At 44.3% G+C, this 71,468-nt stretch overlaps 3 protein-coding genes across 4 annotated transcripts; all 3 read left to right on the forward strand.

Moving 5' to 3' along the window:
- Positions 1-2,494: 2,494 nt before the first annotated feature.
- On the forward strand, positions 2,495-45,152 carry ankhd1 (ankyrin repeat and KH domain containing 1). The gene is made up of 35 exons (XM_031807611.1): positions 2,495-2,956; positions 19,076-19,229; positions 20,879-21,035; positions 22,336-22,483; positions 22,689-22,836; positions 22,943-23,176; positions 23,355-23,449; positions 23,538-23,775; positions 24,793-24,984; positions 25,403-25,512; positions 25,874-25,961; positions 26,157-26,284; positions 27,361-27,504; positions 27,622-27,724; positions 27,905-28,546; positions 28,754-29,002; positions 29,277-29,398; positions 29,504-29,615; positions 33,462-33,607; positions 35,501-35,643; positions 35,766-35,979; positions 36,113-36,288; positions 36,402-36,564; positions 36,978-37,073; positions 37,517-37,633; positions 38,272-38,452; positions 39,102-39,591; positions 39,714-39,869; positions 40,095-40,244; positions 40,591-42,128; positions 42,343-42,516; positions 42,941-43,204; positions 43,415-43,578; positions 44,306-44,470; positions 44,569-45,152. The coding sequence occupies exons 1-35, from the start codon at positions 2,684-2,686 to the stop codon at positions 44,626-44,628; spliced, it is 7,734 nt and encodes a 2,577-aa protein (XP_031663471.1). The 5' UTR covers positions 2,495-2,683; the 3' UTR covers positions 44,629-45,152.
- Positions 45,153-46,351: 1,199 nt separating this feature from the next.
- Positions 46,352-50,668, forward strand: eif4ebp3 (eukaryotic translation initiation factor 4E binding protein 3). Its single transcript, XM_020464601.2, has 3 exons — positions 46,352-46,678; positions 49,153-49,314; positions 50,178-50,668. Exons 1-3 carry the CDS (start codon positions 46,540-46,542, stop codon positions 50,207-50,209), a joined length of 333 nt encoding a protein of 110 aa, XP_020320190.1. The 5' UTR covers positions 46,352-46,539; the 3' UTR covers positions 50,210-50,668.
- Positions 50,669-56,531: 5,863 nt separating this feature from the next.
- On the forward strand, positions 56,532-61,612 carry mat2b (methionine adenosyltransferase 2 non-catalytic beta subunit methionine). 2 transcript variants are annotated; one of them, XM_020464590.2, is made up of 7 exons: positions 56,532-56,681; positions 58,256-58,450; positions 58,646-58,760; positions 59,876-60,022; positions 60,180-60,373; positions 60,482-60,595; positions 60,832-61,612. In XM_020464590.2, exons 1-7 carry the CDS (start codon positions 56,556-56,558, stop codon positions 61,006-61,008), a joined length of 1,068 nt encoding a protein of 355 aa, XP_020320179.2. In that variant the 5' UTR covers positions 56,532-56,555; the 3' UTR covers positions 61,009-61,612. The 2 variants fall into 2 exon arrangements, with proteins under 2 accessions (XP_020320179.2, XP_020320178.1); XM_020464589.2 differs by lacking the exon at positions 56,532-56,681 and adding an exon at positions 57,194-57,400.
- The last annotated feature ends 9,856 nt before the right edge of the window (positions 61,613-71,468 follow it).

Genomic DNA, 71,468 nt, shown 5'->3' on the forward strand with positions numbered 1-71,468 from the left:
CTTAAGCTAGCTTTTTCAGACAGAAATTTCCATCATGTAGCACTAAAACTTCACTTCTGAAAAGTTTTGGGACATTGTAATGTCCATGGAGAACAAGAACACCTCCTCCCAGCTGCCCACTGCACTGAGGCTAGGAAACACTGTCACCACCGATAAATCTACGATAGTCTATCATTTCAATAAGCATTTTTCTACTGCTGGCCATACTTTCCTCATGGCTACCCCTACCCCGGCCAACAGCTCCGCAACAACTTTCCCAAGCCTCGCTTTTCCTTCACCCAAATCCAGACTGCAGATGTTCTGAAAGCGCTGCAAAATCTGGATCCTGACAAATCAGCTGGTCTATACAATCTGGACCCTCCCTTTCTATAATTATCTACCGAAATTGTTGGAACCCCTATTACTAGCCTGTTCAAACTCTCGTATCGTCTGAGATTCCCAAAGATTGGAAAGCTGTCGCGGTCATCCACCTCTTCAAAGGGGAGACACTCTAGACCCAAACTGTTATAGACCTATACCCATCCTGCCCTGCGTTTCTAAAATCTTTGAAAGCAAAGTGAACAAACAGATCACTGACCATTTCGAATCCCACCGTACCTTCTCCACTATGCAATCTAGTTTCCGAGCTGGTCATGGGTGCACCTCACCTCAAGGTCCTAAAGGAAATCATAGCAGCTGTCGATAAAAGACAGTACTGTGCAGCAGTCTTCATCGACCTGGCCAAGGCTTTCGGCTCTGTCAATCACTACATTCTTATCGGCAGACTCAATAGCCTTGGTTTCTCAAATGACTGCCTCGCCTGGTTCACCAACTACTTCTCAGATAGAGTTCAACGTGTCAAATCGGAGGGCCTGTTGTCTGGACCTCTGGCAGTCTCTATAGGGGTGCCACAGGGTTCAATTCTCGGGCTGACTCTCTTCTCTGTATACATCAATGATGTCGCTCTTGCTGTTGGTGATTTTCTGATCCAACTCTACGCAGACGACACTATTCTGTATACTTCTGGCCTTTCTTTGGACACTGTTAACAAACCTCAAAACGAGCTTCAATGCCATACAACTCTCCTTCCGTGGCCTCCAACTGCTTTTAAATGCTAGTAAAACTAAATGCATGCTCCTCAACCGATTGCTGCCCGCCCTACCAGCATCACTACTCTGGAAGGTTCTGATTTAGAATATGTGGACAACTACAAATATCTAGGTGTCTGGTTAGACTGTAAACTCTCCTTCCAGACTCACATTAAGCATCCAATCAAAACGTATATCTAGAATTGGCTTCCTATTTCGCAACAAAGCGTCCTTCACTCATGCTGCCAAACATACCCTTGTAAAACTGACTATCCTACCAATCCTTGACTTTGGCGATGTAATTTACAATCCAGACAGGATTTACACATGCTGTACATACACAATAGAAAAATGTATGTTTATGTGTAACTCTCTGTTGTTGTTTTTGTTGCACTGCTTTGCTTTATCTTGGCCAGGTCGCAGTTGTAAATGAGAACTTGTTCTCGACTGGCCTACCTGGTTGAATAAAGGTTAAATAAAAAAAATATGGAAATGCCATGTCCCATATGCCAACCTCATCACTGGCTTTTGGAAAGGGTTTTAATGGTCTAATAAAAGTGGCATGGTTCTGAGAGATTGAGTTGAAATACAGGTGACATTTGTATATTTATGGACAGAGACTGACATGAAAATGGAAAGAAGTGGCCTCTTTACTATTGCATTGTTTATGCACCCCTGAAAAATCTTGGCAAAGATTTAGCTCGAATCCTAAGTTGCTAAATATATTGTTGGACTTATAAATTAATGATATATACCCCATTGATATTTAAAAAATATTATTTATAAACTCCTGATTAGCTTAGTTCAGCTGTCATACCCCATCATAGCCCAACATATAAGCTTGTTTAACTCCCAATGTTTAAACAATTTAAAAACACTATGGACTCAACATGGTATAAACTATTTTGATTTCATGGATGGTCGGTCTTTGTATCCATACCTGTCTATGAGTGTGAAAGTGGTTACATTTATCCAGGCCCACCCCTTAATTAGATTAACGTGTATTTTGGTTCTATGTTGTGAAACTGTTACGATATTACTGCACTGTCGGAGCTAGAAACACAAGCTTTTCTCGCTACACCCGCAATATCTGCTAAACACGTGTATGTGATAATTGCAATTCGATTTGATCCCTCAGCTTTGTACCAAAACGGAAGCGGGTGTCGTATTGTATCAATAAAGGATTTCTAAATTTGATAAAGCGGCAATACATTATTACTATTTGCAAGGATAGGCGTATCACGGAGGTGCCACTTTTTGTGACAGACGTGCAAGTGTCCAATCATCTTCCAAATATTTCGTTTCAATTTGTTCTCGTAAACCGACCTTGACGTCGCGTGCTTTCCACTGATAAGCATCTATTCTAGCCAACTGCAGCATAAATATGTTGGTATTGTATTTTCCTAACCAATTATGCGCATGGATTCTGAATAGAGGCGGGCTAAGAGCGAACTATAGCGAAAGCATGTTAGGTTGTTAGAAAGTTAATGGCTTGAAGGAAAGAGACGCTCTTCTCGCTTCAGGATTTTACTGAAGTATAAACATAATTACTAACAACCTCAAAGAAAGTTTAAGACAATATTGTGTCTATTAGAATACAAAATACTAAGGAAAGTATGCAGGATGCAGTAGCCGGGACGGCAATGCTGACGGACGGCTTCGAGGACGAGATTGACTCTGTGACTCCGCGCTCCCCTGCCGTAGGAATGGGGGTTGGAGCCACACCAGGAGCCGGACTCGGGGGTTTAGGGATTGGTGTTGGTGGAAAGAAAGTCCGCTTGTTTGGCGAGGCTGGTGGGCCTGCAGCTGACCGGCTTGATTTCCAGCTCGCAGCGGCCGCAGTGCTTTCCTCCGGCCCTGGATCTGCCAGCGACGATGAGGTATCTGAGGTAAGCAACTCATGCTAGCTAAAACTAACCCAGCGAAACTGGACAAGATTCACGTTAGTTAACGTTGCCTAATCCCGTCTCTTTCGACGATATCATTGAACCCTCATTACTGTCTTATATCAACAAAAATAATATCAGTCAGATGTCTTGCAATTTTTTGGCGGATAGTTTTGCAGAGTCTTGTGGCTAACAAGCTAGTAACATGTTATGCTATTTGTTATATTATGAGCAGTATTTTTTTTGGCGGAGGGCTTCGATTTAGGCCCGACGTAGTGGTAACACACACGGCGCCATCAACTGCTAAAGTTAGCTTGCTTGTGAAATTTAGCTAGGTAGTGAGTGTAGCTAGCTAGTTAATGTTAACCACACGTTTTGTTAGCCTGTTATATGACAAACTGGTCAGGTGTTTTGAACAGGTAACAAGGTGACGACGCATGTTAATAGTGTCAGATATGGTAACTGGCATTCAATCATGCATTAACTTATTCATTGTCACCCCAGTTGTCTTATTTGGCTCTAACGTTGCTTAACTAGCCAGCTGGCTAGACACATTCGCCCTCATCTTTGAATAGCAAGCTAATTAGTTACAAGTCCTCTTTAACTTGACATGCAGTTTATGAATTTCTTTATTACTTCGCCAGGGTTGATGGCACACTTTCCAAACACAACACGGCCTGATATGTGATGTTTGTTGAGAAGCATGATGCCGAGCTGTCAGTCAAGATGCTTATTGGAGTGGTGATGTAACATAATTCAGCAAGGGTTTAGAAATGCCCCAGTAATCAAATCAAACGTGACATTTCAGAGTGAGCTAGTTCTTTCCTCTACCTATTCTAAAATGACTAATCTCATATGTAGGATAAAGTAATGTTCAAGCAAGACACGCTCACAGTTTGATTCACACTGGACTGGGAATAAATAGCCAGAATATTTGATTTGTTTACACTTATTTTCCCCTTCTAAACTGTACACTTTGTAAATGTCTGCTCTCAGACTCTGAAGGAGTGTCTGACCAGTTTGAAGAGAGTGTTGGAATAGGATGATGTGCCTCTACCACCTGGTTCCTCTGTGTGTTCTCACACTCACCTCAAGGAAATTCAAATATATATTTTTACACAATTTTCTTTTTCCTCTATTTGGTATTTATAAGTTAGTCGACTTTTGGTCACAAATGTTTGAGAAATACATTTTGAAATTTTGTTAATTAAAGGGATCCTAACGATTTTAATTGACTTTACCTATGAAAATAGGTGATGTCAGAACAGTGTAGAGACGCACACATCATTGCGACACATTTCTGTCTGCAGGACAAGGGTGTCTGTTGCCTTGCATAGCTCACTTCCTCCCCTTGGGTTGTTGGTATTTTGGCTTGAATTTAGGGGTGTAATAGAGGGGGAGGGGTCAGCTGGGTATAGTTACTACCACTGCCCCAGGTAGACTCACCATTAGTCTGCATTCTTAGATCAGGCAGCCATTTAAAGGCCCTGGCTGCCACACAAGCTGTTTATTAGGGCTGTGACAATGCAATACTTTTTTCCAGGGCAAAAATGAATACATGAAGCAGCCCAAACTCTTAGGTCCTTTAAAAACCTGCTGCATGTGAAATATTGGTTGCTATAGCTTGGAAAATAAATGTGAATCTGGATGACAAAATAATGCTTGTTTTCAACATTATGGCTCTTTTCATAAAGAGCAAGGCACGGCTGTTCACCAGGGGGAAGCCAACAACAGACTTTGAATCTTGCAGTGACCTCAGCTTCTTGCTGACAGACAGACAGTGAAGGTGTACATCTCCGTTCTCCCCAGCAAGACTGATGCAGATCCCTTTTTTATTTTTTATACTTATCTGTATTTTGTTTTAATTGCTACGATACTAACGAGTATCGCGATACTGGTATCGTCCTGCTCCTAATATTTATTTTTATTCAAAAGAATGCATTCATACAGTACAGTTGCTTATAGGGTTCCACACAACTCAGAATGTATGTGTGCTATGCTTTTGAGATGTGATGTTCATTCCAGAATGTTCTCAACAGAACAACAGGAAGAGGTATGTCTAACATGCACAGCTCCTGGTGGGTTTTGTAAAGTTGGTCATGGTGTTGTCGGCTGCAGGTAGCCTAGCGGTTAGAAGCGCCGGGCCAGTAACAGAAAGGTTGCTGGTTTGAATCCTTGAGCCGACTAGGTGAAAAATCTGTCTGAGCAAGGCACTTAACCCTAATTGCTCCTGTAAGTCACTCTGGATAAGTGCGTCTGCTAAATGACTGCCATGTGGGGAGAATCAGCCTTGATTGCTGTAGTCATGTGAATGAGACTTGGTGTGAGCCAGAAGTGTAGGGGTCCACTCCACAATGAAAGCCAGGCTGGTGAGCCAGAAGTGTAGGGGTCCACTCCACAATGAAAGCCAGGCTGGTGAGCCAGAAGTGTAGGGGTCCACTCCACAATGAAAGCCAGGCTGGTGAGCCAGAAGTGTAGGGGTCCACTCCACAATGAGCCAACTGTCACTTCCTCTTTCAGAGATAGAGCTTGACCCAACTTGACATTGGTATTGATCTGTAGATTTTACCACAGCATGTTTTGTAAGTACAAAGCGGTACAACATTTAGGTAAAAGTTAAAATGTCCAAGAGGGGTCCACTGTGCTGCTAGTGAAGGTTTTACACACATGTAGTGGGTTATGCAAATTCTGGCTCATCTCACAGCTGGCTATGTGCTGGTCATGTTGTTTTATATTTTAATACCGGATCACATTCTCTTGCACAACGGCATGTTGCGTGAATTAATTTAGTGATTTGATAATGATTTTTAGGTCAAATGCACTAGACAACATGACACTTTATCAGTAACCCAACCCATACAGATTTCTATGTCAAAATAATGAATAGTAAGAAAACGCCGATGATACAGTGCCACTTTGAGGGCTTCCTTCCCTGTTTGTGTTGGAGTAACGGCAGATTGACTGGGATTATTCAAGGCCCCTTGACCACAGGATGTTTTGTCTTTAATTCCCTGTGAATCTTATTAGGCACACACATTTCCATTGAAGGTTTTAAATACTGTAGCAGCTCAGTACTGTGAGTGTGTGTGTGTGGCTGAGGGTCAGGGGTCGACTATTGGACAGGAGATACTTAATTACCGGTGCCATGTACAACAGAAGTTTATTGCTGCCGTAAGTCTTCCCCCCCCCTCGTTGTTATTTATGTATGTGTTTTTGTGGACTTTGACTTTCAGGTAAAGTCTCGTCACAGTGTACTGTACTAGTTTATCTTTTCTTTGTCGTGAGGTTTACATGGGGGGGGGAAGTCAGAGATTAGATGGCATAAGTAAGTACCCGGGTAATTGTAGAGCAAAATAATGTGCCAAATAGAATGAATGTGTGCACGTAACCACGTTTCTATCCACTTTTTCTGCGAGTAAAGTCATACGGTACGGAGAGAGAATCACGGTCGCTGTGATGGAAACAGGAAGTTTCGCTACAATTTTTTTTAGATGCTGTTCGTTTGACACGGTGGGATGTTTTTGTGTCGGTAAAATTATTGCAGGAATGGCGGTTGAAACGCCCTCCTGCGCAAATGTTTTATATAATAACCATCATATCAAAATAAACTTTGAGTCACACGATAATGTGGTGTGTGGTTCTTCCACTACGACTTGGGGAAACCATGCAGTTTTATAGGCTAATGATGAACTTCACAGGATGGTCAAAGTACACAGTGATGAGCTTGGTGCCCCTTTTCAATACATATTGAGGGTCTTATTCTGGTGACATGATGATAGATGCTTGACTGCCCTTAGTGAGAATATATTCTTAAATATTGTAACTAACAATCTTAGTTTACAAGATCAGGAATGAAAAGTCAGTTTAGTGGTGGAATGTCATTTTAATTTTCCTCATTGTGCTCCAGCTGAGAGGTCTCAGAAGTGCAGGACATTTTGGCAGAAGTGGGATTTGACCAAATAAACTAGCTAGTTTGTAGGGAGCAATGATGTCATGTTTCATGACAATTATTAATGATCTTCACATGATCTGTTTTAAGAAGGCATTCTATGATTTAGTTTCCGCCCTCACCAGTATTACCCGCCTAAGTGTAATGTAGGACGTAAGATCATTTACAGGCTCCATCTCTTTCTCCGTCCCGCCCTGCATCAGGGTCTGTCTCACACACACACGTACGTAGACAGATGCGTGGATGAGGTAATCAGTTACTTGTTTATGTGGCCTCTTGGTCAGACACACCCTGAGATCTACGCACAAATAAAATTGTATTTGTCACATGCTTCGTAAACAACAGGTCTAGACTAACAGTGAAATGTAATTTTCCAACAATGCAGACGTAAAGATGTATACAGTGGGGAGAACAAGTATTTGATACACTGCCAATTTTGCAGGTTTTCCTACTTACAAAGCATGTAGAGGTCTGTAATTTGTATCATAGGTACACTTCAACTGTGAGAGACGGAATCTTAAAAAAAAATCCAGAAAATCACATTGTATGATTTTTAAGTAATTAATTTGCATTTTATTGCGTGACATAAGTATTTGAACACCTACCAACCAGTAAGAATTCCGGCTCTCACAGACCTGTTAGTTTTTCTTTAAGAAGCCCTCCTGTTCTCCACTCATTACCTGTATTAACTGCACCTATTTGAACTCGTTACCTGTATAAAAGACACCTGTCCACACACTCAATCAAACAGACTCCAACCTCTCCACAATGGCCAAGACCAGAGAGCTGTGTAAGGACATCAGGGCTAAAATTGTAGACTTGCACAAGGCTGGGATGGGCTACAGGACAATAGGCAAGCAGCTTGGTGAGAAGGCAAAAACTGTTGGAGCAATTATAAGAAAATTGAAGAAATTCAAGATGACGGCAATCACCCTCGGTCTGGGGCTCCATGCAAGATCTCACCTCGTGGGGCATCAATGATCATGAGGAAGGTGAGGGATCAGCATAGAACTACACGGCAGGACCTGGTCAATGACCTAAAGAGCTGGGACCACAGTCTCAAAGAAAACCATTAGTAACACACTACGCCATCATGGATTAAAATCCTGCAGCGCACGCAAAGTCCCCCTGCTCAAGCCAGTGCATGTCCAGGCCCGTCTGAAGTTTGCCAGTGACCATCTGGATGATCCAGAGGAGGAATGGGAGAAGGTCATGTGGTCTGATGAGACAAAAATGCTTTTTGGTCTAAACTCCACTCGCCGTGTTTGGAGGAAGAAGGATGAGTACAACCCCAAGAACACCATCCCAACCGTGAAGCATGGAGGTGGAAACATCATTCTTTGGGATGCTTTTCTGCAAAGGGGACAAGACGACTGCACCGTATTGAGGGGAGGATGGATGGGGGGGCCATGTATTGGGAGATCTTGGCCAACAACCTCCTTCCCTCAGTAAGAGCATTGAAGATGGGTCATGGCTGGGTCTTCCAGCATGACATGTGTGAAACACACAGCCAGGGAAACTAAGGAGTGGCTCCATAAGAAGCATCTCAAGGTCCTGGAGTGGCCTAGTCAATCTCCAGACCTGAACCCAATAGAGAATCTTTGGAGGGAGCTGAAAGTATGTTTTGCCCAGCAACAGCCCCGAAACGTGAAGGATCTGGAGAAGGTCTGTATGGAGGATTGGGCCAAAATCCCTGCTGCAATAAAATAACATTTATTATATATATATCTATATCCAGGGACTACATAGTCGGTGCAGAGGTAATTGAGGTAGATATGTACATACACAGCGTTCGGAAAGTATTCAGACCCCCTTTTCCATATTTTGTTACAGCCTTATTCTAAAACGGATTGAATATATTTTTTTATAATCAATCTACACACAACACCCCATAATGACAAAGCAAAAACAGGTTTAGAAATGTTTGCAAATGTATATAAAAAAATAATAACATACCTTTTTATTTACTCTTTGCTATGAGACTGAAAATTTTAGCTTAGGTGCATTCTCTTTCCATTTATCATCCTTGATGTTTCTACAACTTGATTGGCGTCCACCTGTGGCAAATTCAATTGCTTGGACATTATTTGGAAAGGCACACAACTGTCTATATAAGGTCCCACAGTTGACAGTGCATGTCAGAGCAAAAACCAAGCCATGAGGTCGAAGGAATTGTCCATAGAGCTCTAAGACAGGATTGTGTCTGCACAGATCTGGGGAAGAGTACCGCAGCATTGAAGGTCCCCAAGAACACACTGGCCTCTATCATTCTTAAATGGAAGCTATTTGGCACCTCGAAGACTCTTCCTAGAGCTGGCCGCCTGTCCAAACAGAGCAATCGGGGGAGAAGGGCCTTGGTCAGGGAGATGACAGATCACTCTGACAGAGCTCCAGAGTTCCTCTGTGGAGATGGCAGAACCTTCCAGAAGGACAACCATCTCTGCAGCACTCCACCAATCAGGCCTTTATGGTAGAGTGGCCAGACGAAGCCACTTATCAGTAAAAGGCACATGACAGCCCTCTTGGAGTTTGCCAAAAGGTACCCAAATGACTCTGACCATGAGAAACAAGATTCTCTGGTGTGATGAAACCAAGATTGAACTCTTTGGCCTGAATGCCAAGTGTAACGTCTGGAGGAAACCTGGCACCATCCCTACGGTGAAACATGGTTGTTGCAGCATTATGCTGTGGGGATGTTTTTCAGTGGCAGGGACTGGTAGACTAGTCAGGATCGAGGGAAAGTTGAACGAAGCAAAGTACAGAGATCCTTGATTTAAAAACTTGCTCCACAGCACTCAGGACACCTGACTGGGGTGAAGGATCACCTTCCAACAGGACAATGACCCTAAACACACAGCCAAGACAATGCAGGAGTGGCTTCTGGACAAGTCTCTGAATGTCCTTGAGTGGTCCAGCATGAACCTGGACTTGAACCCAATCGAACATCTCTGGAGAGACCAGAAAATAGCTGTGCAGCAACGCTCCCCATCCAACCTGACCGAGCTTGAGAAGAATGGGGAAAAACTCCCCAAATACAGTTGTCAAGCTTGTAGCATCATACCCAAGAAGATTCAAGGCTGTAATCGCTGCCAAAGGTGCTTCAACAGAGTACTGAGTTTTTTTTATTTATTGTGGAGGTGGGGTAGATCACCTTTAATAGCACAGATTGTAAATATTGCAGACAATTGCATTGATGGAAGATACAATCTGTATATGTAAATATATACAGTACCAGTGAAGTTTGGACACCTACTCATTCCATGGTTTTGTTAGGGTTCATTCCTTACGTCCTTTGTCATAATGCTAATTTCACCAATGATTGACAATCTTTTATTAATGCAATTGCAGACAGAAGTTGACAAACAGGAACATAGAACGCATGTTTCTGAGTAAGTTCTGCCTCAAATAAAAGGTCTCCAGTTTTTTTTATTTATTAAACTGAAGTCCCGCCTTAGTGATGTCACTGACTACGTCGTTACCTTTTTACTCCTGAGACCCAAAACCCTGTAGCCATAGCTTTACAAACCGTTTCCGTGTTATAAAAGCTAGGCAATAAATGTCCCCTCCCCAAAGTTGATGTATTGTGGAATGTCTGAGTTGTCTCCCACACTCCCCTTGAGAGAGAGAGATCTTATAGCATAATCAAACATTTGTACAGCCCCAATCGTGAACCCTGACAGTTTCTTTGTTTGTACTATTTTCTACATTTGTAGAATGATACTGAATACATCAAAACGATGAAACAACACATTAAATCATGTAGTAAGCTATAAAGTGTGAAACAAATCAAAATAATATTTGAGATTTGTGTGTAGCCACCCTTTGCCTTGACAACTTTTCACACTCATGGCATTCTCTCAACCAGCTTCATGAGGTAGTCACCTGGAAAGCATTTCACATAACCTTGTTAAAAGTTTGTGGAATTTCATTATTCTTTAATGCGTTTGAGCCAATCAGTTGTGTTGTGACAAGGTAGGGGTAGTATACAGAATATATAAGTTCATTAGTTAACTGCACCTCAGATTGCAGTCCAAGTAAATGATTCAGAGAGTTCAAGTAACAGACATAACTCAAAATTAACTGTTCAGAGGAGACTGTGTGAAATCAGGCCTTCATGGTCAAATTGCTGCAAAAAAACCACTACTAAAGGACACCAATAATAAGAGGAGACTTGCTTGGCCCAAGAAACATGAGCAATGGACATTAGACCAGTGAAAATCTGTCCTTTGGTCTGATGAGTCCAAATTTGAGATTTTTGTTTCCAACCGCCCTGTCTTTGTGAGACGCAGAGTAGGTGAACGGATGATCTCACCATGTGTGGTTCCCACTGTGAAGCATGGAGGAAGTGGTGTGGGGGTGCTTTGCTGGTGACACTGTCTATGATTTATTTAGAATTCAAGGGACACTTAACCAGCATAGCCACAGCATTCTGCAGCGATATGCCATCCCATCTGGGTTGGGCTTAGTTCCACTCATTTGTTTTTCAACAGGTCAATGACCCAACACACTTCCAGGCTATGTAAGGGCTATTTGAAGGAGAGTGCTGCATCAGATGACATGGCTTCCACAATCACTCGACCTCAGCCCAATTGAGATGGTTTGGGATGAGTTGGACTGCGGAGTGAAGGAAAAGCAGCAAATGAGTGCTCAGCATATGTGGGAACTCCTTCAAGACTGTTGGAAAAGCATTCCTCGTGAAGCTGGTTGAGAGAATTCCAACTGTGCAAAGCTGTCATCAATGCCAAGGGTGGCTACTTTGAAGAATATATATGTAAATGTGAATACTTTTGTTAATGTGATATTTCAGTTTTTAATACATTTGATACATTGAATACCTTTTGTCTTTATGGGGTGTTGTGTGTAGATTGGGGGAAAGAAAGGAATTTATCAATTTTAGAATAAGGCTGTAACTTAACAAAATGGGTAAAAAAGTCGGGGTCTGAATACTTTCCGAATGCACTGTAGGTAGGGGTAAAAGACACACCCCCGAGACGACAGACGCTCCCCTCAGCTGGAGCACAGAATTCCCAGCCATTCCGCACCCTCGGCACAGAGAAATACCCCGGGTATGGTTTCAATTACATTCACCGCAGTTTTTTTTTTTTTCTCTCTCTCTCTCAAAGAAAAATGTAAACGGAGAGTTGCTGACCACACCCTCCTCCGACTCGGTTCAGGTCATCGGGTCAGTTCTTTTGGCAGAGCCTCAGGTCCATTTGCACCGGTGACGCTTGCTGATATCGGGCAGCTATAGAGTTGTTAGTCATCCAGTCTGTAAAGAACATTGTAGGATATAGTACGGTTGGGTACGTCCGTGTTAGTAAACAGATTTACTTCAAGTACGGCTTTTAGTCTGCTGTTATTCCCGGGATCCAACACACCGCTCTGTCTCTGGATAGTGACCAAAGGTGATGGCTGGAATGTATTGGCACACTCTGGTGCTCTTCTGCCCTGAAGACCCTCACATGGTTGGACAGCTTGTTCAGTGTCCTGTCCAGTGCAGGAAGTCCTTCCCTGTGGGCCATAAGGCAGGTATATGGAGGTCACAGAGAGAGTAGGGGAAACGTGCTGATCAGCTCATCTTGGCGCTTAATGTAATTCAACCAAGGCTCAGGGCCTAAGCACTGTTCAGCTCTGTCTCCAGGCAACATGCTAGAGGGGATGGAGCTTAGGGATAAAAAAAAAAAACTGTCACTGGTGCCCTCGTGCCAATTACTAGGCTATACCTGCATGCGTTGTCACAAAATGGTCCTGCCCATGCCTCTGTCAGAATATGCAACAACAAAAAATGTCATCGTTTTACCGGCGTACAGTGTACAAAACATTAGGAACACCTTCCTACTATTGCGTTGCACCCCTCCCTTTTGCCCTCAGAACAGCCTCAATTTGTTGCCATGGACTCCACATGGTGTTGAAAGCATTCCACAGGAATGCTGTCCCTCGTTGATTCCAATGCTTCCCACAGTTGTCCAAGTTTTCTGGATGTCTTTTGGGTGTTGGACAAATCAAATCATTCTTCATACACACAAAATGTTGAGTGTGGAAAACCCCAGCAGCATTGCAGTTCTTGACCCAAACTGGTGCACCTGTCACCTGCTACCAAACCCCGTTCAAAGGCAAATATTTTGTCTTGCCCATTCAGCCTCTGAATGGCACACATACACAAACCATGGCTCAATGGTCTTGAGGCTTAAAAATCCTTATTTAACCTGTCTCCTCATCTACACTGACTTTGAAGCGAATTTAACAAGTGACCTCAAGAAAGGATCATAGCTTTCACCTGGATAGTAAATGGGAATGACGGGAACCACACTTGCGGAAACCATCCGTTCACCTACTCTACGTCTCACAAAGACACAGCGGTTGGAAACAAAAATCTCTCATTTGTACTCATTAGACCAAATGACAGATTTCCACCAGTCTAATGTCCATTGCTCATGTTTCTTTGCCCAAGCAAGTCTCTTCTTCTTATTTGTGTCCTTTAGAAGTGGTTTCTTTGCAGCAATTTGACCATGAAGGTCTGATTTCATGCAGTCTCTTCTGAACAGTTGATGTTGAGATATGTCTGTTACTTGAACTCTCTTATGCATTTACTTGGACTGCAATCTGAGGTGCAGTTAACTAATGAACCTATCCTCTGGAGCAGAGGTAACTGTGGGTCTTCCTTTCCTGAAGCGGTCCTCATGAGAGCCAGTTTCATCATAGCGCTTGATGGTTTTTGCAACTGCACTTGAAGAAACTTTTAAAAGTTCTTGACATTATCCAGATTGACTGACCTTCATGTCTTAAGGTAATGGACTGTCACAACCTTGTCACAACACAACTGATTAGCTCAAACACATTAAGAAGGCAAGAAATTCCACAAATAAACTTTTTACAAGGCACACGTTACTTGAAAAATACATTCCAGGTGACTGCCTCATGAAGCTGGTTGAGAGAATGCCAAGGGTGTGCGAAGCTGTCATCAAGGCAAAGGGTGGTTACTTTGACGAATCTAAAATATTTAATTTGTTTGAACACTTTTTGGTTTCTACATTATTCCGTGTGTATTATTTCATAGTTTTGATGTCTTCAATATTATTTTACATTGTAGACCATTAATAAAAACAGCAAGAACCTCATGAGTAGGTGTGTCCAAAACTTTGGCTTGTACTGTATGTACAGTGGCCTGTGAATGTATTTTCCCCCTTGGCATGTTTCCTATTTCATTGCCTTACAGCCTGGAATAAAAAATTATTTTTGAGGGGTTTGTATCATTTGATTTACCCAACATGCCTACCACTTTGAAGATGAAAAATAATTTATATTGTGAAACAAACAAGAAATGAAACTTAACTTAACATAAATATTCAGCAATTGCAGCTGCAAGTCTCTTGGTATGTCTCTATAAGCTTGGCACATGTAGCCACTGGGATTTTTGCCCGTTCTTTAAGGCAAAACTGCTCCAGCTCCTTCAAGTTGGATGGGTTCTGCTGGTGTAGAGCAGTCTTTAGGTCATACCACAGATTCTCAATTGGATTGTGGTCTGGACTTTGACTTGGCCATTCCAAGACATTTAAACGTTTCCCTTAAACCACCCGAGTGTTGCTTTAGCAGTAAGCTTAGGTTCATTATCCTGCTGGAAGGTGAACCTCCGTCCAAGTCTCAAATCTTTTGAAGACTGAAACAGTTTTTCCTCAAGAATTTCCCTGTATTTAGCACCATCCATCATTCCTTCAATTCTGACCAGTTTCCCAGTCCCTGCTGATGGAAAAACATCCCCACAGCATGATGCTGCCACCACCTTCCTTCACTGTCGGGATGGTTTTCTTTGGGTGATGAAAGGTGTTAGTTTTGCGCCAGACATAGCGTTTTCCTTGATGGCCAAAAAGCTCAATTTTAGTCTCCTCTAACCAGAGTACCTTCTTCCATATGTTTGGGGAGTCTCCCACATGCCTTTTGGCTAAAACCAAATGCGTTTGCTTATTTTTATTTCTTTAAGCAATGGTTTTTTTCTGGGCACTCTTCTGTAAAGCCCAGCTCTGTGGAGTGTCCAGCTTAAAGTGGTCCTATGGACAGGTACTCTGATCTGCAATGCTGTGGAGCATTGCAGCTCCTTCAGGGTTATCTTTGGTCTCTTTGTTGCCTCTCTGATTAAGGCTTTCCTTGCCTGGTCTGTGAGTTTGGTGGGTGGACCTCTCTTGGCAGGTTTGTTGTGGTGCCATATTCTTTCAATTTTTTAAAATAATGGATTTAATGGTGCTCTGTGGGATATTCAAAGTTTCTGATATTTTTTTTATAACCCAACCATTATCTGTACTTCTCCACAACTTTGTCCCTGACCTGTTTGGAGAGCTCCTTGGTCTTCATGGTGCTGCTTGCTTGGTGGTGCCCCTTGCTTAGTGATGTTGCAGATTCTGGGGCCTTTCAGAGCAGGTGTGTGTACAGTTGAAGTCGGAAGTTTACATACACCTTAGCCAAATACATTTAAACTCAGTTTTTCACAATTCCTGACATTTAATCCTAGTAATAATTCCCTGTCTTAGGTCAGTTATGATCACCACTTTATTTTAAGAATGTGAAATGTCAGAATAATATTCTGAATTTATTTCAGCTTTTATTTCTTCACATTCCCAGTGGGTCAGAAGTTTACATACACTCAATTAGTATTTGGTAGCATTGCCTTTAAATTGTTTAACTTGGGTTAACCGTTTCAGGGTAGGCTTCCCACAATAAGTTGGGTGAATTGTAGCCCATTCCTCCTGACAGCTGGTGTAACTGAGTCAGGTTTGTAGGCCTCCTTGCTCACACAAGCTTTTTCAGTAATGCCCACAAATGTTCTATAGGATTGAGGTCAGGGCTTTGTGATGGCCACTCCAATACCTTGACTTTGTTGTCCTTAGGCCATTTTGCCACAACTTTGGAAGTATGCTTGGGGTCATTGTCCATTTGGAAGACCCATTTGCGACCAAGCTTTAACTTCCTGACTGATAATGCCATCTATTTTGTGAAGTGCACCAGTCCCTCCTGCAGCAAAGCACCCCCACAACATGATGCTGCCACTCCCGTGCTTCACAGTTGGGATGGTGTTCTTCGGGCTTGCAACTGCCCCTTTTCCCTCCAAACACACTGATGGCCATTATGGCCAAACAGTTCTATTTTTGTTTCATCAGACTAGAGAACATTTCTCCAAAAAGTCGATCTTTGTCCCCATGTACACTTGCAAACCGTAGTCTGGCTTTTTTATGGCAGTTTTGGAGCAGTGGCTTCCTTGCTGAGCGCCCTTTCAGGTAATGTCAATTATAGGACTCGTTTTACTGTGGATATAGATACTTTTCTCCAAAATACGTTCATCTCTAGGATACAGAAAGCATCTGCTTCCTGAGCGGTATGACGTTGTCCCATGGTGTTAATACTTGCGTACTATTGTTTGTACAGATGATCATGGTACCTTCAGGTGTTTGGAAATTGCTCCCAAGGATGAACCAGACTTGTCGGTCTACAATTTTCCCAATTTTCTTGGCTGATTCTTCTTTTGATTTTCCCATGATGTCAAGCAAAGTTTGAAGGTAGGCCTTGAAATTAGAGGTCGACCGATTAATCGGAATGGCAGATTTAATTAGGGCCGATTTCAAGTTTTCATAACAATCGGAAATCTGTATTTTTGGGCGATTTCCGATGGATTATTTTTGTATTTATATTTTTTAAAAAGTATTTATTTATTTAACTAGGCAAGTCATTTAAGAACACATTCTTATTTTCAATGACTGCCTAGGAACTGTGGGTTAACTGCCTCGTTCAGGGGCAGAACGACAGATTTTCACCTTGTCAGCTCAGGGGTTCCAATCTTGCAACCGCACAGTTAACTAGTCCAACGCTCTAACCATTTCACTCCACGAGTAGCCTGCCTGTTACGCGAATGTCGTAGAAGCCAAGGTAAATTGCTAGCTAGCATTAAACTTATCTTACAAAAAACAATCAATAATTATCACTAGTTATAACTACTGATCCAGTTTAGCAGGCAATATTAACCAGTTGAAATTGTCATTTCTCTTGCGTTCATTGCACGCAGAGTCAGGTTATATGCAACAGTTTGGGCAGCCTGGCTCATTGTGAACTAATTTGTGAGAATTTTAAGTGATTATGACATGACATTGAAGGTTGTGCAACGTAACAGGAATATTTAGACTGAGGGATGCCACCCGTTAGATAAAATACAGAACGGTTCCGTATTTCACTGAAATTATAAACGTTTTCTTTTCGAAATGATAGTTTCCGGATTCGACCATATTAATGACCAAAAGCTTGTATTTCTGTGTGTTATGTTATAATTAAGTATGATTTGATAGAGCAGTCTGACTGAGCAGCAGCAGGCCCGTAATCATTCATTCAAACAGCACTTTTGTGCGTTTTGCCAGCAGCTCTTCGCAAGCACAGCGCTGTTTATGACTTCAAGCCTATCAGCCTAATGGCTGGTGTAACCAATGTGAAATGGCTAGCTAGTTAGCTGGGTGTACTGTTTCAAACGTCACTCTCTTTTAGATTTGGAGTAGTTATTCCCCTTGCGCTGCAAGGAGCGATGGGTAACGATACTTAGAGTGTGGCTGTTGTCGATGTGTTCCTGGTTCGAGCCCAGGCAGGGGCAAGGAGGGGGACGGAAGCTATACTGTTACACTGGCAATACTAAAGTGCCTATAAGAACACCCAATAGTCAAAGGTATATGAAATACAAATGGTATAGAGAGAAATAGTCCTAAAAATACTATATTAACTACAACCTAAAACGTCTTACCTTGGAATATTGAAGTCTCATGTTAAAAGGAACCACCAGCTTTCATATGTTCTCATGTTCTGAGCAAGGAACTGAAACCTTAGCTTTTTTTTTTACATGGCACATATTACTTTCCCAACACTTTGTTTTTGCATTATTTAAACCAAATTGAACATGTTTCATTATTTATTTGAGGCTAAATTGATTTTATTGATTTATATTCAGTTAAAATAAGTGTTAATTCATTGTTGTAATTGTCATTATTACAAATTTTTAAAAATCGTACGATTTAATCGGTATCGGCGTTTTTGGTCCTCCAATAATCGGTATCGGTATCTGCGTTGAAAAAAAATCATAATCGGTCGACCTCTACTTGAAATGCATCCAATTGACTCAAATTATGTCAAGTAGTCTATCAGAAGCTTCTAAAGCCATGACATAATTTTCAGAAATTTTCCAAGCTGTTTAAAGGCACAGTCAACTTACTGTATTTTAACTTTTGACCCACTGGAATTGTGATACAAGTGAAATAATCTGTCTAAACAATTGTTGGAAAAATGACGTGTCATGCACACAGTAGATGTTCTAACCGACTTGCCAAAACCACTTTTCCGTATTTTTTTGTTGACCTTTTTGAAACCGGCCATTTTTTTTTTCTTCAGTTCACTTCACCAATTTGGGCTATTTTGTGTATGTCCGTTACATGAATTACAAATACATATCTATTTAAATTACAGGTTGTAATGCAACAAAATATGAACAACGCCAAGGGGGGTGAACACTTTTGCAAGGCACTGTATATCCATAAAAATTATACAGATTCTTGATTTCGACTGGCTGAGAAAAGCTGCCTTCACTTTCATTACTATGCGACAGCTGGCGATCGAATTTGAATATTGAAACAATGTTGCAAATGTCGGGGGAAAGACAGCAAGGTTTATTCAAATCTCTGCTGTTAAACTATGTTAGTCTAAAAGAAATGTGAGAACGTCTAGATGCCTTTTTTGATAGTGGAGATGAAGTTTATAAATTGCCCGGCTGGGCTGATGAGACGGTGGATAGCGCAGTAAGATGGAACAGAGTAAATAGGCTTTTTTAAAGTCACATTTAGCCGTTGGTAACTTGTGGAATAGGCACCGGCTGTAATGTGGTTTTAACCAATCAGCATTCGGGATTAGACCCACCTTTTTTATAAAGCACTGTATAACAGGAACCACTATTCTCATAAGCTGATTTGTATTAAAAAAACTTTTTTTTTTTTTTAAACCACTGTTTCAAAAAAATAATATATGTGTATATATATATATATGTATATATGTAATTACAATGACTCCTTAAGGCGATGGGTTTCTCCCAGCAACTATCTTGAGCAAAATAAACATCAGCATGCTTCCTAACTTTCTCTCATCTTTCTCCATGTTTCTAGGTGGAGTCCTTCATATTAGACCAGGAAGACCTGGACAACCCCATGCTAAAAACAGCGTCAGAGCTGCTCCTGTCCAGCGCTGCCGACGGAGCTGATCTCAGAACAGTGGACCCGGAAACCCAAGCCAGATTGGAGGCTCTGTTGGAAGCAGCCGGTACGTATCGTAGTGGTGTGAACCCTTCACCTGTTACTTTATTGTTATTTATTTATTTATTTATTTATTTATTTTGAATGCACCTGTTTGATCACTTTACGAATTACGAAGATGTTACATGCTAAGGCTGCTTCAGTCCTGTTCTCTTTATCAAATAGGACTGCTGCTCTTTTAGGACTTTGAATGCTGAAACCTGCTTGAAACTCCACCCAATTTAGTATCAATGCTTAATTAAGGCCTACAATTTAGTTTGTACATACTTTCTGACGTTGTCAGGCCTGTCTGGTGTTTCTGTTCCTACCACTGTGTTGGGACATGACCTCGTAGGTGTGTAGAGATGGCACATTGCCAGGGAGAAATACCTGAATAACAAACGCAAGTGCTCAAAATAGATGTTCAAATCCCTGCTGCACTACAAATCAAATGTATTTCTAAAGCCCTTCTTACATCAACTGATCTCTCAAAGTGCTGTACAGAAACCCAGCCTAAAACCCCAAACAGCAAGCAATGCAGGTGTAGAAGCACTACAGCTTCCACCTACTTCCCATGTTGGATTGTCTATGGGGGAGGGGGTGGGGTGACACTGATCAATTACAGTGATCAGTAAATTTGACTGCAGGGTGCTCACAGGCTAAGTGTTGCAAGGCAATTATCAAACCGGCTACGACTCTCGCTCAGGCCTCTGTTGAGCTAAGCTGAACCAGCCCGTCAAAGCACTTAGCCTTGGTCTGTATAGTTAGTGCCTCAATGCTGCCTCTTTAGAGAAACTAAAAAGCTTTCTGAAACAATGAAAGAAGTCTATGCGTCTAATTTGATGCGCATGAACCTGTGGGATGGATGGATGTTGTGGTGTGCATCAGGAAGACATGCAGCATGTTAGCCAGGTCCCAGCCAGTCAGTCAGGGTATGGGGAGTTGGTACAGGCTAGCGCAGCACATGAGATGGTAGGTAGCTAGGCTCGCGGGGGCACCACGGGGAAGATTAACATGAGCAATGTATTTCGATAGAGCAGCAACCGCTTCCGTCATGACTCAACCTTTAGTACACTGCTTCTGTGCATGTCTGCCTCCCATCTATCGTTGTCTGTGTGCACGTCTGCCTCCCATCTATCGTTGTCTGCGTGCAACTGTGTGCATGTCTGCCTCCCATCTATCGTTGTCTGCGTGCAACTGTGTGCATGTCTGCCTCCCATCTATCGTTGTCTGCGTGCAACTGTGTGCATGTCTGCCTCCCATCTATCGTTGTCTGCGTGCAACTGTGTGCATGTCTGCCTCCCATCTATCGTTGTCTGCGTGCAACTGTGTGTGTGCACATTTTAACATCTGTGTAACCAATCATGTGGTGCATGCAGTGGTTTTTGCATACCGCAACTAATATTGGACTCTGTTGCTTCTGTTCTTAAGCTTCAATGTTGGCTGATCATCAGATTCTCTTCCATTAATTGTTAATATGCCCACTTAGTCATGTGATTAGGTCCCCCCCCTTTGATATGTTTCCTCAACGTTGTGTTCACAACTTGATAATACAGACAATGTGTTTGTGTTCTCTTTACACCTTGTTGCATAGTTTTAATTGTGTGTGTGTGTGTGTGTGTGTGTGTATGCTGCTGTGTTTGTGTGTGTGTGTGCCTGACCCTGGGTCCTCTGAAGGTATTGGTAAACTGTCCACCACCGATGGAAAAGCCTTCGCAGATCCAGAGGTGCTACGTCGCTTGACGTCGTCCGTGAGCTGTGCGCTGGACGAGGCCGCCGCCGCTCTCACACGCATGAGGGCCGAAAACACACTCAACGCCAGCCAGGCAGACAAGTATGTATCTCCTCTGCGCTAAGTCTAAACATTAAGTGCACTACACCATATTCGGGGATCCTCCCTCACACCAGTCTTGTCTAGGCCATATGTTCCCTTTCGACATGTTGTGCTTTCTTCAAGTTCGCTTGAACATCTGACAATTCCTTAGTTGAGAATTTTTTTAAAAAAGGGAACAATCTTATTTCTTTAATTTACAGTGTTAAATAACACTATTGTTTGAACAATATTTTTGTGAACCAAATGTTTAATTTTGTCGTTTTAATAATGTTTGTAGCAACACGTGAAAAAAGTTGTGTCAATCTGTTGCAGTTCAAGTCGACCACAAAACCCGTAATGCAATGGTCTCGCTGGGCTCGCTAGGTAGCTATTTAGCAAACATAACTACACACAATAATAGCAAAGTCAGCATGTGAAGTAGCATTTTGAAGTAGCTACAGTAGTTCGCTGTAAAATTGCCTAAACAAACTGCACTATCAATTTAGGAGTCTACAATCTCACCATGTTCACCCTGCAGAGTAGAGTCGGTACCATGCAACGCAACCTCGACTGAAGAGGCAGACCAATAAGGGAGATGTGTTAGGACCTCTGTTAAATTACACATTTCTGGAGGTTGTTAATATTGGAAAAAATATGATCAATGGCTCATTTCTAGAGAAGACACCGTCCTGCGTTATGACATCGGCCAGTATTGAAATCTGACGCTTTATTACAGCAATGTTGAAGCTAGGAGCATTTCACTGCACCCGCTATAACAACTGCTAAATATGTGTTTGCGACCAATTTAAAAATGTATTTGATTTGTGTGATGTTTTCACAATGTAAAAGGCATGCCTATTAACCTCCAGTGTAGTGAGGGAGACTTTCTCAATGCTACGTCATACTGGACGAATTTCTGCCTGCTTCGACGGCAATTTGATACACCTGAAAACGTGAATCGATAGGACATCGCATAACTTTAGCTGTCCTTTCTCCTGGCCTTTGTGTTAAGACTGTAGTTGATTTTTAAGTCCAGTGGCAGCTAGCTGATGCTCTGAATAACTCCCATGATTCATAGAAGATGCGTTTTGTTTCTACTGTTCTCTGACTTGATCACTGTTTTACTGAAAAGCTTTAAGGTGCCATATTGGGTCAAAGGCCATTCATGAAATGTACTGCTCAGTCCTGAGTGAGGCCTTTTTTTTTTTTTTTTACTTCTTAGAGTGTGAGTGACTGTGTGAATTGTGACAACTCCGTTCATCCGATGCTTTGGCCTGCGCAGCCACAGTCCCAGTAATTGTAGCAGTCTGGTTATTTTCAGCCGTAGCTTGGCGGAGGCGTGCTCCGACGGGGACGTCAACGCTGTGAGGAAGCTGCTGGATGAGGGGAGGAGCGTCAACGAACACACCGAGGAGGGAGAGAGTCTGCTCTGCCTAGCCTGCTCTGCTGGTTACTATGAACTTGCACAGGTATAGCGAACACACACACACACACACACACACTGACCTTTAGCCACTCACAGTATACTGCTAACATTGTTCTGCCTTTCTGAGTTTCCATCCAGTTCTGTAATCAAATGTAGTTGTATATCCAAATGTTGCAGAGCCAAACCTGATCCTTTGTGGTTGTTTGGATGTCTGTTTCTAAAACGCCCTGACGTGTGTCCTCCTGCAGGTCTTGCTGGCCATGCACGCTAACGTGGAAGATCGGGGCATCAAGGGTGACATCACGGCCCTCATGGCCTCCGCCAGTGGCGGCTACGTAGACATCGTCAAACTGCTGCTGGTACATGGGGCTGACGTCAACGCACAGTCCTCCACAGGTGAACACACACACACACACACGTCAAACACCATTAGGTGCTGTGACCGAGACCAGAAACCATCACATCTACTTCCAGTAAACACTGACAACTTTGTCCCCGTCAGGTAACACGGCATTGACGTACGCGTGTGCCGGCGGCTTCCTGGACGTGGTGAAGGTGCTGCTGAAGGAAGGCGCCAACATCGAGGACCACAACGAGAACGGCCACACGCCCCTGATGGAGGCGGCGAGCGCGGGTCACGTGGAGGTCGCCCGGGTGCTCCTGGAGTACGGGGCTGGTATCAACACGCACTCCAACGAGTTCAAGGAAAGTGCACTCACGCTGGCCTGCTACAAAGGTACGTCCTTAGACAATGAACCCTTTAGCCGTGCACTGGAGAGATCAGAGGTCTTTATCCAGAAATCAGTGACTCAAGTGATCCACTTATGTTGACAAACCAGTGTGTGAAACAGGAAATGTAATTGTAGGGATGAAGCACCCAGAGCATTTTTTTCCCTCTTCGTCACCACACACAGGGCACCTGGACATGGTGCGCTTCCTGTTAGAGGCAGGGGCTGACCAGGAGCACAAGACCGACGAGATGCACACAGCACTCATGGAGGCTTGTATGGTGAGACACACACAGACACACACAGACCACACTATTAAATTGAAGGTGCAGTATGACTGAGGTCTCCTGTTCCTCTGCCCCTCTTCAGGATGGGCATGTGGAGGTGGCGCGGTTGCTGTTGGACAGCGAGGCGCAGGTCAACATGCCCGCTGACTCTTTCGAGTCTCCGCTGACGCTGGCGGCCTGTGGGGGCCACGTAGAGCTTGCTGCCCTGCTGATGGAGAGGGGCGCCAACTTGGAGGAAGTCAACGATGAGGGATACACTCCCCTCATGGAAGCCGCACGAGAGGGCCACGAGGAGATGGTGGCGCTGCTTTTGGCACAAGGTATGGCCTTCTCTTGCTCTCTGGTTTGAATGAAACTAGTGTTCCCAGTAGATAGGTTTTCCCTACTATATTGAGCCTCTAGCTTTGTGTAAATACAAAAGTATTTAAAAAAAATTTAAATGTAAGGAAAGGCGAAGGGGGGATACCTGGTCAGTTGTCCAACTGAATGAAAGGGGGGATACCTGGTCAGTTGTCCAACTGAATGAAAGGGGGGATACCTGGTCAGTTGTCCAACTGAATGAAAGGGGGGATACCTGGTCAGTTGTCCAACTGAATGAAAGGGGGGATACCTGGTCAGTTGTCCAACTGAATGAAAGGGGGGGGGATACCTGGTCAGTTGTCCAACTGAATGAAAGGGGGGGGGGATACCTGGTCAGTTGTCCAACTGAATGAAAGGGGGGGGGATACCTGGTCAGTTGTCCAACTGAATGAAAGGGGGGGGGATACCTGGTCAGTTGTCCAACTGAATGAAAGGGGGGGGGGGAATACCTGGTCAGTTGTCCAACTGAATGAAAGGGGGGGAGGATACCTGGTCAGTTGTCCAACTGAATGAAAGGGGGGGGGATACCTGGTCAGTTGTCCAACTGAATGAAAGGGGAGGGGATACCTGGTCAGTTGTCCAACGGAAATGTGTCTTCCGCATTTAACCCAACCCCTCTGAATCAGAGGTGCGGGGAGGGGGGGGGGGGGTTGCCATAATCGCCATCTGATGTCGTTCGAAGCCCGGGGAACAGTGGGTTAAATGCCTTGCTCGGGCAGGACGACAGATTTTTACCTTGTCAGCTCTGGGATTCAATCTAGCAACCTTCTGGTTACTGGAGGGAGTGTAATGAAGTGACATGATGTTTTGAGGTCATAATCTAATTGGGTTGATGCCGAAGGGACAAGATGGCTTTTCCAGAACTAATTGTAATACATTTTCTGTGGTCAATATCCAGTGGTGGGAGTAGGTTAGTACTGTTTCTAAAAGTGTGTTCCCAGCTGAACCATCTTGAATCCTCCCTCTGTTGTCTGCAGGTGCCAACATCAACGCTCAGACGGAGGAGACCCAGGAGACAGCCCTGACGCTGGCCTGCTGCGGGGGCTTCCTGGAGGTGGCCGACTTCCTCATCAAGGCCGGGGCCGACATCGAGCTGGGCTGCTCCACGCCTCTCATGGAGGCTGCACAGGAGGGACACCTGGAGCTGGTCAAGTACCTGCTGGCCGCCGGTGAGCAGAACCACTCCCCTCTGGACAGCCTCTCTGTTTGTCTGTCTCAAAACAAACTCCACCATCTATTTGAGATGACCTCAACTAACCGGTCTGTAAATAGTCTCGCTATTGTTATTACTTCTGCTCTTTAATTACTTGTTACCTTTTTTATTTCTTATTCTTATCCATATATATTTTTTAAAACTGTATTGTTGGTTAGGGGCTCGTAAGTAAGCATTTCACTAAGGTCCACACCTGTTGTTTTTGGCGCATGTGACCATTTTTTTAAAATTAACAATTAAAATAAAATTGGATTTGATCATTTCATAAATTATTGAAATTGACTCTGTTATTCCCAAAAAAACCACATTTTATTTGAAGTTTGTAGTTGTTATACCCTCTGTGTGTAATTTGACACCTGTGCTCTTGTCCCCAGGAGCCAATGTCCACGCCACCACGGCGACGGGGGACACGGCGCTGACCTACGCCTGTGAGAACGGACACACAGACGTGGCTGACGTGCTGCTGCAGACTGAGGCTGACCTGGTGAGAACTCACCCTCTGGAAAAACACACTTCATGTCCGTGCACAGACCTTTTTTTTGTCTTTTTTTGTAGTTGAGTTGTTCACACGTTTGCGTAAGTGTGTGTGTGGGCTTCTCCAATGGCACCCTATTTGTTTTCTAGTTTTGACTGGCGCCCATAAGGCTCTGATCTAAAGTAGTTCACTATATAGGGAATAGGGTCCCTATAGGGCTCTGATCTAAAGTAGTGCACTATATAGGGAATAGGGTTCCATTTGTGACGCTGTCTCTGTGTTGTGTAGATGCTGGATACGTCGCTGCTTGAATAGGCTCTCTGTTTCTACTTGTACACGTTACACACTCCTGTCTCTGTTTGTCTTACAGGAGCATGAATCGGAGGGGGGCAGGACCCCTCTAATGAAAGCTGTTAGAGCGGGCCACCTCTGTACTGTACAGTTCCTAATCAGCAAAGGTGTGCTTCTGCTCCTTCACTGTGTAGCAACACCACACAAAACCACACAACAGACATCTGACACGTTGTAGCTTGAGCCGCGTTGCTCATCAGATAAAGCCTCATTGAAACAGAGTATTTAAACGTTATAGGGTTGCTGTTGTTTTCCATGTGGCCTCAGATTGACCCTGTTCTTGGTCTCTCTCCCTCCACCAGGAGCTAATGTGAACAGGGCGACGGCCAACAATGATCACACAGTAGTGTCTCTAGCCTGCGCCGGGGGCCACCTGGCCGTGGTGGAGCTGCTGCTGTCTCATGGGGCTGATCCTACTCACAGACTGAAGGTGAGATCACTTGTCCCAAGCTCCTGGGCACAACGGTCTCAGGAAGGACATCTGATATTAAGATTGTCACACTGCAAGCCTTATAATGGACCCCTGTGTAAACAAAACCTTTCTCTAATCCCTGTGTAAACAAAACCTTTCTCTAAGCCCTGTGTAAACAAAACCTTTCTCTAAGCCCTGTGTAAACAAAACCTTTCTCTAAGCCCTGTGTAAACAAAACCTTTCTCTAAGCCCTGTGTAAACAAAACCTTTCTCTAAGCCCTGTGTAAACAAAACCTTTCTCTAAGCCCTGTGTAAACAAAACCTTTCTCTAAGCCCTGTGTAAACAAAACCTTTCTCTAAGCCCTGTGTAAACAAAACCTTTCTCTAAGCCCTGTGTAAACAAAACCTTTCTCTAAGCCCTGTGTAAACAAAACCTTTCTCTAAGCCCTGTGTAAACAAAACCTTTCTCTAAGCCCTGTGTAAACAAAACCTTTCTCTAAGCCCTGTGTAAACAAAACCTTTCTCTAAGCCCTGTGTAAACAAAACCTTTCTCTAAGCCCTGTGTAAACAAAACCTTTCTCTAAGCCCTGTGTAAACAAAACCTTTCTCTAAGCCCTGTGCAAACAAAACCTTTCTCTAAGCCCTGTGCAAACAAAACCTTTCTCTAAGCCCTGTGTAAACACAACCTTTCTCTAAGCCCTGTGTAAACACAACCTTTCTCTAAGCCCTGTGTAAACACAACCTTTCTCTAAGCCCTGTGTAAACACAACCTTTCTCTAAGCCCTGTGTAAACACAACCTTTCTCTAAGCCATGAGTAAACACAACCTTTCTCTAACCCCTGTGTAAACACAACCTTTCTCTAAGCCCTGTGTAAACACAACCTTTCTCTAAGCCCTGTGTAAACACAACCTTTCTCTAAGCCCTGTGTAAACAAAACCTTTCTCTAAGCCCTGTGTAAACAAAACCTTTTTCTAAGCCCTGTGTAAACACAGAACTGTCTCCGTGTATTTGTTCCTTTTTTAATTCTTGATCAAATTCTCCCAAGATCCTGATACTAACGATGACGTGTGTTTTGTGTCAATCTCTCACCTAGGATGGCTCCACCATGCTGATCGAAGCTGCTAAGGGCGGTCACACCATCGTGGTGTCCTATCTCCTCGACTACCCCAACAACGTCCTGTCGGTCCCCGTGCCAGACTTGTCTCAGCTCACACCCCCATCCCATGACACTTCTCCGGTAGGGACTTCTACAAACATGTTTGTTTATTGTTGATACCAGTTACAATTTTTATATGTTGATTCCAAGTATTGATACTAAATATACTTTTCTAATATCCTACCCTAACCCAAACAGGCTCCACGAGTTCCATTCCAAGCCCTGGCCATGGTGGTGCCTCCTCAAGAGCCAGACAGAGTGCCCTCCAACATCACACCGCCTCCACCCGTCATCACAAAAGGTCCGATCATACAACGTGTGTTAACAGCAAATACATTTTCCAACATTGCCAAGAAGAAAGACCACTAGACCACCATTTGACTGCACAAGGAATCAAAGTGTTACAATATTGCAGTAGTCATTGAATGTATGGTACAACCTCGTAGCTAACTGGTTGTGTTGTCCTGTGTGGCTATCTCAGGCGGATCCAAGCAGAGGCTGAGCCCCCTACAGGGCAGCCCTGTTGCCGCAGGCGGTCCGGACGCGGACCTGCTGCCTCCTTTCCACCCGTACCAGCCCCTAGAGTGCATCGTGGAAGAGACTGAGGGCAAGCTGAACGAGCTGGGCCAGAGGATCTCCGCTATAGAGAAGGCCCAGCTGCAGTCCTTGGAGCTCATCCAAGGAGAGCCTCTCACCAAAGACAAGATTGAGGAGCTGAAGAAGAGCCGCGAGGAGCAGGTGCAGAAGAAGAAGAAGATCCTCAAGGAGCTGCAGAAGGTGGAGCGCCAGCTGCAGTTGAAGACACAGCAGCAGTTCACCAAAGAGTACATGGAGGCCAAAGGCCTGAAGGACGACCCGGGGCAGCTTGGCCAGGCGGCAGGGGTGGAGCAGCCCGGCACCCCCCTGCCCTTGCAGGCTGCAGAGCCGGGCTCCGACACCGAGGGGGACGGGGAGGGCATCCACCACCACCATGATGGACAGCCCCACCCCGCCGCCGAGGAACAGGAGGAAGAGGATGATGAGGAGGAGGACTACGCCAAGCTACCTCAGGTGGACACCATCCTGTATAGACAGGCCCAGGAACCCCCGCCACCTGCTCCTCCTCACACCCAGGCCCTGCAGTGTCCCGCTCCTCCTCACACCCAGGCCCTGCAGTGTCCCGCTCCTCCTCACACCCAGGCCCTGCAGTGTCCCGCTCCTCCTCACACCCAGGCCCTGCAGTGTCCCGCTCCTCCTCACACCCAGGCCCTGCAGTGTCCCGCTCCTCCTCACACCCAGGCCCTGCAGTGTCCCGCTCCTCCTCACACCCAGGCCCTGCAGTGTCCCGCTCCACCCCTCCTGCAGGCCCGTTTCTTACCCTCCCATCTCCTGGCCACCCAGCAGTCCACAGACTTCAGTACGGCGGAGTACCCCGTCAGCTCCAGCCCCGATCTGGAGAGGGTGATGGTGAACCAGCAGCAGATGTTGTGGCAGCAGTTGACAGACCTGGGACCGGGCCTTCTCACCCAGGCCCCTGAAGGACTCATGGTGGCCACCCCAGCACAGACCCTCACAGATACTTTGGACGACATCATGGCAGGTGTGTTCATTGACACGGTCCTTTCTTTGCTTTGTGCTCTGTCCAGGTCTCTTTTTGACATTTTTAACTTGACTAAAATCAGAAAATAAAACCTCTAACCATTTAAGGGACCGCTTGATCACTCATCCTTTTCATTAGCACTGAACTTGGTTTGAGTACATTTTCAACAGACTTTTTCCAAATGGTTTTAATCCATCTTGAATTCGAATGGGATGTAGTTATATTTTGAAGGTGGACTAACAACTCTCCTTCCCTCTCGCCCCTGTGACAGCAGCAGTGAGCAGCAGAGGCCCCATGTTGAGCACGACGGCCTCGCCCCCAGCACAGACGCCCATCCATTCAGTGTCCCCACACTCTATGCTCCCCCTCTACCCCTCCGTAGATATCGACGCACACGTACGTCACACCACATGTCTAACAATAACACGCTAGTTTAGCTAATAATAGTCAGACTGGTTGCTTCTGGTCAGGAAAATAACACCTGCCTGTATCTCTTGTCAGACGGAGAGTAATCACGACACCGCTCTGACGCTGGCCTGTGCCGGCGGTCACGAGGAGCTGGTGTCGGTGCTCGTCGCCCGCGGGGCTAACATCGAGCATCGGGATAAGAAAGGTACACAACTCCCATACTTTCTCTATAAAAAATATAAAAAAATGTTTTGTAGCAATACAAAAATAAACATGTTGGGATCAATTATCAGGGAACTTGATAATTTGTGTTTAGAAGTGGGAGTCCGTCTGTATGGTTGGAAACTGATTGGATGACTAGATTTAACAAATGGGCATTTGACGGTTTTCCCTTTTTTCACTGTTTGAGTCCTGGCAGGATTTATTTTCTAAGTACTTAAATTAAAAATATTATTTGAACACAAGGCATGTACTCAAAATACATATGTGCACATTGATCTATAGGCCTATGCCAACAGTGCGTGACAAATTCCAATTTATCCTAACCATTACAGAGAACACATCCATAATGACAAAGCAAAAACGGATATCACATTTCCATAAGTATTCAGACCCTTTACTCAGTACTTTGCTGAAGCACCGTTGGCAGCGATTACAGCCTCGAGTCTTCTTTGGTATGACGCTACAAGCTTGGTACACCTGTATTGGGGGAGTTTCTCCCATTCTTCTCTGTAGATCCTCTCAAGCTCTGTCAGGTTGGCTGGGGAGTGTCGCTGCACAGCTATTTTCAGGTCTCCCCAGGGGATGTTAGATCGGATTCAAGTCCGGGCTCTGGCAGGGCCACTCAAGGACTTTCAGAGACTTGTCCCGAAGCCACTCCTGCATTGTCTTTCAGAGACTTGTCCCGAAGCTGTGTGCTTAGGGTCATTGTCCTGTTGGAAGGTGAACCTTCGCCCCAGTCAGGTGTCCTGAGTGCTCTGGAGCAGGTCTTCATCAAGGATCTCTCAGTACTTTGCTTCGTTCATCTTTCCCTTGATCCTGACTAGTCTCCCAGTCCCTGCCCGCTGAGAAACATCCACACAGCATGATGCTGCCACCACTATGCTTCACCGTAGGGATGGTGCCAGGTTTCTTCCAGATATGACTCTTGGCATTCAGGCCAAAGTGTTGAATCTTGGTTTCATCAGACCAGAGAATCTTGTTTCTCGTGGTCTGAGAGTCCTTTAGGTGCCTTTTGGCAAACTCCAAGTGGGCTGTCATGTGCCTTCTACTGAGGAGTGGCTGCAGTTTGGCCACTCTACCATTACGGCCTGATTGGTGGAGTGCTGCAGAGATGATTGTCCTTCTGGAAGGTTCTACCATCTCCACAGAGGAACTCTGGAGTTCTGTCATCGGGTGATTGTGGAGGCCTGGTCATCTGATGCAGCACTCAATCACTCAAATTCTTGGTAAAATAGCCCTTACATAGCCTGGAGGTGTTTTGGGTCATTGTCCTGTTGAAAAATAAATGATAGTCCCACTAAGCTCAAACCAGATGGGATGGAGTATCGCTGCAGAATGCTGTGGTAGCCATGCTGGCTAAGTGTGCCTTGAATTCTAAATAAATGAGACCGTGTCACCAGCAAAGCACCCCCACACCATAACACCACCACCTCCGCTATTTACATAGAGAAATACACATGCGGAGATCATCCGTTCACCCACACCGCGTCTCACAAAGACACGGCGGTTGGAACTAAAAATCTCTAATTTGGACTCCAGACCAAAGGTCAGATTTCTACTGGTCTAATGTCCATTGTTTGTGTTTCTTGGCCCAAGCAAGTCTCTTCTTCTTATTGGTGTCCTTCAGTAGTGGTTTCTTTGCAGCAGTTTGACCATGATTTTTAACGCAGTTTCCTCTGAACAGTTGATGTTGATGTCTGTTACTTGAACTCGATGAAGCATTTATTTGGACTGCAGTCTGGGGCTGGTAACTCTAATGAACTTATCCTCTGCAGCAGAGGTAACTCTGGGTCTTCCTTTCCTGTGGCGGTCCTCATGAGAGCCAGTTTCATCGTAGCGCTTGATGGTTTTTGCGACTGCACTTAGACATTTTCCAGATTGACTGACCTTCATGTCTTAAAGTAATGATGGACTGTCGTTTCTCTTCGCTTATTTGAGCTGTTATTGCCATAATACGGACTTGGTCTTTTACCAAATACCTCATGAAGCTGGTTGAGAGAATGCCAAGAGTGTGCAAAGCTGTCATAAAGGCAAAGGGTGGCTACTTTGAAGAATTTAAAATATATTTTGATTTAACCCTTTTTTGGTTACTACATGATTCCATATGTGTTATTTCATAGTTTGGTATCTTCACTATTATCCTACAACTAGTAAAAATAAAGAAAAACCCTGCAATGAGTAGGTGTGTCCAATTGACTGGTACTGTATATATTTAGTCAATATAAAAGCAAGTGTAATATAAGATAATTGTTTTGAAACCGTAATGTCATTATATTATATTGTTGTACACAGTCTTCAAGAACCTCTGCATTGGCACTTGCATTTGAGGCCTTTTGGCTCTGCGAATGGCATAGCCTTGCTTTGTTAATTTATCAGACAAGACGCTCATATTTCCCCGAGTCCTTATCACAGTCAAGACACGCATTTTATAATAAATAATTTTTTTATATATTATTTTTTTTATATAACAGAATAAAAATAATTTTTTCCAAATGAAAAAGGTGGCACTGCAAAAGCGATCCGTATCTCACGTCTGAAACAGTTGTCAGTGATAATTTGAAACGGGGGCTCAAACACAATTTGTGTTTTCGATATACACTGCTCAAAAAAATAAAGGGAACACTTAAACAACACAATGTAACTCCAAGTCAATCACACTTCTGTGAAGTATTTAATAAAAATATATTTCATTCATTCAGATCTAGGATGTGTTTATTTTAGTGTTCCCTTTAATTTTTTTGAGCAGTGTACATCCGTTCTATTTAGTTTTATGCCTGTTCTTTAATGTTGTGAATGGATAAACAGTCCCGTGGTGATGAAATACGGCCACATCTGTTTGGTGAGTAGGTTGAATAATTCTGCTAAAAAATACTTTTTTTTGTGTGTGTTTATCAAACTAATGTTTTTGCCTATTTTCAGTGTGGAACCTGTCTATATTAACGGGGGTTATAGCCTTGGCCAGATCTTTTATTTACACTGATGCTTCGTTTTCAGATTTGTAAATGACCCAAATTACTTTTAAGAAGCTTTTAATAGTTTAAAAAATATATATACAAAAGTTGGGCCTTTTTCCTTTGCAATGATGATAAAAACTATCCCAATTTTTTTGGGGGGGTGGGGTTGAACCTCGACTCACGTTCGTTGAACACGTCCACTTCTTTAGTACTTTTTTAGCAACATTTACTTTTAAGAAAGGGGTTTTATTGGGGTGTTGCTTTTTACATTTTTTTTTATACAGTTCTTCTGAAGAATAATTGCATGTAGATAATGTCATGCTAACCAATTCTAAACGGCACAGTAGAAAATAGATGGGCAGCAATGATTCCAAAACTGCAGCTGTTTTTTTGGTACACAGAGTTTCCTACCTCAGGATTAAACTGTCATCTTTTGGCAAGAAATGTAGCAGTTCGATACGTTTTTCTAGGTGTTTATTTCTGTCGGACTAAACGGGAGCTTGTGAGCGCTCAGCACCTGGCGCGTAGGAAGAGGTCGGAACGCAATTGGGTGAATGAGACATGGAGAGGAAAGGGAATTTGGAAGAACTTGGATGCCTGGCTTGGTTTCTTTTGTTGTGCCACGCAAACGCACATGTACACATGGAGTCGAAGCAAATTCATTTTAAAGACAAAATATATATATAATTTGGACCATTTTACTTGCCCCCCAGAAAGCACATTTCACCAAATGGTGTAACAGTATTTGTATTTTTTTAATTTTTTTAAATCTCTGGTTAAAGATTGACCTTTGTCAGTTCGAGCAGTCGAGTATTCATGCCCATCCTTAGTATGTTGGAGAGTAAATCTAAATGTCTCTAACCATCTGTCCCCAGGTTTCACTCCTCTGATCCTGGCTGCTACAGCGGGTCATGTTGGCGTGGTGGAGATCCTGCTGGATAAAGGAGGGGACATCGAAGCCCAGTCTGAGAGAACCAAAGACACTCCTCTCTCCCTGGCATGCTCTGGAGGAAGACAGGAGGTGCTTCTCTGTTTGTTATATTTTGTGTGAACAACAGGACGAGGCAGTGCCGTAAAGCGAGACATTTTAGCGTAGCCACTTTCCCACAGCACTCTTACCGCAGCTAACCCCAGAAGTTCCAACACTAGCATTCATGCAATTGCAAACACATTCGCAGGGAAACAGCTCTAATTTATTGCATCGAACATACTATATGCTACATTAAGGCTACATCGACCCAAAATACCATGTAGGCCTAAGACATAAGTCTAATGTCCAGAATTTAATCAATATAAAATTTAAATTAGATTTAGCTACAATATCTTACATTGGAAGAAGATGGAGCCCCAGGAACCACCACATGTGGATCTCTGTTTATATTTTTTAAATATTTCTAACAGGATCTCTGTTTATATTTTTTAAATATTTCTAACAGCGTCTCTCCCTTTTTCTGGATTTACTATATTATTTCACACCTTTTTATCTCTTTTGTCTACAAAACATCTGAGCGGCATGTGATTGAATAAGTCATTGGAAACATGCCCTCCGTTCGTTACCTTCCTTGTAGACAGAATAAAACGGTTTTTGGGGGGCCGGATTACTATTAATGTAATCCGTAAACCAACTAATACATTAAACGTGCTCATTTTCAATAGCCTATAGAAGAAACAAGGAAACTGAAAAAAAAGTTTTTTCAATCTGGTAATAATGATTTTACTTTAAATTTGCTCTAGAATCTAATTATTATTATAATAAAGCTTGGTGTAATTATTATTATAATAAAGCTTGGTGTAATTATTATTATAATAAAGCTTGGCGTAGGATATTTCCTTCAAGTAGACTAAAACAGCTTATGTTGGATATGAATTGGCTTGAGCAAGATGCTGTGCAGATTTAATTCATTTTCAGCAGTTTGAGTTTAAAAATATATATATTCTTAGAGATTCTACACAGCGGTTTGTTCTAGCCAATCCTCTCAATCTCTTCATCCATTGGTTGGGCTACTGGTCATTTCCACCAATAGGCTATGGTAGCCTATAAAGAGGCTACTAGGTGTATTTTTTTAATTTTATTTTAGATAAAAGGAGACGTTAAATGTGACTAACAGGTAGGAAAGTGTGGAGATGACTGTGTGCTGATTGACCAGTAGGATAGGTGTGACTGAACATCTTCTCAACTGGCCTACCTGGTTAAATAAAGGTAAATTAAGGTGTGAATGTTCTGAAAGCTTAATTTGAATCAATCATATGAATACAATAAGATTCAATTCAGTTCAAATAAACTGTATAACTGATCACATTTGTGAAAGTATTCTACCCATATCTTCTGTTTTGTGTTATTTACGTTTCTGGTGTTTGCACCCCAGGAAGAGTAGCTGTTTCCTTTGCAGGAACTAATGGGAATCCTTAATAAACCACAGGAAGAGTAGCTGCTGCCATGGCAGGAACTAACGGGGATCCATAATAAACCCCAGGAAGAGTAGCTGCTGCCTTGGCAGGAACTAATTGGGATCCCTAGTCAAATACAAATATGAACACATATTTTAGGCCGTAGCCTGAAAAACAGCCAGACATGATTTTATGAAAAGCAGTGAACATACACATTGTTTCACCTTCTTGAATAACAGACTCAAGAACACGCTTGCATCACAGCTGTTTCTGCCCAGGGAAACTCAACGTATTGTAGCCTACAGTGCGTTAAGGGTGAGTACGCAGCGTAGAGTAGCTGCTGCTGCATAGAAACAGCTAATGGTGACCCTAATAAAACAACGAAATAACCTGTAGTGAAACAAGAGGCAGAACGACAACCTGACAGACACAAACTCACTGTCCGAACCAGCTTAACACGGCATACATTTAGATAAACAATAGAAGTGTTCTGTGGATTGACTAACCTGTGGTCCATTCATTCCAGGTGGTGGAGCTGTTGCTGCTGCGCGGGGTCAACAAGGAGCACCGTAACGTTTCAGACTACACTCCGCTCAGCCTGGCCGCCTCGGGGGGCTTCGTCAACATCATCAAGATCCTCCTCAACGCTGGAGCTGAAATCAACTCCAGGTATCCACAACCAGCCCTCCTTGCCACAGTTTGTGCAGGCTGTGCCTCTGTCCCAATCTTAACAGTTTGTATAATCACCCACTCGCCCTGTCTGTTCCCCTCGCCCTGTCTGTTTTCCTCAGGACTGGGAGTAAGTTGGGTATCTCTCCTCTGATGCTGGCTGCCATGAACGGTCACGTCCCAGCGGTCAAGCTGCTGCTGGACATGGGCTCAGACATCAACGCTCAGATCGAGACTAACCGCAACACGGCGCTGACCCTGGCCTGCTTCCAGGGACGGGCGGAGGTGGTCAGTCTGCTGCTGGACCGCAAGGCCAACGTGGAGCACCGCGCCAAGGTGGTAGCAGCTGCAGCAGGCTGGAGCCCGACATGTCATGTTGTCTGGTCTTGTGTCAAAGACATTAGAAATTATGTTCTGGTGTTGGTCTGTGTGGTGCAGTCTCACTGACCCATTATGCGTTCTCTCTCAGACTGGGCTGACCCCCCTCATGGAGGCGGCATCGGGTGGCTATGCTGAGGTAGGGCGGGTGCTGCTGGATAAGAGCGCTGACGTCAACGCCCCACCCGTCCCCTCCTCCCGAGACACAGCGCTCACCATCGCTGCAGACAAGGGCCACTACAAGTTCTGTGAGCTCCTAATCAACCGGTAATACATCTTTTAATGTATAAGTATGACCGTGAGAAGATCCTCTCAGTCAGAATATCATTCCTCTCCAGTCTCTCTTCCTCCCTTTACTCAGCCTGTTGTCCTTCTCACAGAGGTGCTCACATTGACGTGCGCAATAAGAAGGGAAACACTCCCTTGTGGCTGGCGGCCAACGGCGGCCATTTTGACGTGGTGCAGCTGCTGGTGCAGGCTGGGACCGATGTCGACGCAGCAGACAACCGCAAGATCACACCACTCATGGCTGCCTTCCGCAAGGTGGTGTGCACACACACACACACACACACACGTATGAAATAGCGGAGGCTGCTGAGGGAGGACGGCTCAAAATAATGTCTGGAACGGAGCGAATGGAATGAAATCAAACACCTGTGTTTGTTGTATTTGATACCGTTCCACTTAATCCACTCCAACCTTTACAACAAGCCCATCCTCCCCAATTAAGGTGCCACCAACCTCCTGTGGTATGAAACTAAACTGTGAATAAACACTAGTGTCACTTGCTCCTTTAAGTAAAATTGGTTCTGATACTGATACACAGTTGAATATCTCATATATGACCTGTGCTCCCCGTTCATTTCCTGTTCTTAGCTAATGACCCCGGTGGTGCGTAAAATGGCAGTGTATGTATAATAATCCCAAGAGGCTGACCTCTGAACTCTGTCTCACAGGGCCATGTGAAGGTGATTCAGTACCTGGTCAAGGAGGTCAACCAGTTCCCCTCGGACATCGAGTGCATGAGATACATTGCCACCATCACGGACAAGGTAAGCCGAAACAGACAAGACCAACAACACATTCATTGTGTCTCCCGTGTGGTGCAGCGGTCTAAGGCAGTGCTAGCTGTGTTACTACAGATCCTGGTTCGATACTAGGCTGCGTCGTGACCGGGAGACACAAGGCAGGGGTACAGTGTTTCCTCCGACACATTGGTGCGGCTGGCTTCCGGGTTAAGTGGGCATTGTGTCAAGAAGCAGTGCGGCTTGGCTGGGCTGTGTTTCGGAGGACTCACGGCTCTCGACCTTCGCCTCTCCTGAGTCCATACGGGAGTTGCAGCGATGGGACAAGACTGTAACTACCAATTGGATATGACAAAATTGAGGAGAAAAGGGGGGGTACATTTTTAGAAGATGACAAAAGGGTAAACTTTTTATTTTTCTGAAAGGAAGTGCGGTTCCAACAGTACATTATTGTCTCGTACTCCTCCTAGGACCTGCTGAAGAAATGTCACCAGTGCATGGAGACCATTGTCAAAGCCAAAGACCAGCAGGCAGCAGAGGCCAACAAGAACGCCAGCATTCTGCTGAAGGAGCTGGACTTGGAGAAGGTAAATTACTTTTCCACCCAACACAACCTTCTGCTCCTCATGGATTTGTATGGATTTTACAGCTCTCTGTAGATGTTGTGTGCACTATGGAACCCTGTTCCCGTAGGGTTCTAGGCTAAAATGTAGTGCACTATGGAACCCTGTTCCCGTAGGGTTCTAGGCTAAAATGTAGTGCACTATGGAACCCTGTTCCCGTAGGGTTCTAGGCTAAAAGGTAGTGCACTATGGAACCCTGTTCCCGTAGGGTTCTAGGCTAAAAGGTAGTGCACTATGGAACCCTGTTCCCGTAGGGTTCTAGGCTAAAAGGTAGTGCACTATGGAACCCTGTTCCCGTAGGGTTCTAGGCTAAAAGGCAGTGCACTATGGAACCCTGTTCCCGTAGGCTTCTAGGCTAAAAGGCAGTGCACTATGGAACCCTGTTCCCGTAGGCTTCTAGGCTAAAAGGCAGTGCACTATGGAACCCTGTTCCCGTAGGCTTCTAGGCTAAAAGGCAGTGCACTATGGAACCCTGTTCCCGTAGGATTCTAGGCTAAAAGGCAGTGCACTATGGAACCCTGTTCCCGTAGGCTTCTATGGTTCCATTTGGGATGCATTCTCTGGCTTGTAATCATCCAGTTTTTTTTTCTTGGGGTGTACAGTCCAGGGAAGAGAGTAAGAAGCAGGCCCTGGCCGCTAAGCGTGAGAAGCGTAAGGAGAAACGCAAGAAGAAGAAGGAAGATCAGAAGAGGAAGCTGGAGGGGGAGGAAGAAGAGGAGGAGGAGGAGGAGGAAGAGGAGGCCAAAGTAAAAGAGGAGTTAGAGGACCAAGACTCCTCTGAAGGTAACCACCTTTTTACTAGCTGCACCTGAACGGCCTCTATTAGACTAACCCAGCACCCGAACGGCCTCTATTAGACTAACCCAGCACCCGAACGGCCTCTATTAGACTAACCCAGCACCCGAACGGCCTCTTATAGCCTAACGCGGCAGCACCTGAACGGCCGCTTGTGGCCTGGCGCGGCCTCCGGCGGCCAAGCTGGGCTCCTGAAATCAGCATGGTTTTTGTCTTGAAGATGACCGTCTCTGTCTGTGTGAATTAAAGGATATTCAAGTCAGTTTAATTAAAATAGTTTAGAACATAAAATAATCTGTCAAATTAACTGAAAGTATGACGTGCTCATATTAATTTGGGAGCGGCAGCCTAGTGGTTAGAACGTTGGACTAGTAACCGAAAGGTTGCAAGTTCGAATCCCCGAGCTGACAAGGTACAAATCTGTCATTCTGCCCCTAAACAGGCAGTTAACCCACTGTTCCTAGGCCATCATTGAAAATAAGAATTTGTTCTTAACTGACTTGCCTAGTAAAATTAAAAATTTAAATTTCAACTGAGACGAAGCCACTCGACATCTTTCTAATGTGCTTTTGGTAGTTTCAGTGGCCCAATGGTAAAATAAGGGTGAATAACCTTCTGTATTTCACGCTCTGTTTAGACGGTGATGTCCCCATTGACCCGCCCAGCGCTACCACCACCACTACCATCGGCATCTCTGCCACCTCTGCCACCTTCACCAACGCCTTCGCCAAGAAACGAGTCAATGTGGCGACCACGTCCAGCACCAACCGCAAGAACAAGAAGAACAAGACCATGGAGCCCATCATCCTGCAGGACCCCCAGGTGGTGCTGGCTCAGCAGAAGACTGACAAAAACAAGATCCACGGGGAGCCCAGGGGCGGTGGGGTGCCGGGTGGCAGCGACTCAGACAACCTGGACAGCACCGACTGCAACAGTGAGAGCAGCAGCAGCGGAGGCAAGAGCCAGGAGCTCAACTACCTACCGGACATGCCCTCTTCATCTTCCTCATCCTCGTCTGCATCGTCTGCTCCCTCGGGGGTGAGCCAACAGCCCCAGCCGGTCCCTGAGAAGAGGCACAGCTCCCGAGACCACAAGGTCACAGTGTGCATCTCCAAACCACACCAGAAGTAAGAGACCAGGTCTTAATGCTAAAAAGCAGTGTCCAAACTGGGAATTATTATCTTACGTCTAAACTTGTGAATTGTCTACAGTACACCACAGGGCTCTCTGTTTCTTTTCTTCTTCTCAGACTCCATGACTGCATCAACGTCCTGGCACCCAGCTCCCTTCCCCCCTCCTTCAAAACCATTTCAGTGCCGGTCACCTCGCCCAACAGCAAGATGAACCTCACCAGCCCCAAGAGGGGCCAGAAGAGGGAAGACGGCTGGAAAGAGGTGGTACGGAGGTGGGTTGGCCTCAACTCAAACGATGGCTACTGTAGTTACGGTCACTGTGACCTTTACCCATAGAGTGCAGTGAGGGTACAGCATCTCCCTTCCTCTTGTTCGGAATTTATAACTGTCACTTCTTGTTAACTAACAATCAACTGCACCTGGTATCTACTACATAGTTGTTAAGTACAGCCGTTTGACCCAGATATTAATGGAATGGCTTGTTTGTCTTCTGTCAGATCAAAGAAGTTATTGGTGCCTGCCTCTGTCGTGTCTCGGATCATGGGCAGAGGTGGCTGTAACATCACTGCCATTCAGGACGTGACCGGTGCTCACATCGACGTGGACAAACAGAAGGACAAGAATGGAGAAAGGATGATCACCATCAGGTAAGGTCGGCCCACTGATCACCACCAGGTAAGGCCGGCCCACTGATCACCACCAGGTAAGGCCGGCCCACTGATCACCACCAGGTAAGGCCGGCCCACTGATCACCACCAGGTAAGGCCGGCCCACTGATCACCACCAGGTAAGGCCGGCCCACTGATCACCACCAGGTAAGGCCGGCCCACTGATCACCACCAGGTAAGGCCGGCCCACTGATCACCACCAGGTAAGGCCGGCCCACTGATCACCACCAGGTAAGGCCGGCCCACTGATCACCACCAGGTAAGGCCGGCCCACTGATCACCACCAGGTCAGACACTCACCTGCTTCTCTCCCTTTGGTCTTCAGAGGAGGTACAGAGTCAACTCGGCACGCTGTACAACTGATCAACGCCCTGATCCAGGACCCAGCCAAGGAGCTGGAGGACCTAATCCCCAGAAACCACATCCGCACTCCTGGTACCAGCACCAAGATGGGCTCCACCTACACCACCTCCACAGGGGCCACCAACACTATGGCGGCCGGCTCAAAGGGCCTGGCATCGGTGTTTCCGTCGTCCGCTGTGTCCTTCCAGACCCCCTCGGTCTCTCAGCAGGGAGGGAAGATGGGAAAGAACCTGTCCGCCGGGGTGAGGCCCCCCTTTGTTTCACTGCCCCTGGCGTATGCCAACCCACACCTGGCCCTGCTGGCTGCCCAGACCATGCACCACATCCGACACCCACGTCTTCCCATGGCACAGTTCGGTGGCACCTTTTCTCCATCGCCTAACACCTGGGGCCCGTTCCCGGTGCGGCCCGTCAACCCCGGCAGCACTCACAGCTCTCCCAAGCACAACGGGAGCACTGCCCCCCGGCCCTCGCCTGTCTCCGCCGCCCATCCGGAGTACACAGCTCCTGCCTCTACAGCAGCCACTGTCTCGCCCACCAGCACTGCCCCCTCCGGCAACCCAACGCCCTCTTCTGCCAGGAAGCAGCTCTTCTCTGGCGAACCAAAGACGACCAGCATGACAGCAGTCACTTCCACAGTGAGCAACGTTCCCGCCACGCAGCTGGCCCCTGCATCCTCCACCATGTCCTCTACTCCGTCCTCCCCTTCCGTGCCCATCGCCACGTCTGCACAGCAGCTGCCCGTCTCCAAGCCGGAGCCTGCTGGTGGCACCACGCCTGGTAAAGAGAAGTCCTCTCCAGATGCAGCACCTGTCCAAGGTGGAGCGTCGGAAGGTTCCAGCTCCAACGGCCCCATGTACTTCACAGGTCCTCCCACGGCTCCACCATCACTGCCCTCCCAGCAGCCGGACAGCCGACAGAAGCAGCTTCCCCTCCCCTTCTCCCCCAGCACAGAGCCCAGCCCCCAGGCCGCCCAGCCTCCCTGCTCCCACCTGCCCTCCTCTCACGCTGCACCAGCAGGGGGCAGCACCGTACCTCACTACGCACAGCCTTCTCCCTCATGCGTGCAGCCCTCGGCCCAGGTCTACCCCATGACAGCTGGGACATCTCCGCAGGAGCACCATTCTGTGTTTGTATCCTCTGGAGCATCCCAGGAGCAACACCAGAAACAACCGCAGCAGTATACCAACCAGGGCATGGCAGCCCCTTCCATGGGCATGATGAACGGCTCCCAGATGCACAGCCACGGGGGCAAGACCCAGCAGCTGCCCCCCAACTACGGCCCCAACGCCCTCTTCAACCATTTCAGCAGCATGTTTGACAGCAATCAGGTGGGCAACAATCAGGTGTGGGGAGCATGTCACCTGCCTGCTCGGACCCCTCCGGAGCAGCCCTACATGGGAGGCATGGGACAGATGGAGAAGGTGATGCCAGCTCCTGACGGCTCCAAGGCTCCAGGGTACCGCTGCAACTCCCAGAGGATTGTCACCAGTCCCATCGGTAAGCAACAAGGACCATAGACTCCACTACACACACACACACTCAGCAGGAAATAACACCATGTTGTAACCCAAGAAAATAATTTTGTTCCAGAGAAACAAATTCTACTGATTCCACAAAGCAGCACTAATCATGTTTGTATTGATGTACTTGTTCAGTTTAGTGGTTTGTGCCTAAATATTTTAACCAGGTCAGTTGACCTCTTTTGTTTCAGGCATGCACCACATGGACCCGTCAGGAAACTCCATCTCTTCGTCTGCTGCTCTGACCAGCTTCGCCACCAGTATCTCTGGCAGTGCAGTGTACCTGCAGGGTCCGTCCCCGGTGGGAACCCCCTCCTTTAGCCGCCAGCATTTCTCCCCTCACCCCTGGAGCGCCTCCACCTCCAGTAAGAACACGACGGGGCATGGGACGGGCATGGGATGGGACGGGGCACGACACGGGATGGGGCACGGGATGAGGGATGGGGCACGGGATGGGATGGGGCATGACACGGGATGGGGCACGGGATGAGGGATGGGGCACGGGATGGGATGGGGCATGACACGGGATGGGGCACGGGATGGGACGGTGCGGGATGGGACGGGGCGCGACACGGGGGACGGGACAGGGCAGTTCATTCATAGATCTAAAGTGTTTTTCACCCCCCCCCCTCCACCACCCCTTTTTTTTTGCAAACAAAGTAGCTTCAATGTCAACTTTTTGGTAAAAGAAAGAAATTAAATTAAGCCAAATCAAAGGACTTCATGTGATTTTATCTTCTTTGATAAATCCAACATTTGGAAAGTAAACAATCCTTTGCCCCCCCTCAGGTGAGTCCCCGGTGTCCTCCGTGTCGTCCCCGGTGTCCTCCGTGTCGTCCCCTCTTTGTGCGTCCACGGTGACCACGGCTCTGATTCAGGCTAAGCCCAGCAGCAACAGCCAGCAGGACCGCAAGGTGCCCCCACCCATTGGCACTGAGCGCCTGGCACGCATCCGCCAGACGGGCTCCGTGAACCACGCCATGCTCACCGCCAGCTACACGCCGCCTGTGGGACAGGGAGGAATCTGGTCCTTCGGCGTGGGCAGTGCGTCTGGTGAGTGTTTTGGAGAGAGGTGGATCGGGTTAGTGTACAGTTGTAGAGGAATTGGATAGTTTGTAGAACTGATCATCTTTAATCGTCAGTGGTTTAAGATGTTTATCATAATGCTTTGAAATATATTGTAAATGTTTTTTTTAACATAATGATTAACTCTCACACGATCCAAAATCTCAGTCCTCCCCTGCTCTTACCCTCCACCTTTAGAGGCGATGTCAGGCTGGTCTCAGCCCCTGATGGGTGGTCACGTGATACAGCAGCCGTCTGGCTTCTCCCAGCACCAAGCCATGGAGAGGGACGACACCGGCATCGTGAACCCCTCCAACACCTTCCATCAAACCATGCCCACCAACTTCATGGACTTCCCAAAGGTAGTGGACAGACACGGCTAAATAGTTGATGCAAAGATTTTGTGGTTGGAATGATCCAATGAGAACTATCACAAAAACATATTTTTATATATATATATATATATATGTGTGTGTGTATATCTATATATGTATGTATGTATGTATGTATGTATATATGTGTGTGTGTGTGTGTGTGTGTGTAGATATAGATATAGATATAGATAGATAGATAGATAGAGATATAGATAGATAGAGATATAGATAGATAGAGATATAGATAGATAGAGATATAGATAGATAGAGATATAGATAGATAGATAGATAGAGAGAGAGAGAGAGAGAGAGAGAGATATAGAGAGAGAGAGAGAGAGAGAGAGAGAGAGAGAGATAGATAGATAGATAGATAGATAGATAGATAGATAGATAGATAGATAGATAGATAGATAGATAGATAGATAGATAGATAGATAGATAGATATATATATATATATATATATATATATATAGATAGAGAGATAGATAGATAGATGTATATGTACATATATGTGTGTGTATATATGTGTGTGTATATGTGTGTATATATATGTATGTATATATATATATATATATATGAAGATATATATGTGTGTATATAGATATAGATGTGTATATATAGATATGTGTGTGTGTGTGTGTGTGTGTGTATATATGAAGATATATTTATATAAAGATATATTTTTACCAGTTTTATTTATTTTGTCCTTTCTAGGGTTTGCCAATGTCAATGTATGGCGGGACGATCATTCCTCCCCACCCTCCTATGGGAGAGGCCCCTGGGGGCCCCATGTACAACGGGCTCCATAGTGCTGACCCTGCCTGGAATCCCATCATGAATGTGGTCTCCAACTCTGCAGAGACTGCAGAAACCCAGCAGGTAAACACTCCCATCAAAATCACTCACTTATTTTCACCATTACTCAGTCTTCCTCTGTTGTGGTTTTGTAACTCAGTGATGAAAATGTGTCGTTTCAGGTCTGGCCTGGGACTTGGGCCCCGCATGTTGGGAATGTGCACCTGAATCACGTCAACTGAACACATCTAGCGATTTTGAAGCGTAGGACCATTAACAAGACTCATACACGTTTAAGAGAACCAGATAATTACATAATATACAAAGATATTAACCTAGGGAGTGTCCAGAAACGGAGAAATTGGATGTTCGGACACCGTTTTGATGTGCCTAACTAAAAAGATGACTCCAGTGTGGGCTTGCAACTTGTTTATCACTGTCTATGAACAAACCGATTGCCTGTTAAACAGGATCCATTCTTTGCTTAGTATAGCCATTATTTTGACTTTAAAAGCCCCCACATTAATTGTTCTTGGTCTGCAGGGCTCTGCAGGGCTCTACAGGACTGTACGCTTATTTATACTCAGTCCAAGAACTAGGTGATAACAGAAAGCGAGAATTCAGACCTTTTAGTGGTAAATACATGTATAATTGTTTACATACTAAAACAAAAAGGGTTAAAACCAGAGTACATGTCGTATAGTGACTCTACTGTATTAATGTGTAATATTTACCTTAATAGTCAATAAAAAATTACGAAACTGTACTGTTGTGCCTTTATTCATATTGTATTTACCTCATGACATCATACACCTCATGATTTATCTCTGCACACTTTTTTTTGTTGATATGAAGTGGCCTTAGTCTGTCTATAGAAGCGGGAGACTGCTCCTGTGTGTCATGTTTACTCACGATGATGTAATCACTCTAACTGAATGTTCTGGCACGGGGTGCTATTTATCATGCATGGTGAAGTTTCCACGAAAGACTGCAACCGGACACTTAATTTTACATTCACTAAGAGTCTACCCAGAGAACACCATCAGGTCATTTTATGTTTTGACAGACGTTCAACTAGGATTGCTATCTTTGTTATCCAACTTCAGATTGATTATTGCTAATTGCCTTGTTTGAATTGCACTTGTTAACAAGTAATGATGGAGATGTTTACTTTTTGTTTCCCCCCCGACAAGATTGACTGGGAATTTTATATATTTGTGGAGAGACCAATCACTCAAACCATAATGTGACAGTAAAGTAATCTTAAATTTTGGATGATTTAAGAACAGAAGACTGGAGGCTGGTGGGAGGAGCTATAGGAGGACGGGCTTATTTTAGTGGCTGGGATGGAATAAATGGAACATACTGTATCAAACATATGGAAACCATATGTTTCATTCTGTCCCATTCCAGCCAATACAATGAGGCCATCCTCCTTATAGCTCTTCCTACCAGCCTCCACTGGGAGAAAAACATTGTCATGACGTCACAAACATATAGAAGGTCAAGTTTATTTGGGGGTTGGGCTATTGCGTTAGTATTTTGATTGTTTTTAAATGCAAACTTTGTTATGCTATGCATCTGTCCTCGTTTGCAAGGTATACAAATATCAACCGGGGCGGCAGGTAGCCTCGTGGTTAGATTGTTGGACTAGTAACGCAAGGTTGCAAGTTCGAATCCCCGAGCTGACAAGGTAAAAACCTGTCGTTCTGCCCCTGAACAAGGCAGTTAACCCAGGCCTAGGCAGTCATTGAAAATAATAATTTATTCTTAACTGTCTTGTCTGGTTAAATAAAGATAAAATACAAAATAAAACCCGGCCTAAGCATGTGACGGTTCATTTCAGTTCACACATGTGATTGTGAGCTTTAAAATGAAATGTTGCGCAGGTTGATACAGTAGTGAGGTGATTGTGAAACTCAAATTAAACCACGCCTCAAATCAGCAGATTTTTCATAAACACCTGCACGTGGCTGCTAGAGCTCACTGCGTCGTACGTCTCCCAGCGCCCCAGTCCCCTAGTTGTCAAACAAAACTTCAGAGTTGGCGCGGCTTTACTATCTTACGGGCTATAGTAGACATCGATCACAAATCGTTTGCTCTGTCTTTTTTTTACTTAAAAAAACAACTTATTTGTTCATCTGCTGTCTACGATGTCTTCTAACGGTACCACCAGTATAGGCCTAAACTGCCCTATTCCCAGTCGCTTTGAGCAGTCAAAAGACTGGTCTCAGCTGGCCGACTCCTACAGTCAGACGCCTGGAGGCACCCTGTTCTCCACGACACCTGGAGGTAAGTTTAGCAAAATAAGGGACGATTTATCGTCTTGAAGAACACACTAATACGGCCTCGGGAGTTTAAACGCTGTGCTAGTTTGGAGAACAGCACATTTCTCACAGATATAATCTGAGAGTTTGGTGACGCTTTTGTCCAGTTTTGAATGAACGGTTATGTACTTACATTCCTATTGCATTAAATGCACTTTGACCTGTTCCAATCATTTTAGTTGCATCAGACAATAATTGTATGTATCCAGCAATGACCGAATCAATTATCTTTATCAAGATGCAGTTGATCCGATTTATCAACGTGTGTGTGAGGACATTATGTGGCCTTTACAAGGAGGCCAACGTGGAGGGGAGAGAGGCTGAAGGAATGGGGTTGTTTTCATTGGTGGTGTTACATAGCTGGAATTGCTGAGGACGTTACGGCTCAGTTACAAGGAGGCACTACAGGGGTAGCGGAGTTTGTAAAGCCAGGCAACACACCTGAACTGAGGGGACTGAGATCCAGAGACTTCTATTGAACTGTATGACAAAAGAGTGCATAGGTGTGATCGCGTTCAAATTATTTTCCCAGTACAGCATATGAAACATGTCAGACCAGTAGATTCTCAGAGGGTGTTTTCACAGTCATCTTTAAAAAAAAAAAAAAAAAAAAAGATCGCATTCCTCTTTATAGTGAATTCTGGGGTAAAAAAAATGCTGAAAAACAACTTTTGTGTTCACACTGCCCTTGCCTTTTGAATGAGGACTCCGCTATTTTTCCAGTTCACTTCACCTAAACCCAGAGGCCTCTTTGCATTCACATTGCTACGTTTCGAAAGGAACCAAGATATTTTTCCAACATGCACTCTGGATTTGTATAAAGTGCGGGACAAGCCAATCAATCAGAATGTGTTCTCGGACAGCTAGATATATCGACATTTTGGAAGCTAATAGATTGCATTTAGTTCAAATGAGACATAATTGGTATCAGACGATGCTATTAACATGTACATTTAATTGGTAACAGAATAAATAGCAATAGAATAAATCATGCTGTAATTGGAAATGGTACACCCAATGTAGGCTACTGCCCCTTTTAAGAGCAAGAATAGATTTTGGACCCTGTGTTGTGATTCTTGCCAAATATATTGTCTTCTCACGCTAATCAAACCCCACAATCAATAAACAGTTCATGGCGTTCTCTTAACCTATAAATCACATATTGCTAACAAATAATCTGAACTAAAAACATGTTTGAGTTGCTGTGCGTCCTTGATAATCGCCAATCAATATTCAATATCCAAAACCCCGATTTTTCACGAAACCTCCATCTCTTTTTTTTAGTGGCACCAATGTGCGGGTTTATGGCAGAGGAAACGGTGTTGCAATAGTCTAGTGTGGGTGTTGCGGGAATAATGACAAGCGAACCTGGGGAGCTTTGCGTTCACATTGTCCTAAAAAAGGGAACCGGACAGTGCCATTCAAACGAACCGTACTCACACCACCCCTCGAGATAGCTTTGCTTCGGGGGCTCTTTTGAGTGTTCCTGTTCGATTGTTCACACTGCACAAAAACGAATCACAAAAATTGGCTTAAAGAGACCAAGTGTGAAAACACCCTGATATAGTTGCTAGTAATATAGGATCCATATCAGATTAAGGTGAGCTCTTCTATTGAAAAGTACACACGGAGTATAGACCGCCCACTTTTCTATGTAGCCTGCACTAACACACCTTGGATAAATATTGTGCACAAGAATACCTCATGATCTCAACGGATTGCTGCACATCATGACTCTTGGTCAGTGTTGCCAACTAATTTTCAGGGTAAGTTGCTAGAGGCAGGTTGATTTGTTGCTAAAAGTTTCTAAATGACGTTGTGATGTCATTGCGTGATAACGTAAAGCCGCGTCATTATGTAAAATACACAACAACGTTGCTCAAATTAACTGTCCCCCTCGGCAAAACATATGATTTGACATTTGTTCAGACTCCCACTCTTTTCTGTACTTCTGGCTTTACATTTTTGATTGAGGCATGTTGATTGATGTAAGTCCTGTTCAAGATCAAACATTCGTGACCAACTATATTCATCGAACCCGTACTACTGCTGTCAGCCAACAATGATTTGCTGAAATTGCTGCTGCCTGTGCACGAGCTGAGCGCCTGCTGCTGACGTCACTCCACAACGCACTTTTGCAGCCAGGCACGTGTGTTATGACTGAGTGTGTGACAGAGAAAATCGTACCTGTGTCATTTAGAGGGAAAATGCGAGCATTTTAGCGTTCAAGTCACTTTTCAAAAGTTGCTAAAAGTTCCAAATACATTTTTAAAAGTAGCTAAATTTGTTGCTAGGTGCTCTTTGGGGGGAAAAAAAACGTTGCCAGGGCAGTCTGACAAGTTGCTAAATCTAACAACAAAATTGCTAAATTAGCATCACTGCTCCTGGTACTTCTGTGTTCTTACCCGAGACAGACACTTCAACTCTTTGTCCTCACAGGAACCAGGATAATCTATGACAGAAAGTTCCTGCTGGAATGTCGGAATTCACCGATCACACGTACCCCTCCGTGCTGTCTCCCCCACATCCCAGGGGTCACGGCACCGGCCCAGCACCCTCTGGGCAAGCTGAAGGAAATGGACGAGAACAAAGACATCTCGGGTTGGTCTGGATCCTGATACTTACAGTGACACTACTGTATATCCTATGAGACCCATTAACCTCTTCCCCTAGCCAGGCCTCTTGGTTACCTGCTCTCCTAAACACCTGACTCCTCTCCCACATGGCTTTGCAGCAGATGTGTTTTTACTGAGCAACACAAGAGGGAACACCTTTTTTAGGGCTCCTCAAGGAAATACTTGAGAAACAAGTTCTCTTGTTTTGTTATTAGAAACTGTGCAAGGAGAGTAAATCAAGTCATTGCATTTATTCTGTCTTAGTTCACAGTGTAGGGAAATGGAGAGCAGTTGCTATGTCTGAAAGGCATCATGCTAATATCCCAAGATACAAATATATCCTTGTCATTCAGTTCCGGTTACTTGATTTACTCAATCTTGCATGCACATGATGTTCTGATGTCTCACCTCTAGAACTTGCCTAATTTTTAAGTCTCCTTAAATTCCTTACCAGTAATTAAAGGGAGGGGATAGGTTGCTTTGTTCATGTGATGTTGGTGACCAATAAGTAGTTTATTTCCGAGGATAAGGAAGTAGGCTACATAGACCTGTTATCATCAGTGCAGTGTGTATGAGGTGACGAATGCCCAGACTATCACCTGGTGTACAAACCAGTTAGTGTGTTTTGTTGACTTTTATTTTGTACCAGCACTAGACCAAGTTTCAAGGTGAACTGCTCCTCGAGAAAAGCAAACAAAAACCTGTCTGATATGTCAAGCTGCTGGCCAAGCATTATGCTGCATATCTTGTGACCGACCCATTTAGTTTGTAGATGCTCAAAGGTTTTTGGAAGTTTAGGAAGGGATAAATCCTCGATGCTGACCCGTGTTCTCTCTTCTGTCCCTACAGCAGACGATGCCCAGTTTGTGATTGACATCTGAACCTACTCGCCCAGACCAATTCTTTTGGAGAAATTGTATTCTGTTCAGACCACTGGGTGGTCGCTCTACTGGTCATACTCTCACTGTAGATTCCCTCCTGTCTAATCCTGGTGGATGATTAATGAACTGTCAAACACTCAGAGAGTTGATCTCTGAGGCTGGAAGCAAGAATTCTGGGTAAATTTGGGAAGGGTGGCTGCAGTCAGTCTGTTAACTGCTTTTCATCTTGATGTACTTTTTTCTTTTTGTACTTTCTGTTCTTTCAGGATGAATGAATTTATCATTTTTGAGTTTTATTAATGGGAACTCATTTTTTGAAGTTGCATTTTTATACATGGTCTGGGGGTTGGCAGCTGATTACAAGGGTATTCAGAGATGACTTCATCTCATCTCTGGGCTCTTTGAGAGTGCTGTTCCACTGCAGAGAAAATAAATAAAACAGAAAGAAATGTAAAGTTACATGGTGCTTTGTGTTTTTTGATCATCTGATGGTCTGAAAAGACGTGGCAATAGGTCAAGAAGTGTGGTGTGGTTGAATGAACTCGTACGTTTCAGGACTCTATACATTACCTCTGGACCTTGAAACCACTGCCTACACTTTATTTTGTATTTTTTATCCTCTAATCAAGAATTGATTTCGACCTGGGACACCAAGTGGGTGTAATTCATTATCAGGTAGAACGGAGAACCAGCCGGCTCCTCTGGACCTCCATAAGGGTAAGAGTTGAATACCCCTGGTATAGAGCAGGGATGTCCATTTCTGTTCCTGGAGGGCCAAAACACTTATTTATTTATACCTGGTAGTTCATTGCACTCACACGGTGTCCCAGGTCTGAATTAGTCCCTTATGAGATGAGGATGTAAACCTGAAGTGTTTCGACCCTCCAGGACTGACATCGAACAGCCCTGCTATAGAGTATACAGTGCATTCAGAAAGTATTCAGACCCCTTAACTTTTTCCACATTTTGTTACGTTAGCCTTATTATAAAATGTATGTTATTTTACCCCCTCATCAATCTACACACTATCCCACAATGACGAGGCAAAATAGGTTATTAGAAATGTTTGCAAATGTATAACACATTTACATAAATATTCAGACCCTTTACTCAGTCCTTTGTTGAAGCAACTTTGGCAGCGATTACAGCCTTGAGTCTTGGGTGTGACGCTACAAGCTTGGCACAGCTGTATTTGGGGAGTTTCTCCCATTCTTTTCTGCAGATCCTCTCAAGCTCTGACAGGTTGGACGGGGAGCGTCACTCCACAGCTATTTTCAGGTCTCTCCAGAGATGTTTGATTAGGTTAAAGCCCGGGTTCTGGCTGGGTCACTCAAGGACATTGAGACTTGTCCCGATGCCAAACCTGCATTGTCTTGGCTGTGTGCTTAGGGTCGTTGTCCTGTTTGAAAGTGACCCTTCGCCCCTGAGCGCTCTGGAGTAGGTTTTCAAGGATCTCTCTGTACATCTTTCCCTCGATCCTGACACTGAAAAACATCCCCACAGCATGATGCTGTCACCACCATGCTTCACCGTAGGGATGATGCCAGGTTTCCTCCAGACGTGACACTTGGCATTCAGGCCAAAGAGTTCAATCTTGATTTGATCAGACCAAAGAATTTTGTTCTCATGGTCTGGTGCCTTTAGGCAAGCTCCAAGTGGGCTGTCATGTGCCTTCTACTGAGGAGTGGCTTCAGTCTGGCCGCTCTACCATAAAGGCCTGATTGGTGAAGTGCTGCAGAGATGGTTGTCCTTCCGGGAAGGTTCTCCCATCTCCACAGAGGAACTCTGGAGCTCTGTCAGAGTGACCATCGGTTTCTTGGTCACTTCCCTGACCAAGGCCCTTCTCCCTGATTGCTCAGTTTGGCCAGGTGGCCAGCTCTAGGAAGAGTCTTGGTGGTTCCAAAACTTCTTCCATTTAAGAATGGAGGCCACTGTGTTCTTGAGGACCTTTAATGCTGCAGAAATGTTGACACAGATCTGGTGAAGGGTACCAAGACAATCCCGTCTCGGAGCTCTAAAGACAATCCCCTCACCCTCATGGCTTGGTTTTTTCTCTGAGATGCACTGTCAACTGTGGGACCTTATATAGATGGGTGTCTGCCTTTCCAAATCATGTCCGATCAGTTGAATTTACCACAGGTTTACTCCAATCAAGTTGGATAATCAAACAGGATGCACCTGAGCTCAATTTCAAGTCTCAAAACAAAAGGTCTGTTAAATGAATACTTGAATACTGAATAAGGCATTTTAGTTTTTTACTTGTAATTGTTAGGCACGCCTCTGAAGAGGGGACGCAACACCCTGCTACAACTCAACTCTCTGAAGTGAGAGGTATGGACTGTAGGTGTGAGTAAGGATGACAAAGGCAGAGAGAGAGGTACCATTTACTAGGAATTTATTCCTTCACACGGTAATATGGGGAAAATGGGCTGTACGGATCCAAAGCAAAGAAAGTAAATGTCAAAGCCCCCTCCATCTGACCTGCCTACCCACTACCTACCTAACTTACCCTCTCCTATCTGACCTGCCTACCCACTACCTATCTACCCTCTCCTATCTGACCACTACTTACCTAACCTACCCTCTCCCATCTGACCTGCCTACCCACTACTTACCTAACCACTACCTATCTAACCTACCCTCTCTTATCTGACCTGCCTAACCACTACCCACTACTTATCTAACCTACCCTCTCCTATCTGACCTGCCTAACCACTACTTATCTAACCTACCCTCTCCTATCTGACCTGCCTAACCACTACTTATCTAACCTACCCTCTCCTATCTGACCTGCCTAACCACTACTTATCTAACCTACCCTCTCCTATCTGACCTGCCTAACCACTACTTATCTAACTTAGCACCACCTGGTGCGCTAACCAAAATACAGGGGGTGGTCCGCCCAGGTCTTATCCAGTGTGCCTAGACAGTGAATATACTACGGGTATATGTATGCCTGCGGGCCTCTTGCCTAAGCACTCCCTAGATGCCTCCTCCTTCCCCCCTGGGAACAAAATGAAACAGAATATTAAACGATCCACTTCACAACAAATCTGAGAAAAAACTAAATCAGGCCATTAAAGAAGCTCTGACAAAGCAACAAACACAGAACATACCAAAGCTGCTACCAACAACAAACACAGAACATACCGAAACGGCTATCAACAACAAGTAACATGCTACACCCCTCAGCCATCAACATGCTACACCCCTCAGCCATCAACATGCTACACCCCTCAGCCATCAACATGCTACTCCCCTCAGCCATCAACATGCTACACCCCTCAGCCATCAACATGCTACACCCCTCAGCCATCAACATGCTACACCCCTCAGCCATCAACATGCTACACCCCTCAGCCATCAACATGCTACACCCCTCAGCCATCAACATGCTACACCCCTCAGCCATCAACATGCTACACCCCTCAGCCATCAACATGCTACACCCCTCAGCCATCAACATGCTACACCCCTCAGCAATAATCTATATCACAATCAATCTCTTCCCTAAACAACAGAACACTGGCTTTTATAGCTTCAGAAGGCATTGGAAATTGGAGACAGCTGAGTCCTGACGAGGGGGCGGGGTCAGCTCTCCAATTAATCTTGGAGTCGACCAATCAGCTGCTGGGGGATTTCAGGAAGCTATCTCCTGAAACACACTCAAATACACAAACTACAACACAGAAACTGGGGAACGTAACAGTAATACATTTGTTAAAAAATATATTTAAAAAAAATAAAAAAATGTTTTCACTTTGTCATTATGGGATATTGTGTGTAGATTGATGTGGGAAGAAACAATTGAATACATTTTAGAATAAGGCTGTAACGTAACAAAATGAGAAAAAGTCAATGGATCTGAATACTTTCCGAAAAAACACAGTATGTACAGGGTATTCAACTGTTACCTTACGAGGTCTGGAGCCCGCTGGTTTTCTGTTCTAATGAATTGGACTCACCTGGTGTCCCAGGTCTAAATCAGGCCATGATTATAGGGGAACAAGGAAAACACGCAGCAGAACTGGCTTTGAGGTCCAGAGTTGAGTTTGAGGGCTTTAGTATATTATGGTATAATACTCTATAGATGTACAGAGTATTAGTGACCCAATTCATTACTCATGGTTTCATATGCATACTCCTGCAATAATGGTTTATTTGATGGATGGTGTGTACTATAGATTCTGAGAATTCCAGCTTCACCAGGTTCCAAAGATGTAGGACTTGGATTTTTTGTTGAACTGTGAATAATTGTTCAAAACAAATTAGATTGGTCGTGTACACATATTTAGCATGTTATCGCGGGTGTAGTGAAATGCTTATGTTCCTAGCTGTTTAAATATCCTACTAATACTTGAAGTACACACAACACTCATAATTAATTTCCTATAATATATTTCACCCATTTATTGTGGAGCATTCAAGACAACCGGGAGCTCTGGGGGGGGGGGAAACAAAGTCAAATCATAACGCCAGTGATGTTTAGGTAGGAAAGTTTGAGATCTAGAAAGATGCCAAGTTTCCGAATTCCGAGCTGGATGACTAAAACTATTTTTCCCAGTCTGATTTTTTATTTATTTTATTTTACGCGAGATCCCAGTGTACTTGAATGCACTGAAGTCGGAGATTCCAGAGTTACCAGTTGTTTTGAACTCAGCATTACACTCTAAGAAACAACATCCAACATGTACTGGTAGGTTCACTGGGTTTCTGCTGACCATGAGGGGTACAGCCTCTGGATTGTTATAAAATCATGTCACTCACTCTTCCCCTTGACCTACCACAGGGAGGAGGTAGTGTTGGCCTATTCATTACAGGAGGAGGCATGAGGGTGAGTGAGTGGGATTGCTGCCATACTAACAAACTCACTCTTGTCCAGTTCTAAGAAATGAGGCATGCAGAGTGCACCAAAATACCAAAACTTCAGGGCATTGCTTATCCCCATGAGTTATTTTCCTCTAATTCTGCAATGCACATGGCTGATGTGAAATTTACATCAACTCTCAAGCAACTTCAGACCATGTTTTAAGTCACTGACAACATTGAAACAACTCCCTTCACAACTGCTATTAACCTTTTGGCCAATGAATTGGTCATCTGTTCCTAAATTGGTTTCTATCTTGACCCTTTCACTACCCTTCAATTACATAGTTTAGAAATGTGTTTTTGATTGTTACTCTTTTTCGGAGGTGGTCAATCTATTTATTTCTGTCTGATATTATTTAGTATTTCTTGACCTGATATGATATCTGCAATCAGGTTTCTATTGAATATTTTGTTTTAATGACGTACTGTGTAAAAGCCAGAAGTGTGAGCTACACCATACAGGAGGAAGGGGCGATTGATATTTGGGGGACATGGGAAGGAACACCTGTTACTTTATCTGTCTCCTTCCACACGTTTCTCCACCCCAACCTTGACCACAAATATTGCTGTTATTGCAACAAAAAATGATCAAAGTTTGGTCTTTGAAGTGACCGTTCCAAGTGTGCACGTACAGACTCAAATGTGTCAGGATGTCACTCTCAGGAATGTGTGACTGTCATGTCTAGATGGGATACAGCTTTTGTTAACTTGACATCAAAAGTAAAAAAACATTTTTTTTAACCTTTATTTAACTAGGCAAGTCAGTTAAGAACAAATTCTTATTTTCAATGCCGGCCTAGGAACAGTGGGTTAACTGCCTGTTGAGGGACAGATTTGTACCTTGTCAGCTCAGGGGTTTGAACTTGCAACCTTGCGGTTACTAGTCTAACACTCTAACTACTAGGCTACCCTGCCGCACTCATTCGAGTTTTTAATCTAATTCTCATAACCTGCTACTTTAATTATCCTAACCTACTGTGTAAATTTTCCTAAAACTGGCATGAAAAGTCAATTTTGACAAAAGCTGTATCCCTTATAGACGAAACCACAGGACACGCCCAGTCCTCTCACCACTGGGTTGACTGTCCTAAATATATTTAATTTTTATTGAACCTTTATTTAACTATATTGTAGTATGACGCTCATGCTCAAAGATATAGCAAACCAGAAAGCCCACGTAGTCCAGCCCATAGTAACCGAGAATCATACATTACCTTTTACCATGGGGATAGAACAAAGGGTGTTTGTTATAAAGTAGGTAGGTAGCTAATGACAAAAATGGAATGAAATTATTTCTAGTAGCTAGGCTTCATTAGAAGTGGCTATGGGAATATCTGCATGAGCTAAAAACACATTTACATATTCAAATAATTTATGAAACTGAGTATGCTTTATTAGACCTGCTAGATATGTGAGATAGAACTGCCATCTATTGGTCGCTATGGGGTACACCACAAAACTTCCCCTTTAAGAATTGATGTTGCCGGGAAAAAAATACTCTGTCCTTTTTTTCTGTCTCTATAAATTAGTGGTGGTGCTTGATCGAGTTGTATGGTTGTGTTTGTGGGAAACGATGTCGGGATATAAATACGGAGCTCCCGAGGTAAATGTACAGGGTTTACGTAGTAAAGAGTGACGATTTAACAGCTAGCTAAGATTAGCCACTGCTATAAAGGTAGCTTGCTAGCTAACTTTAGCTTGCTCAACGATTTTAGCCACAGGAGCTATGAATGTATGTGAATGCACCTGCTAGCTTGCTATCCCCAGCTAGTTGGGGGTTGTATCCATTGGGCCAGTTGCTGAGTTTAGCATACATGGTTAGTGTTTGTAAGGAGATATACCAACGTGATTTGCTAATACTGCACAATTTAAACACTTCCCTAATAGTTTACACGTTTAAGAAATGTTACTATTAAGTTGTGCCTTCATTTATTATAGTTATGCTAAAATGTAAACTCTATTCTACTGAGACATTTTACTTATGTTCGTCTTTGTTTTTTAAATATTTTTTATTGTTGCATTGTCGAGAAGGAACCTGCAAGTAAGCATTTCGTTGGACTGTGTGTCCTCAACATAAGGACTAATATACATTTTGAGACCGTAACCAGTTGGACTCGCTTACAGGATCGCTGTGTCGCTACATCCGCGCAACCTCTCGCGAGACTGGAAACAGCTGATCCGGGAAGCTGCGCAACAGAAATTATATAAACATTGGCGTTTATTGAATAAGCATAGTAGATATTACATTTTGATATTTCTGTTGACATGAACGAAAATGAACTTAAGATACATTTCACCCCAGGGCACGTGGAGGTGGTGCAGGTAAAAGTAGAATCGGGGGCATTTTTACTTTTGAGAGAGAATTGCTACGTTATCTAATAACGTTACATCACTATTACAATGAATTCATCTAGCTAATCTTGTTGCTAACTAGTGATGGTCGAAGTTGTCTAGTTAGCCAGTAGATTTCAAATAAATTATTATTTATTTAGGCGAAGACTTGTAATGTCTCGAATCGTGTCTAATCGGTTTAGACTCATTGGGCACCCATTTTGGCACGGTAGTGTGACAGGAGCTGAGGTGTATTGCAAAACGTTTCGCAATAGAAACCGTACACTGCAAACGCTCTTCAACCTAACGTAAGCCCTGTTGGGTTTAAACGGAAGTTGTAGTTAATTTTAATTGTGTGGTTTTCACGCTTTGCCATTCCAATCGGAATAGTTTGCGAAGTGTTTGGTACAAGTTGCACATCTCTAAATTATCGATTAATTCGTGCTGTAAAGTGGAGTGAAGTCCGCGGGGTACCTTCCCAACTTGTTCCAGATGCTTTTTTAAAAATGTTTTTTTTTGTTGAGACGACTGAACTACAGCATCCGTTTAAGAACAAAACGGAGCTCGATAGCATTTGGTGTAAACAGTTTCTGTTGCAGACGAAATGTTTTGCAACAGAATCGGCATAATGAATACACCCCTGTTAGCACGTATCAGTACATAGGTCAAAATGGAAATTTAAAGATCGTTTTACAACATTATTAAGCTGTAAATGATTATATGAATTTCAAAATGTTTAGCTACATATAACTGAAAGTTCATATGTGGATTAAATCAGTTATTGCCAGGAGTCATAACAAAACAATGTATAACTTAAGGTGTATTTTTCCTGTGTCTCTTCTTTAGGCGACTGTGGCCATCCCCTATAGGCGTGTGCTAGTGACAGGGGCCACAGGGCTGCTTGGGCGTGCGGTTTATAAAGAGTTCCAGAATAATGCCTGGAACACCTTGGGATGTGGGTACAGACGGGCTCAGCCCCGCTTCCTACGATGCAACCTAACGGACGAGGATGCTGTGCGAGCTGTCATTCGAGACTTCCAGGTGAGGATCGAAGTCTGGTCATTCTGTGTAGGCTGCAGAATTCTGGAAGTACTGTATTCCTTGTGGGAATCATTGTCATCAGAAATTTAGATGAAAGGCTAAACAGCCTAAAATGGGGATAAATGGCTTAGATATCATTGTACATACATATTCCTTACTGTATTACCTTGTGTTGAATGTATTCTGTGTCATCAGCCCCGTGTGATTGTGCACTGTGCTGGGGAGAGGAGGCCAGATGTGATAGAGCACCACACAGAGGCAGCCCTGAACCTGAATGTCCATGCATCTGAGACTTTAGCTATAGAGTCAGGTGGGTCTGCTTTATTATCAGAATCATACACACTGAGAATTCAGGATGCACAATTGCACAATTTCAGGTGTTGAATGTATACTTTTTGATATATATATTGAACAAAAATATATACGCAACAATTTCAAAGATTTTACTGAGTCTCAGTTCATAGAAGGAAATCGGTCAATTGAAATACATTTTATTAGGGCCTAATCTATGGATTTCACATGACTGGTTAGGGGCACAGCCATGGGTGGGCTTGGGACATCATAGGCCAGCCCACTGGGGAGCTAGGCCCAGCCAATCAGAAAGATTTTTTTTCCCTACTAAAGGGCTTTATTAGAGTCAGAAATACTCCTCTGCAGCATCCCCCAATCCCCAGACAATCCCGCAGGTGAAGAAGCTGAATGTGGAGGTCCTGGGCTGGCATGGGTACACGTGGTCTGCAGTTGTGAGGCCGGTTGGACATACCGCCAAATTCTCTAAAACGACATTGGAAGCGGCTTATGGTAGCGATATGAACATTCATTTCTCTGGGAACAGCTCTGTAGGATATTCCTGCATTCAATTTGCACCCTCCCTCAACTTGAGACATCTGTGGTGTTGTTGTGACAAAACTGGACATTGTAGGATAACCTTTTATTGTCCCCAGAACAAGGTGCACCTCTGTAATGATCATACTGTTTAATCAGCTTCTTGCTATGCCACACCTGTCATCGTAATCACGTTGGTAAAGGAGACACGCTCACTAACAGGGATGTCAATGCATTTCTGCATAAAATTATTTGAGAGAAATATGCTTTTTGTGCATCTGGAAAATTCTGGGGATCTTTTTATTTCAGCTCATGAAACATGGGACCAACACTTTACATGTTGCGTTTTATTTTTGTTCAATATAATAACTTAACTGTGCAGTAATATTTAAAACATCTCTTGATAATGCGTTATGTTAAATAAACAAATTCACAATGTTCCAAAAAAATGTAAATGAGCTCTTACTACAGTGCTAGTGTGTCATCGAGGTTGTCTGAAATATAATATTACTATTAACAAGTTTCTAAAAAAAGCATGTAGGCCTATGGTTTCTACAGTTCACTGAACATATTTTCCTGTTTGTGTTGTGATATCTGAAGCTGGGGTCTTCCTCCTCTACATCAGCACTGACTACGTGTTTGATGGTCGGAACCCTCCCTATGGAGAGCACGACACTCCTAATCCTTTAAATGCGTATGGCAAGTCCAAGGTAGCGGGGGAGAGTACGGTCCTGAGACACAGGCCTGGTGCGTCAACACTCTACTCATTCCTTTACTATCGGTGTCATTATGGTTGTCATTGTTTATCTTTTTGTACTCTATAGTCATGTGTGACTTCTCACGCATCCTTGGCTCCCTGATCCCCTAAATGTTAATCTGTCATTCCAATTCCTCCCCTATGCAGGTGCGGCTGTGCTGCGAGTGCCCATACTGTACGGCGAGGTAGAGCGTGTGGATGAGAGCGCTGTGACGGTGCTGTGGGACAAGGTTCAGGATGGGACCGAGAGCTGCAATGTGGAGCACTGTCAGCAGCGCTTCCCCACCTACGTCAACGATGTGGCTCGAGTCTGCAGACAGATGGCTGAGCGGAGGTACCAGGTGAGCTCAAACTGACTGGTTGATTGAACAGCCCATAAGGCAATGTCTATGGTCTGGTCCCTTCATTATATTAATTGTATCTTCTGCATGTGTTTTTGTGCTTTCCAGGACCCATCAATACGAGGGATATTCCATTACTCTGGAAAGGAACAAATGACCAAATATGAAATGGCCTGTGCGATTGCAGATGCTTTCAACCTGCCCAGCAGTCATTTGATACCGGTATGATAGCCTTTGTGATTGCAGATGCTTTCAACCTGCCCAGCAGTCATTTGATAGCCTGTGTGCATTTCCTCTTTCTGTTACTCATGAATAAATGTGTATTTATTGATCGGTCTCATCTCATGCTGTTTCTCCCACACAAATGCACGTAAAGATAATTCTCCATCTAAACATTATTTGCTGATGCGGTTTATTCCCCTCCCTCCCCCACTGCCTATGACCCTCTTCCACCCCAGATTACGGAGCAGCCTGCCGGTGCGGCGGCTCAGAGACCTCACAATGCCCGGCTGGAGTGTTCCCGTCTTGAGCTGCTGGGCCTCAGCGTGGAGCCCGTCCCCTTTAAGACGGCAGTGAGGGATAGCCTCTGGCCCTTCCTGTACGACAAGCGCTGGAGGCAGACCGTCTTCCATTGATCGTCGTCAGGAGGCCAAACCCACTGGATCAAGAGCAACCCTTTACCTACTTCAAGCTTTGACTTCTGCCTGCTCCTTAATTGAGAATGTATTTAATTGTGTATTAGGAAGTAACTGATTCAGAGAATTCATTGATTCTTTCCTGCTGGAATGAATGCACATTGCCTGTGTACCTAACGCATGTAGTGATTTGACCATTTTGAGAATTTTGTTTGAATGTGTAGCTAATGAATTAAAATTCTATGTTCCCTTATGTGCTGACTCAATTAACTTAGGTCATTTATGTGAAACCACTGTCAAACTGAAATGTCAAATTTTCCATACCAATTAATGGCATTGTTTAAATATATGTAGTCTAAAGATATTACTAAATACACTTTATTTTATTTATTTTTGAAATGCATTTTGTCAATGGGTTACTTAAAAAAAAATGCTTTTTACTCAAATGAAAAAAAATGTTTGTTCACACAAACCCAGACTGGGTTTCATTCAGTTGGTGAAGGAGACCTTTATTAGTCTGGATCATGCACTATTTGTAATTCAAGCACAATCTACAATCGTACTGAAAGACACAGCAAAAAATAAAGAAATCGGTATCGTGTGACGTTTAGTCCTGCTCAGTTTGTGACTACCTCATCAAAAGTGTCCAAGAGGTTTAGGATCAGTGGCAGCGTCTTGTGAAGTTGCCTATTGGAAGACTAAATCACGGTCTTTATCAGAGAATAGCAAGTAAAGGTTGTTTGAGAAATTATATTCTGTAATTGTCCATTTTTCTCTCATTAATGCATTTAATGGTTTCATGATCTTAGATTCATTTTGGGGATTTTTAAGGAAGTGAAATAGACTTCTAAATCAAGAAATCCTAAGATTTCCTGGGTTAACAATGTAAGAAATGTCATTAACCAAACACATAATCGGTCAGGAAACTGACCAAGACAAATGTTATTTTATCTCCATGGGCACCTGCTTGTTCAATGGCTCTTTAAACAAGGGAGTCAGCTGATAGGCCAATGCTGCTTTCAAAACACATGGAAATCTGACCTCAGTGTGTTCACGAATACTGGGAATTTTGGGGGAAAAACTAACTGGGAATTTTTTTTGGAAAGCTTTTTTTCAACTCAATTTCAAGTCTGAAGCTCTGGCATCTTTCTTGAGCTCATTCCATGTTCAAAATAATTGGGAACTCGGAAATGTCTGACTTCAGTGCTTTCAAGACCACTGGGAACTGTGCAAATAAAACAATCTCAGACTGGGGAAAATTTATTTTGAACGGTCATCCAACTCAAAGTTGTCTTGAAAGCACCATCAGAATATCTGACCTGAAGATCACCGTCATGATTTCACCTTGTTTTTTTCTGAGTTCCAAGTTGTCTTGAAAGCACCCAGAGAATGATAAAGGCCTCTAGTGGCCAAAAGGCCATTTCAGCATGGGCAGCGCCATTGCAGACTTCCACCATTTTAATGTCAACTGGGTGGGACTTCCAACTAATCGGCTGATTCATCCTGATGACCTTGTAGGAGTCATGTCATGAAGAAAATTGACTACTTCAAATGGACATTGCCTCAATGGCACAGCCCACACTGTCACATATGTTGTAATGGCACAGATACAGTGCCTTGCGAAAGTATTCGGCCCCCTTGAACTTTGCGACCTTTTGCCACATTTCAGGCTTCAAACATAAAGATATAAAACTGTATTTTTTTGTGAAGAATCAACAAGTGGGACACAATCATGAAGTGGAACGACATTTATTGGATATTTCAAACTTTAACAAATCAAAAACTGAAAAATTGGGCTAATTTGTTTACAAGCATGATAGTTGTACTTTTAGTTTATGGTTGACGTAGCTTGTTGGTCATTAGCCAATCGACCGTTTCTCAACGAGTTCAAAGCACGTGAATGCATCCAACTGGTATTTACGAATTCACAAGTGGTAATCACCACCTTCCCATTTGGTTACGAATGCAGCATTAAACACAGGAACCTGCAAAGTTGCGAGTTCGAAATTCCAGTTGAGACTTTGGTTTTCCAACCTTAACCAACATTCTTAACTAATCACATTTTTAATATACTAAGTTTATAAGTTTATAACTTTCTGACTGAACAGCTTTCGGACTAAATAAATCAAATGGCTGGCACAGTGGACTAGACACTGGACAGAAGGTCATCGGTTCTAATCTTGATGATCCTCTTTCTCAAAAAGGTATATACAGTGCCTTGCGAAAGTATTCGGCCCCCTTGAACTTTGCGACCTTTTGCCACATTTCAGGCTTCAAACATAAAGATATAAAACTGTATTTTTTTGTGAAGAATCAACAAGTGGGACACAATCATGAAGTGGAACGACATTTATTGGATATTTCAAACTTTAACAAATCAAAAACTGAAAAATTGGGCGTGCAAAATTATTCAGCCCCCTTAAGTTAATACTTTGTAGTGCCACCTTTTGCTGCGATTACAGCTGTAAGTCGCTTGGGGTATGTCTCTATCAGTTTTGCACATCGAGAGACTGACATTTTTTCCCATTCCTCCTTGCAAAACAGCTCGAGCTCAGTGAGGTTGGATGGAGAGCATTTGTGAACAGCAGTTTTCAGTTCTTTCCACAGATTCTCGATTGGATTCAGGTCTGGACTTTGACTTGGCCATTCTAACACCTGGATATGTTTATTTTTGAACCATACCATTGTAGATTTTGCTTTATGTTTTGGATCATTGTCTTGTTGGAAGACAAATCTCCGTCCCAGTCTCAGGTCTTTTGCAGACTCCATCATTCTTCCAGAATGGTCCTGTATTTTGGCTCCATCCATCTTCCCATCAATTTTAACCATCTTCCCTGTCCCTGCTGAAGAAAAGCAGGCCCAAACCATGATGCTGCCACCACCATGTTTGACAGTGGGGATAGTGTGTTCAGGGTGATGAGCTGTGTTGCTTTTACGCCAAACATAACATTTTGCATTGTTGCCAAAAAGTTCAATTTTGGTTTCATCTGACCAGAGCACCTTCTTCCACATGTTTGGTGTGTCTCCCAGGTGGCTTGTGGCAAACTTTAAATGACACTTTTTATGGATATCTTTAAGAAATGGCTTTCTTCTTGCCACTCTTCCATAAAGGCCAGATTTGTGCAATATACGACTGATTGTTGTCCTATGGACAGAGTCTCCCACCTCAGCTGTAGATCTCTGCAGTTCATCCAGAGTGATCATGGGCCTCTTGGCTGACTCTGATCAGTCTTCTCCTTGTATGAGCTGAAAGTTTAGAGGGACGGCCAGGTCTTGGTAGATTTGCAGTGGTCTGATACTCCTTCCATTTCAATATTATCGCTTGCACAGTGCTCCTTGGGATGTTTAAAGCTTGGGAAATCTTTTTGTATCCAAATCCGGCTTTAAACTTCTTCACAACAGTATCTCGGACCTGCCTGGTGTGTTCCTTGTTCTTCATGATGCTCTCTGCGCTTTTAACGGACCTCTGAGACTATCACAGTGCAGGTGCATTTATACGGAGACTTGATTACACACAGGTGGATTGTATTTATCATCATTAGTCATTTAGGTCAACATTGGATCATTCAGAGATCCTCACTGAACTTCTGGAGAGTTTGCTGCACTGAAAGTAAAGGGGCTGAATAATTTTGCATGCCCAATTTTTCAGTTTTTGATTTGTTAAAAAAGTTTGAAATATCCAATCAATGTCGTTCCACTTCATGATTGTGTCCCACTTGTTGTTGATTCTTCACAAAAAAATACAGTTTTATATCTTTATGTTTGAAGCCTGAAATGTGGCAAAAGGTCGCAAAGTTGAAGGGGGCCGAATACTTTCGCAAGGCACTGTATGAAGACCTCTATCTACAGTTCCTTGCAAAAGTATTCACCCCCCCCCTGTGGCATTTTTCCTATTTTGTTGCATTACAACCTGTAATTTAAATGCATTTTTATTTGGATTTCATGTAATGGACATACACAAAATAGTCCACATTGGTGAAGTGGTGCAACCAATTACCTTCAGAAGTCACATAATTAGTTAAATGAAGTCCACTTGTGTGCAATCTAAGTGTCACATGATCTCAGTATATTTTCACCTGTTTTGAAATGCCCCAGAGTCTGCAACACCACTAAGGGGTACCACCAAGCAAGCGGCACCATGAAGACAAATGAGCTCTCCAGACAGGTCAGGGACAAAGTTGTGGAGAAGTAGAGATCAGGGTTGGGTTATAAAAAAATATCAGAAACTTTGAATATCCCACAGAGCACCATTAAATCCATTATTAAAACAATAAACCTGCCAAGAGAGGGCCGCCCACCAAAACTCATGGACCAGGCAAGGAGGGCATTAATCAGAGAGGACGCAAAGAGACCAAAGATAACCCTGAAGGAGCTGCAAAGCTCAACAGCAGAGATTGGATTATGTGTACATAGGACCACTTTAAGCCATACACTCACGCTATGTCTGGCGCAAATCCAACACCTCCATCACCCCGAGAACACCATCCCACAGTGAAGCATGGTGGTGGCAGCATCATGCTGTGGGGATGTTTTTTATCGGCAGGGACTGGAAATGGGTCAGAATTGAAGGAATGATGGATGGCGCTAAATACAGGGAAATTCTTGAGGGAAAACTGTTTCAGTCTTCAAAAGATTTGAGACTGGGACGGAGGTTCACCTTCCAGCAGGACAATGAACCTAAGCATACCGCTAAAGCAACACTCGAGTGGTTTAAGGGGAACATCTAAATGGAATGGAATGGCCTAGTCAAAGCCCAGACCTCAATTCAATTGAGATTGTGGTATGTGGTATGTGGTATGACTTAAAGATTGCTGTACACCAGCGGAACCCCTCCAACTTGAAGGAGCTGGAGCAGTTTTGCCTTGAAGATTGGACAAAATCCCAGTGGCTAGATGTGCCAAGCTTATAGAGACATAACCCAAGAGACTTGCAGCTGTAATTACTGCAAAAGGTGGTTCTACAAAGTATTGACTTTGGGTGGGTGAATAGTTATGCACACTCAAGTTTTCTGTTTTTTAGTTTTATTTCTTGTTTGTTTCACAATAAAAAAATATTTTGCGTCTTCAAAGTGGTAGACATGTTGTGTAAATCAAATGATACAACCTCCCCCCAAAATCTAGTTTAATTCTAGGTTTTAATGCAAAAAAATAGGAAAAATCCCAAGGGGATGTATACTTTCCCAAGTCACTGGAATTCCTCTATCTGTCTCTATGAAAGCACCACATGTCGGCAGACCGTCTCAGCTGTCTCTCGACGACATCAACGCACCCATCGTCAAGTTCTCCTTTGCTGCCTGTGAGAACCGAGGAGCCGACAAGCAATAGTCAATGGGTTTTTATACAAAGTAAATCAAGAAAAAGGCTTTGTTGATGCAAAAATACAGAAGAAGAATCACATTACAGATAAGTCGATTCAACCCGAGGTAATACTGCAATTATTCACCCAGACACATTATAGATATCTTTAATTGCAAAGGGAAGATTTGAAATTATCTGCTTGATTTATTTATTCTTTCAATGTTGAATTTATACAGTTGTGTCTAAATTAAACTAAGGAAAGTTAAAATATAACTTTGCTGCAGCTGCAGCTGCTTAAAACTATAGTTTTACTTTTCTGAAACAAATGTCAAAACGAATATAATAGTCTTTGATATGGGTGGGACTTGTCGGCCACAGAAAGGGCTATTGGCCATATGACCCACACACCTCCTTATTAACTGTGTGGAAGTGGAAAGTATTGCACATAATGCAATTCAGACCTTTACCTGTTCTCTGATTATCATTACAATGCTAAGATATACTGAACAAATATATAAACGCAACATGGAAAGTGTTGGTCCCATGTTTCACCAGCTGAAATAAAAGATCCCCGAAAATGTCCATACGTTATGTGCACCAATTTCTTTTACATCCCTGTTAGTGAGCATTTCTCATTTGTCAAGATAATCCATCCACTTGACAGGTGTGGCATATTAAGAAGCTGATTAAACAGAATGATCATTCCACAGGTGCACCTTGTGCTGGGGACAATAAAAGGCTACTTGTAAATGTGCAGTTTTGTCACACAACACAATGCCACAGATGTCTCAAGTTTTGAGGGAGAGTGCAATTTACATGCTGACTGCAGGAATGTCCACCAGAGCTGTTGCCAGGGAATTGAATGTTAATTTTTCTACCATAAACCACCTCCAACATCGTTTTAGAGAATTTGGCCTCACAACCGCAGACCACGTGTAACCACGCCAGCCCAAGACCTCCACATTCGGCTTCTTCACCTGCAGGATTGTCTAAGACCAGACACCCGAACAGCTGATGAAATTGTGGGTTTGCACAACCGAAGAATTTCTGCGCAAACGGCAAGAAACCGTCTCAGGGAAGCTCATCAACTAAATCTTGTAGTAAATCATGTGGAAATTGAGCAAGTTCAGATGACTAAACTGCTTGGAGTAACACTAGATTGTAAACTGTCATGGTCAAAACATATTGATGCAGTAGTAGCTAAGAAGGGGAGAAGTCTGTCTATAATAAAGCGATGCTCTGCCTTTTCAACAACACTATCAACAAGGCAGGTCCTACAGGCCCTAATTTTGTCACACATGGACTACTGTTCAGTCGTGTGGTTGGGTGCCACAAAAAATTACTTGGCACACAGCTCAGACACCCATGCATACCCCACAAGACATGCCACAAGAGGTCTCTTCACAGTCCCCAAGTCCAGAACAGACTATGGGAGGCGCACAGTACCACATAGAGCCATGACTACATGGAACTCTATTCCACATCAAGTAACTGACGCAAGCAGTAAAATTAGATTTAAAAAAAATATTAAAAAACACCTTATGTAACAGCGGAGACTGTGAAGCAACACACACATTGGCACAGACACATGCACACGCACACGCACACGCACACGCACACACACACACACACACACACACACACACACACACACACACACACACACACACACACACACACACACACACACACACACACACACACACACACACACACACACACACACACACACACACACACACACATGGATTTAGTACTGTAGATATGTGGTAGTGGTGGAGTAGGGGCCTGAGGGCACACAGTGTGTTGTAGATATGTGGTAGTGGTGGAGTAGGGGCCTGAGGGCACACAGTGTGTTATGAAATCTGTGAACGTACTGTAATGTTTTTAAAATTGTATAAACTGCCTTCATTTTACTGGACCCCAGGAAGAGTAACTGCTGCTTTGGCAGCATCTAATGGGGATCCATAATAAACCCCAGGAAGAGTAGCTGCTGCTTAGGCAGCATCTAATGGGGATCCATAATAAACCCCAGGAAGAGTAGCTGCTGCTTTGGCAGCATCTAATGGGGATCCATAATAAACCCCAGGAAGAGTAGCTGCTGCTTTGGCAGCATCTAATGGGGATCCATAATAAACCCCAGGAAGAGTAGCTGCTGCTTAGGCAGCATCTAATGGGGATCCATAATAAACCCCAGGAAGAGTAGCTGCTGCTTTGGCAGCATCTAATGGGGATCCATAATAAACCCCAGGAAGAGTAGCTGCTGCTTTGGCAGCATCTAATGGGGATCCATAATAAACCCCAGGAAGAGTAGCTGCTGCTTTGGCAGCATCTAATGGGGATCCATAATAAACCCCAGGAAGAGTAGCTGCTGCTTAGGCAGCATCTAATGGGGATCCATAATAAACCCCAGGAAGAGTAGCTGCTGCTTTGGCAGCATCTAATGGGGATCCATAATAAACCCCAGGAAGAGTAGCTGCTGCTTAGGCAGCATCTAATGGGGATCCATAATAAACCCCAGGAAGAGTAGCTGCTGCTTTGGCAGCATCTAATGGGGATCCATAATAAACCCCAGGAAGAGTAGCTGCTGCTTAGGCAGCATCTAATGGGGATCCATAATAAACCCCAGGAAGAGTAGCTGCTGCTTTGGCAGGAACTAACGGGAATCCTTAATAAACCCCAGGAAGAGTAGCTGCTGCTTTGGCAACAGCTAATGGGGATCCATAATAAACCCCAGGAAGAGTAGCTGCTGCCTTGGCAGCATCTAATGGGGATCCATAATAAACCCCAGGAAGAGTAGCTGCTGCTTAGGCAGGAACTCTCATTCACTAGATTGGACTGTTTTCAGTCAAACTTCAGCAGCATAAGCACATGCTCCCTTCCAAGTACAAGACAATGGAATCTGGCAGTCAAGTGTCATGGTTTTCTCATGGACTTTCTGACATTTGGTCAGATCAACATTACTTGTCACATGCTATATTTACGGTTTTCTGGTTGTTTTGTAATTTCCCACATTCCTAGGCAGATTCATCTCGCTGTCTAGAGATTCATTTTGATTAGCTCCCACCTTACATGGTCCCTGGCCCCTCTGCTCCAGGATACCCTGCCCTCACGGCCCCTGGATACCAACTCCAGGGATACCAACCCCAATTGTTCCCAGATCAGGGATGCCCAGTCCAGGGATACCCTGCTCCGGGGTACCCACCCACAGACCCTGCCTACTCTAACTTCCACCCAGGAGCCCCAGGTTACCAGGGTAACCAGATTCCCCCTCAGCCACAGTTTGGATGGCAGGATGCCACACCTGCACCACAAATGTATGGAGAAGCCCCTAAGAACACGTGAGATGATTGGAATTATGAAGCCGCTATGGAAGGGAATAACCCACTGATCCACGTTTGTCTTGCTGTGTATGACAGAGGTTAATTTGGGAATTCAGAGCCCTATTTTGAGCAGCTGAGGGTTAAGCTAGGGTTGACCATGAAGATAGTGTAACAGCTAGATAATATGCCAAGATTATATATATTTTTTTTTTATCATAGTTTATTCTATTTTTTTTTGGACCCAAGATGCCAGAGCTCGGCTCCGCCTGACTTTCCCTTTGATCCAAGGTGCCAGAGCTCGGCTCCGCCTGACTTTCCCTTTCATCCAAGGTGCCAGAGCTCGGCTCCGCCTGACTTTCCCTTTGAACCAAGGTGCCAGAGCTCGGCTCCGCCTGACTTTCCCTTTGACCCAAGGTGCCAGAGCTCGGCTCCGCCTGACTTTCCCTTTGAACCAAGGTGCCAGAGCTCGGCTCCGCCTGACTTTCCCTTTGAACCAAGGTGCCAGAGTTCGGCTCCGCCTGACTTTCCCTTTGACCCAAGGTGCCAGAGCTCGGCTCCGCCTGACTTTCCCTTTGAACCAAGGTGCCAGAGCTCGGCTCCGCCTGACTTTCCCTTTGAACCAAGGTGCCAGAGCTCGGCTCCGCCTGACTTTCCCTTTGACCCAAGATGCCAGAGCTCGGCTCCGCCTGACTTTCCCTTTGACCCAAGGTGCCAGAGCTCGGCTCCACCTGACTTTCCCTTTCATCCAAGGTGCCAGAGCTCGGCTCCACCTGACTTTCCCTTTGATTCAAGGTGCCAGAGCTCGGCTCCGCCTGACTTTCCCTTTCATCCAAGGTGCCAGAGCTCGGCTCCGCCTGACTTTCCCTTTCATCCAAGGTGCCAGAGCTCGGCTCCGCCTGACTTTTCCTTTCATCCAAGGTGCCAGAGCTCGGCTCCGCCTGACTTTCCCTTTGAACCAAGGTGCCAGAGCTCGGCTCCGCCTGACTTTCCCTTTGACCCAAGATGCCAGAGCTCGGCTCCGCCTGACTTTCCCTTTGACCCAAGGTGCCAGAGCTCGGCTCCACCTGACTTTCCCTTTCATCCAAGGTGCCAGAGCTCGGCTCCACCTGACTTTCCCTTTGATTCAAGGTGCCAGAGCTCGGCTCCGCCTGACTTTCCCTTTCATCCAAGGTGCCAGAGCTCGGCTCCGCCTGACTTTCCCTTTCATCCAAGGTGCCAGAGCTCGGCTCCGCCTGACTTTTCCTTTCATCCAAGGTGCCAGAGCTCGGCTCCGCCTGACTTTCCCTTTGAACCAAGGTGCCAGAGCTCGGCTCCGCCTGACTTTCCCTTTGAACCAAGGTTTCAGAGCTTGAATGTCATGAGTGTCGTGAGTGTCGTGAATGTCATGAGTGTCGTGAATGTCATGAATGTCGTGAATGTCGTGAGTGTCGTGAATGTCATGAATGTCGTGAATGTCGTGAGTGTCATGAGTGTCGTGAATGTCGTGAGTGTCATGAGTGTCGTGAATGTCGTGAGTGTCGTGAATGTCATGAGTGTCGTGAGTGTCGTGAGTGTCATGAGTGTCATGAGTGTCGTGAGTGTCGTGAGTGTCATGAATGTCATGAGTGTCGTGAGTGTCATGAGTGTCGTGAATGTCGTGAGTGTCGTGAGTGTCATGAATGTCGTGAATGTCGTGAGTGTCATAACATGGAGAGGCCTAGCACCGGCCAATTACTGATACAAGCTTTTTGTTATCACAACATTACGAACATGTATGTGTGTAGGGGAACACAGCATTGAATAACTCCTCTTCTTTGTCTTGCAGGTTGACGTTTTATTGTCATGAATCTTGCCCCGGAGG

Source organism: Oncorhynchus kisutch, linkage group LG28, assembly GCF_002021735.2.
Source record: "Oncorhynchus kisutch isolate 150728-3 linkage group LG28, Okis_V2, whole genome shotgun sequence".
In the NCBI taxonomy this organism is placed as follows: Eukaryota; Metazoa; Chordata; class Actinopteri; order Salmoniformes; family Salmonidae; genus Oncorhynchus; species Oncorhynchus kisutch.

Excerpts from the sequence above, each read along its gene's own strand:
- ankhd1 (XM_031807611.1), top strand. The coding sequence starts at position 2,684 with ATGCAGGATGCAGTAGCCGGGACGGCAATGCTGACGGACGGCTTCGAG. Across the intron at positions 33,608-35,500 it reads GCTCTGGAGGAAGACAGGAG|GTGGTGGAGCTGTTGCTGCT; the intron begins GTGCTTCTCTGT and ends CATTCATTCCAG. Across the intron at positions 40,245-40,590 it reads GAAAGGATGATCACCATCAG|AGGAGGTACAGAGTCAACTC; the intron begins GTAAGGTCGGCC and ends TTTGGTCTTCAG.
- eif4ebp3 (XM_020464601.2), top strand. The coding sequence starts at position 46,540 with ATGTCTTCTAACGGTACCACCAGTATAGGCCTAAACTGCCCTATTCCC. Across the intron at positions 46,679-49,152 it reads GTTCTCCACGACACCTGGAG|GAACCAGGATAATCTATGAC; the intron begins GTAAGTTTAGCA and ends TTGTCCTCACAG. Across the intron at positions 49,315-50,177 it reads CGAGAACAAAGACATCTCGG|CAGACGATGCCCAGTTTGTG; the intron begins GTTGGTCTGGAT and ends CTGTCCCTACAG.
- mat2b (XM_020464590.2), top strand. The coding sequence starts at position 56,556 with ATGTTGCCGGGAAAAAAATACTCTGTCCTTTTTTTCTGTCTCTATAAA. Across the intron at positions 60,374-60,481 it reads TGGCTGAGCGGAGGTACCAG|GACCCATCAATACGAGGGAT; the intron begins GTGAGCTCAAAC and ends TGTGCTTTCCAG. Across the intron at positions 60,596-60,831 it reads CCAGCAGTCATTTGATACCG|ATTACGGAGCAGCCTGCCGG; the intron begins GTATGATAGCCT and ends CTTCCACCCCAG.